This window comes from Salvelinus namaycush, chromosome 42 (genome assembly GCF_016432855.1).
Source record: "Salvelinus namaycush isolate Seneca chromosome 42, SaNama_1.0, whole genome shotgun sequence".
Classification (NCBI taxonomy): Eukaryota; Metazoa; Chordata; class Actinopteri; order Salmoniformes; family Salmonidae; genus Salvelinus; species Salvelinus namaycush.
In genome coordinates, this window is record NC_052348.1 from 17172237 (window position 1) to 17244325 (window position 72089).

A 72089-nucleotide genomic window follows, 5' to 3' on the forward strand; every position below is an offset into this window, starting at 1 on the left:
GGGAAGGTCAGACAGCACTTACGGATCCTTCAAGTTTGTAGGAAAATGCAACAAGAACAACGCCAGACAGGCCTGTTGTACTCCAGCGCGAGTCTGATGTGATCTGTCAGGATTCCATGACCAACTGACTTTCATCGTTCTTACCAGATCATCCTACGCTGTGATGAATTCAGGTTTGTTACAAATTCTTTTGATGTGAGGCCAGCCACCCCCCCCTCCCAATCCCACCCCATCCTCAATCCACCCCTTCCCAACACCCCCGTCCCACCCCCACTCCATCCCAACCCCAATTCCAGCCAAGACAAACCACGGGACGGGGACTAAAAACGCCATTGCCAAACAATCTGGCTCATTTCAGCTGCTCGACTAACCAAATAGCTGCCCCCCTTATGAATATGGTATCTTCATGGATGCAATATTGGTGGGGTGAAGTCGCTACACTCTCGAACTCTCCTCCTCTCACCGATAAGGCTCCCGTTTCTCCATTCTGTGCTGATGTTGTTGTTACAGCAGGATCTGCCATGCGCCCCAACACCACAATTAATTTCCATTACTCAGCCGGAGATCTCGAGAGGGCTTGCATGGTGGGCTGTAAATGCACTCTCCAATCACCGCTGATGTCCAGGAAAAGAGTGGCGGACGGGCGATGGGGTGAAGGCAGGCGGCCCCGAGAGTCAGAGGGATCTCCTAAGAAACAAGGTCGGTTGAAAAGCCTTAGGAGGACTTAGTCGTTCCCCGCCAGATGCTTTTTCTAAAGAGCACTATGGGAGAATTTTTCTATCTACCGACGGCCTGCAGACATACAATGTCCAGGCGCGCGTTGCCTCACGTCAGAAATAGCCCATTCAGCTTATGCTGGTGGGTATACATAGAAAGGAGTGAGACTCGCGCACCCGGACACGCCCTTTGAACGCAACTGACAGCGACAAACAAAAATAAAATAAGTCTCTTCCCGAACAAAAGCTCTCTATCTCTCGCAGATCTTTCATTCTTCATGGCTGTCTGTTCCTTCAACGGGTTTGTGCTGAACCAGGTGCGTCGTTTAAGGAGCTGAGAAACAACATACTGTAAATTGAAACAATCCAGAAGTCAGTATGCGAATGAAAAAGCCGCCTGACCTCCATAGTGTTGGTCTTTAACCAGAAAAACAGACAAGTACTTTGGTGATACCATGGTTGGGCTCAATTCAATTCAAGGCACGTCAATTCAGGAAGTGATTTAAAAACAAATCTGGAAAGGTCATAACTTTCGAAATTAAAAAGCAGTCTACTTTCCAGTTTATTGAGAAGTCATTGAAAATAAAAGCCTTCTTTTCGTAAAAATTACATGAATTGCTCTTATTAACTATTTTTGCCTGAATTGACTGCACTTCAAGTTTGAATTGAGCTAACCCTGGTTGTATAACTATTAGTCAGTCAAGTCCCACCTGTCAATGTCGTATCGTGAGTGGTATAGGGACAGAGAGGTTATATTCCACATCGTGTATTGTGAGGGTATATGACAGAGAGGTCAAGTCCACTGTGTATGGGAGTGGCTATATGGACAGATGAGTTTAAGTCCACTGTGTATTGTGAGTGGTATAGGACAGAGAGGTTTCACATTCCACTGTGTCATGTGAGTGGTATATGGGACAGAGAGCCGTTTCATTCACTGTGTACGCCTGTGCCAGTGGTCATATGTACAGCAGAGGTTTAATCCACTGTGTATGTGAGTTTGGGATATGGACAGAGAGGTTTTAATCACACTGTGTCATGTTGAGTTGGGATAGGGACAGAGAGGTTTAATTCCAATGTGTATGAGTGGTATTATGGACAGAGAGCCTTAATCCCATGTGGTATTGTGAGTGGCAATGGACAGAGAGGTTTAAATTCATGCGTTTAGGTGCGTGGCTAATGTACAGAGAGTTTAATTCACTGTGATGTGAGTGGGTATATAGGATAAGAGAGGCTTTTAATTCCACTGTCGTATGTGAGTGAGTATATAGACAGAGAGGTTCAAGGTCACTGTGTATTGATTGGCTATATGGATCAGAGACGGTCTTCAAGTCCACTGTGTATGTGAGTGGTAAGGAAAGAGAGGTTCAATTCCACTGTTGGAGGTGCGTGGTTATTTGGCACAGAGAGTTCAAGGCCACTGTGGATTTTGTAGAGGGGCCTTTATGGACAGAGAGGTAATTCCATCTCGGGTATGTGACGTGGATATGGACGAGAGTTGAAGTCCAATGTGTATGTCGAGGTGGTAATTATGGACAGAGAGTTCAAGGCCACTGTGTATGGGGAGTTGGTATATGGACAGACGAGACCAAGACACTTGTGGATCTGGAGGGGGATTGGACCAGAGAGCGTCCAAGTCCACTGTGTATGTGAGTGCGTATATGGGACAGAGAGGTCAAGTCCACTGTTGTCATGTATGAGTGGTATAGGACAGAGAGGTCAAGTCCACTGTGTATATGCAGTGGAGATATTGGCCAGAAGAGGTAGATTCATCTGTGCAGGTGAGTGGTATATGGACAGAGAGGTTTAATTCCATATGTGTATGGAGTGAAGTGTATATGACAGAGGAGGTTTAATTCCACTGTGCGTCATGTGCGTTGTAGATGTACAGAGAGGTTAATTCCACTGTGTATGCTGAACGGTCTATGGCACAGAGAGGGGTTAATGCACTGTGTATGTGAGTCTGTATATAGACAGAGAGGTTCAAGTACCACGTGTATATGAGTGGGTATATGGACAGAGATGTCACAGTCACTGTGTATGTGAGTGGATTATATGGGACAGAGAGCGTTCTAATTCCACTGGTATGTGAGTGGTTATGGACAGAGAGGTTTCAAGTCACACTTGTGGTATGGGACGGTGGTTATATGTGCAGAGAAAGGTTTAATCCACTGTGTATGTCCTTACGTGGTATAGGACAGAGAAGTATCAAGTCCACTTTGTGTTAGGATACTGAAGTCATGTATCCCGTATAAGGAAAGCAGTGAGGTTCAAGTCACGGAGTATCGTGAGTGATAATGGACAGAGAGGGCTTCAGTCCACTGTGTATTGAGCTAGGTATATGGACAGTGCCAGAGGCTCCCAAGCTCCACTGTGTATGGAGTGCGTATAAGGACAGAGAGCGTTCAAGTCCACTGTGTATAATGTCAGTGGTATTATGGACGAGAGCGTTCAAAGTTCACCACGTGTATAGATTGTGGTATATGGACAGAGAGGTTCAAGTGCATGTGTATATGAAGTATATGGCAAGAGAGGTTCACGTCACTGGTATTGATGTGTGTATTTGGAACAGAGAGGTTCAAGTCCACTGTGTCATAGTGAGTGGTATATGGACAGAGAGGTGCAAGTCACTGTGTTATGTAGATTTGTGGTATATGGACAGAGAGGTTCAAGTCCAATGTGTATATGAGTGGGTATTATGGACAGAGAGGTTTCACAGTCCAATGTGTATGTAGTGGGATTATGGACAGATGAGGTATCAGGTACACTGTGTATGTGAGTGGTCATATGGAGAGAGAGGCTCACCAGTACAATGGGTATGTGACAGTGGTAATATGGACAGAGACCGGTGAAAGTCCACTGTGTATAGGAGTACGGTATACGGACAGCGAGTTCAAGCTACCACACGTGTATGTGAGTTGTATAATGGACAGAGAGGTTTCACAGTCCATTAGTACATGGAGAGTGGCTATATGGACAGAGAGTTCAAGTCACACTGTGGATATGAGATGGCTATGGACAGAGAGGTTCAATGTCCACTGGTATCAGATACGCCGTTATAGGACAGATGAGGTCATAGTCCACGGTGTATACGAGTGGTATATGGACAGAGAGGTAATTCATTTTCTTTCGTGTACATGAGTGGTATATGGACAGAGACCGTTCAAGTTCATGCGTATGTGAGTCGTATATGGACAGAGCAGGTTTACTTCCACACTGTGTATATGAGTGTTATACGGGACAGAGAGGTTCAAGACTCCACTGTGTATCCTGGAGTGGTATATGGACAGAGAGGTTCAAGTTCCACTGTATATCCGTGAGTGGTATATGGACAGAGAGGTTCAAAGTTCCACTGTGTATATGAGTGGTATATGGACAGACGCGGTTCAAAGCTCCACGGTGTAATATGAGTGGTATATGGGAGCAGATGAGGTTCAAGTCAACTGTGTATATGAGTGGTATATGGACAGAGCAGGTTCAAGTCCACTGTGTAAGAGTGAGATATGGACAGAGAGGGTCAAGTCCAATGTGGATATGAGTGGTAAGGACAGAGAGGTTCAAGTCCCACTGTGTATGTTGACCGCCCCCCTGGGGTGTGGTATATGGACAGAGAGGCTTTAATTCCACGTGTATATGAGATGGGTATATGGTACTAGAGAGGTTCAAGACCACTGTGTATTGTGCAGTGCCTGGTTGTTTTGCGGGAAGAAAGAAAAGGGGGGAAAAAACCGACTTTGAAAACAGGAAACAGGCGAAGGATGTGTAGAAAGAATGAAGGAAAGAACGACAGGCCTTTTCAGGACTATTCTGCTGACGTTCATATAGTACTGGAAGAGAGAGAGAGAGAGAGGGAGGGAGAGGGAGAGAGAGAGAGGTGTGTGAGCAGTTAGAGAGGGAGAGGTGAGGAGAGAGATGAGGGAGAGAGAGAGAGAGGTGAGAGGGAGAGAGTGGGAGAGAGAGGAGAGGCTGCAGAAAGAGGTTGAGAGAGAGGGCGAGAGCGAGAGCGAGAGACGCGTATCGCGAAGAGAGAGAGAGAGGTGAGAGAGAGAGAGAGAGAAACTACTGAAAACTAAAAAGTCTTCAACAGAAAAAGCAAGTATGAAGCAAACCAATGTAGAAATGTTGCATCAAGAGAGACAAAAAGGTTTGTGCACTGGCTCAGAGTTCTGAAGCTGATGCACCTTTGTCAACTTATGAATAAAAATAACACCCAAATCCATAAAGTTTGGGTGATGTTATGTGATGAGAACTCATTATAAGCAGAAGCAATAGCACTTCGCCATACAAATACAATTCGCTTAGCTAGTTAGTTAAGTATATATGATCATATATATATCATATAGATATAATATAATTATATATATATATACTATCATATCTTATTATCTATCTATATATACTATCCATATCTCCCTATCATATATATAATATATATACTCAGATTATATATAATCTATTATATATATCTAATATATAAGAATATTAAATTAATCATATATATCTGTATATATATTATAATCATATAAACATACTTATATATAACAGTCCCAGTAGAGACCTGTCAGTGTGGTGTTGGGTAGAACACTGGTCATTACAGTCCCAGTAGAGACCTGTCGTGTGGTGTTGGTAGTACACTGGTCATTACAGTCCCAGTAGAGACCTGTCGTGTGGTGTTGGTAGTAACACTGGTCATGTACAGTCCCAGTAGAGACCTGTCGTGTGGTTGTTGGTAGTACACTGGTCATTACAGTCCCCAGTAGAGACCTGTCGTGTGGTGTTGGTAGGAACACTGGTCATTACAGTCCCAGTAGAGACCTGTCGTGTGGTGTTGGTAGTAACACTGGTCATTACAGTCCCAGTAGAGACCTGTCTGTGGTGTTGGTAGTACACTGGTCATTACAGTCCCAGTAGAGACCTGTCGTGTGGTGTTGGTAACACTGGTCATTACAGTCCCAGTAGAGACCTGTCGTGTGGTGTTGGTAGACACTGGTCATTACAGTCCCAGTAGAGACCTGTCGTGTGGTGTTGGTAGAACACTGGTCATTACAGTCCCAGTAGAGACCTGTCGTGTGGTGTTGGTAGAACACTGGTCATTACAGTCCCAGTAGAGACCTGTCGTGTGGTGTTGGTAGACACTGGTCATTACAGTCCCAGTAGAGACCTGTCGTGTGGTGTTGGTAGAACACTGGTCATTACAGTCCCAGTAGAGACCTGTCGTGTGGTGTTGGTAGTACACTGGTCATTACAGTCCCAGTAGAGACCTACGTGTGGTGTTGGTAGACACTGGTCATTACAGTCCCAGTAGGACCTGTCGTGTGGTGTTGGTATAACACTGGTCATTACCAGTCCCAGTAAAGAGCCTGTCCGTGTGGTGGTTGGAGTACACTGGTCCATTAACAGTCCCAGTATAGACTCTGTCGTGTGGTGTTTGGATGGAACACGGTTCATTACAGTCCCAGCAGAGACCTGTCGGGGGGGGGTGGTGTGTAGTAACACTGGTCATTACAGTCCCAGTATAGACCTGTCCGTGTGGTGTTGGGAGTAACACTGGTCATTACAGGCCTACCAGTAGAGATCCTGTAGTGTGGGGTTGGTAGAAGCACTGGTCCATTACAGTCACCAGTAGAGACCTGTCGTGTGTGTGTTGGTAGCAACACTGGTCATTACAGTCCCAGTAGAGACCTGTCGTGTGGTGTTGGTAAGAACACTGGGTCATTACAGTACCCAGTAAGAACCTTCGTGTGGTGTTGGTAGAACACTGGTCATTACAGTCCCAGTAGAGACGCTGTCGTGTGTGTTGGTAGTACACTGGTCATTACAGTCCCGTAGAGAACCTGTCGTGTGGTGTTGGTAGAACACTGTCATTACAGTCCCAGTAGAGACCTGTCGTGTGGTGTTGGTAGAACACTGGTCATTACAGTCCCAGTAGAGACCTGTCGTGTGGTGTTGGTAGAACACTGGTCATTACAGTCCCAGTAGAGACCTGTCGTGTGTGTTGGTAGTACACTGGTCATTACAGTCAGTAGAGACCTGTCGTGTGGTTTGGTAGAACACTGGTCATTACAGTCCCAGTAGAGACCTGTCGTGTGGTGTTGGTAGAACACTGGTCATTACAGTCCCAGTAGAGACCTGCGTGTGGTGTTGGTAGAACACTGGTCATTACAGTCCCAGTAGAGACCTGTCGTGTGTGTTGGTAGAACTGGTCATTACAGTCCAGTAGAGACCTGTCGTGTGTGTTGGTAGAACACTGGTCATTACAGTCCAGTAGAGACCTGTCTGTGTTGTTGGTAGAACACTGGTCATTACAGTCCCAGTAGAGACCTGTCGTGTGGTGTTGGTAGACACTGGTCATTACAGTCAGTAGAGACCTGTCGTGTGGTGTTGGTAGAACACTGGTCATTACAGTCCCAGTAGAGACCTGTCGTGTGGTGTTGGTAGAACACTGGTCATTACAGTCCCAGTAGAGACCTGTCGTGTGGTGTTGGTAGTACACTGGTCATTACAGTCCCAGTAGAGACCTGTCGTGTGGTGTTGGTAGTACACTGGTCATTACAGTCCCAGTAGAGACCTGTCGTGTGGTGTTGGTAGTAACACTGGTCATTACAGTCCCAGTAGAGACCTGTCGTGTGGTGTTGGTAGAACACTGGTCATTACAGTCCCAGTAGAGACCTGTCGTTGTGGTGTTGGTAGAAACACTGGTCATTACAGTCCCAGTAGAGACCTGTCGTGTGGTGTTGGTAGTTACACTGGTCATTACAGTCCCAGTAGAGACCTGTCGTGTGGTGTTGGTAGAACACTGGTCATTACAGTCCAGTAGAGACCTGTCGTGTGGTGTTGGTAGAACCTGGTCATTACAGTCCCAGTAGAGACCTGTCGTGTGGTGTTGGTAGTACACTGGTCATTACAGGTCCCAGTAGAGACCTGTCGTGTGGTGTTGGTAGAACACTGGTCATTACAGTCCCAGTAGAGACCTGTCGTGTGGTGTTGGTAGTAACACTGGTCATTACAGTCCCAGTAGAGACCTGTCGTGTGGTGTTGGTAGAACACTGGTCATTACAGTCCAGTAGAGACCTGTCGTGTGGTGTTGGTAGAACACTGGTCATTACAGTCCCAGTAGAGACCTGTCGTGTGGTGTTGGTAGAACACTGGTCATTACAGTCCCAGTAGAGACCTGTCGTGTGGTGTTGGTAGAACACTGTTCATTACAGTCCAGTAGAGGACCTGTCGTGTGGTGTTGGTAGAACACTGGTCATTACAGTCCCAGTAGAGACCTGTCGTGTGGTGTTGGTAGAACACTGTCATTACAGTCCCAGTAGAGACCTGTCGTGTGGTGTTGGTAGAACACTGGTCATTACAGTCCCAGTAGAGACCTGTCGTGTGGTGTTGGTAGAACACTGGTCATTACAGTCCCAGTAGAGACCTGTCGTGTGGTGTTGGTAGTACACTGGTCATTACAGTCCCAGTAGAGACCTGTCGTGTGATGTTGGTAGAACACTGGTCATTACAGTCCCAGTAGAGACTGTCGTGTGGGTGTTGGTAGTACACTGGTCATTACAGGTCCCAGTAGAGACCTGTCGTGTGGTGTTGGTAGAACACTGGTCATTACAGTCCCAAGTAGAGACCTGTCGTGTGTGGTGTAGAACACATGGTCATTACAGTCCCAGTAGAGACCCTGTCGTGTGGTGTTGGTAGTACACTGGTCATTACAGTCCCAGTAGAGACCTGTCGTGTGGTGTTGGTAGTACACTGGTCATTACAGGTCCCAGTAGAGGACCTGTCGTGTGGTGTTGGTAGAACACTGGTCATTACGCCCAGTGAGACCTGTCGTGTGGTGTTGTAGAACCTGGATCATTACAGTCCATTAGAGACCTGTCGTGTGTGTTGGTAGAACACTGGTCATTACAGTCCCAGTAGAGACCTGTCCGTGTGGTGTTGGGAGACACTGGTCATTACAGTCCAGTAGAGACCTGTCGTGTGGTGTTGTAGAACACTGGTCATTACAGTCCCAAGTAGAGACCTGTCGTGTGGTGTTGGTAGAACACTGGTCATTACAGTCCCAGTAGAGACCTGTCGTGTGTGTTGGTAGAACACTGGTCATTACAGTCCCAGTAGAGACCTGTCGTGTGGTGTTGGTAGAATAACACTGGTCATTACAGTCCCAGTAGAGACCTGTCGTGTGGTGTTGGTAGAACACTGGTCATTACAGTCCCAGTAGAGACCTGTCGTGTGGTGTTGGTAGTAACACTGGTCATTACAGTCCCAGTAGAGACCTGTCGTGTGGTGTTGGTAGAACACTGGTCATTACAGTCCCAGTAGAGACCTGTCGTGTGGTGTTGGTAGTACACTGGTCATTACAGTCCCAGTAGAGACCTGTCGTGTGGTGTTGGTAGAACACTGGTCATTACAGTCCAGTAGAGACCTGTCGTGTGTGTTGGTAGAACACTGGTCATTACAGTCCAGTAGAGACCTGCGGGTGGTGTTGGTAGTACAGAACACTGGTCATTACAGTCCCAGTAGAGACCTGTCGTGTGGTGTTGGTAGAACACTGGTCATTACAGTCCCAGTAGAGACCTGTCGTGTGGTGTTGGTAGAACACTGGTCATTACAGTCCCAGTAGAGACCTGTCGTGTGGTGTTGGTAGAACACTGGTCATTACAGTCCCAGTAGAGACCTGTCGTGTGGTGTTGGTAGAACACTGGTCATTACAGTCCCAGTAGAGACCTGTCGTGTGGTTGTTGGTAGTACACTGGTCATTACAGTCCCAGTAGAGACCTGTCGTGTGGTGTTGGTAGAACACTGGTCATTACAGTCCCAGTAGAGACCTGTCGTGTGGTGTTGGTAGAACACTGGTCATTACAGTCCCAGTAGAGACCTGTCGTGTGGTGTTGTAGAACACTGGTCATTACAGTCCCAGTAGAGACCTGTCGTGTGGTGTTGGTAGTACACTGGTCATTACAGTCCCAGTAGAGACCTGTCGTGTGGTGTTGGTAGAACACTGGTCATTACAGTCCCAGTAGAGACCTGTCGTGTGGTGTTGGTAGGAACACTAGTCATTACAGTCCCAGTAGAGACCTGTCGTGTGGTGTTGGTAGAACAACTGGTCATTACAGTCCCAGTAGAGACCTGTCGGTGGTGTTGGTAGTACACTGGGTCATTACAGTCCAGTAGAGAAATGTCGTGTGGTGTTGGTAGTACACTGGTCATTACAGACCAGTAGAGACCTGTCGTGTGGTTGTTGGTAGAACACTGGTCATTACAGTCCAGTAGATGAAAGGTTAGTTTGGTGTGTAGAACAATGTCATTACAGTCCCAGTAGAGACCTGTCGTTTGGTTTTTGATAGAAAACACTGGTCAATTACAGTCCCAGTAGTAGCGACCTGTCGTGTGGTGTTGTAGTACACTGGTCATTACAGTCCCAGTAGAAGACCTGTCGTTGTGGTGTTGGGAGAAACAACTGGTCATTTACAGTCCCAGTAGAGACCTGTGGTGGTGGTTGGTAAACCAATGTTCATTACAGTCCCAGTAGAGACCTGTCGTGTGGTGTTGGTAGAACAACTACACTGGTCATTACAGGTACAGTAGAGACCTGTCGTGTGGTGTTGGTAGTAACACTGGTCATTACAGTCCCAGTAGAGACCTGTCGTGTGGTGTTGGTAGAACAATGGTCATTACAGTCCCAGTAGAGACCTGCGTGTGGTGTTGGTAGAACACTGGTCATTACAGTCCCAGTAGAGACCTGTCGTGTGGTGTTGGTAGAACACTGGTCATTACAGTCCCAGTAGAGACCTGTCGTGTGGTGTTGGTAGAACACTGGTCATTACAGTCCCAGTAGAGACCTGTCGTGTGGTGTTGGTAGAACACTGGTCATTACAGTCCCAGTAGAGACCTGTCGTGTGGTGTTGGTAGTACACTGGTCATTACAGGTACCAGTAGAGACCTGTCCGTGTGGTGTTGGTAGAACACTGGTCATTACAGTCCCAGTAGAGACCTGTCGTGTGGTGTTGGTAGAACACTGGTCATTACAGTCCCAGTAGAGACCTGTCGTGTGGTGTTGGTAGAACACTGGTCATTACAGTCCCAGTAGAGACCTGTCGTGTGGTGTTGGTAGTAACACTGGTCATTACAGTCCCAGTAGAGACCTGTCGTGTGGTGTTGGTAGTAACACTGGTCTTACAGTCCAGTAGAGACCTGTCGTGTGGTGTTGGTAGAACACTGTCATTACAGTCCCAGTAGAGACCTGCCGTGTGGTTGGTATAGATACACTGTCAATTACAGTCCAGTAGAGACCTGTGTGTGGTTTGGTAGAACACTGGTCATTACAGTCCCAGTAGAGACCTGTCGTGTGGTGTTGTAGAACACTGGTCATTACAGTCCCAGTAGAGACCTGTCGTGTGGTGTTGGTAGTAACACTGGTCATTACAGTCCCAGTAGAGACCTGTCGTGTGGTGTTGGTAGAAACACTGGTCATTACAGTCCAGTAGAGACCTGTCGTGTGGTGTTGGGTAGAACACTGGTCCATTACAGGTCCAGTAGAGACCTGTCGTGTGGTGTTGGTAGAACACTGGTCATTACAGTCCCAGTAGAGACCTGTCGTGTGGTGTTGTGTAGAACACTGGTCATTACAGTCCCAGTAGAGACCTGTCGTGTGGTGTTGGTAGTACACTGGTCATTACAGGTACCAGTAGAGACCTGTCGTGTGGTGTTGGTAGAACACTGGTCATTACAGTCCCAGTAGAGACCTGTCGTGTGGTGTTTGGTAGTACACTGGTCATTACAGTCCCAGTAGAGACCTGTCGTGTGGTGTTGGATAGAACACTGGTCATTACAGTCCCAGTAGAGACCTGTCGTGTGGTGTTGGTAGTAACACTGGTCATTACAGTCCCAGTAGAGACCTGTCGTGTGGTGTTGGTAGTACACTGGTCATTACAGTCCAGTAGAGACCTGTCGTGTGGTGTTGGTAGTACACTGGTCATTACAGTCCCAGTAGAGACCTGTCCGTGTGGTGTTGGTTAGTACACTGGTCATTACAGTCCCAGTAGAGACCTGTCGTGTGGTGTTGGTAGTACACTGGTCATTACAGTCCAGTAGAGACCTGTCGTGTGGTGTTGGTAGAACACTGGTCATTACAGTCCCAGTAGAGACCTGTCGTGTGGTGTTGGTAGAACACTGGTCATTACAGTCCCAGTAGAGACCTGTCGTGTGGTGTTGGTAGTACACTGGTCATTACAGTCCCAGTAGAGACCTGTCGTGTGGTGTTGGTAGAACACTGGTCATTACAGTCCCAGTAGAGACCTGTCGTGTGGTGTTGGTAGAACACTGGTCATTACAGTCCCAGTAGAGACCTGTCGTGTGGTGTTGGTAGTACACTGGTCATTACAGTCCCAGTAGAGACCTGTCGTGTGGTGTTGGTAGAACACTGGTCATTACAGTCCCAGTAGAGACCTGTCGTGTGGTGTTGGTATACCACTGGTCATTACAGGTCCAGTAGAGACCTGTCGTGTGGTGTTGGTAGAACACTGGTCATTACAGTCCCAGTAGAGACCTGTCGTGTGGTGTTGGTAGAACACTGGTCATTACAGTCCCAGTAGAGACCTGTCGTGTGGTGTTGGTAGAACACTGGTCATTACAGTCCCAGTAGAGACCTGTCGTGTGGTGTTGGTAGAACACTGGTCATTACAGTCCCAGTAGAGACCTGTCGTGTGGTGTTGGTAGAACACTGGTCATTACAGTCCCAGTAGAGACCTGTCGTGTGGTGTTGGTAGAACACTGGTCATTACAGTCCCAGTAGAGACCTGTCGTGTGGTGTTGGTAGTACACTGGTCATTACAGTCCCAGTAGAGACCTGTCGTGTGGTGTTGGTAGTACACTGGTCATTACAGTCCAGTAGAGACCTGTCGTGTGGTGTTGGTAGAACACTGGTCATTACAGTCCCAGTAGAGACCTGTCGTGTGGTGTTGGTAGAACACTGGTCATTACAGTCCCAGTAGAGACCTGTCGTGTGGTGTTGGTAGAACACTGGTCATTACAGTCCCAGTAGAGACCTGTCGTGTGGTGTTGGTAGTACACTGGTCATTACAGGTACAGTAGAGACCTGTCGTGTGGTGTTGGTAGAACACTGGTCATTACAGTCCCAGTAGAGACCTGTCGTGTGGTGTGGTAGAACACTGGTCATTACAGTCCCAGTAGAGACCTGCCGTGTGGTGTTGGTAGTACACTGGTCATTACAGTCCCAGTAGAGACCTGTCGTGTGGTGTTGGTAGAACACTGGTCATTACAGTCCCAGTAGAGACCTGTCGTGTGGTGTTGGTAGAACACTGGTCATTACAGTCCCAGTAGAGACCTGTCGTGTGGTGTTGGTAGAACACTGGTCATTACAGTCCCAGTAGAGACCTGTCGTGTGGTGTTGGTAGTACACTGGTCATTACAGTCCCAGTAGAGACCTGTCGTGTGGTGTTGGTAGAACACTGGTCATTACAGTCCCAGTAGAGACCTGTCGTGTGGTGTTGGTAGAACACTGGTCATTACAGTCCCAGTAGAGACCTGTCGTGTGGTGTTGGTAGTACACTGGTCATTACAGTCCCAGTAGAGACCTGTCGTGTGGTGTTGGTAGTACACTGGTCATTACAGTCCCAGTAGAGACCTGTCGTGTGGTGTTGGTAGTACACTGGTCATTACAGTCCCAGTAGAGACCTGTCGTGTGGTGTTGGTAGTACACTGGTCATTACAGTCCCAGTAGAGACCTGTCGTGTGGTGTTGTTAGTACACTGGTCATTACAGTCCCAGTAGAGACCTGTCGTGTGGTGTTGGTAGTACACTGGTCATTACAGTCCCAGTAGAGACCTGTCGTGTGGTGTTGGTAGAACACTGGTCATTACAGTCCCAGTAGAGACCTGTCGTGTGGTGTTGGTAGAACACTGGTCATTACAGTCCCAGTAGAGACCTGTCGTGTGGTGTTGGTAGAACACTGGTCATTACAGTCCAGTAGAGACCTGTCGTGTGGTGTTGGTAGTACACTGGTCATTACAGTCCCAGTAGAGACCTGTCGTGTGGTGTTGGTAGAACACTGGTCATTACAGTCCCAGTAGAGACCTGTCGTGTGGTGTTGGTAGTAACACTGGTCATTACAGTCCCAGTAGAGACCTGTCGTGTGGTGTTGGTAGAACACTGGTCATTACAGTCCAGTAGAGACCTGTCGTGTGGTGGTTGGTAGAACACTGGTCATTACAGTCCAGTAGAGACCTGTCGTGTGATGTTGGTAGAACACTGGTCATTACAGTCCCAGTAGAGACCTGTCGTGTGGTGTTGGTAGTACACTGGTCATTACAGTACCAGTAGAGACCTGTCGTGTGGTGTTGGTAGAACACTGGTCATTACAGTCCCAGTAGAGACCTGTCGTGTGGTGTTGGTAGAACACTGGTCATTACAGTCCCAGTAGAGACCTGTCGTGTGGTGTTGGTAGAACACTGGTCATTACAGTCCCAGTAGAGACCTGTCGTGTGGTGTTGGTAGTAACACTGGTCATTACAGTCCCAGTAGAGACCTGTCGTGTGGTGTTGGTAGAACACTGGTCATTACAGTCCCAGTAGAGACCTGTCGTGTGGTGTTGGTAGAACACTGGTCATTACAGTCCCAGTAGAGACCTGTCGTGTGGTGTTGGTAGAACACTGGTCATTACAGTCCCAGTAGAGACCTGTCGTGTGGTGTTGGTAGTACACTGGTCATTACAGTCCCAGTAGAGACCTGTCGTGTGGTGTTGGTAGAACACTGGTCATTACAGTCCCAGTAGAGACCTGTCGTGTGGTGTTGGTAGAACACTGGTCATTACAGTCCCAGTAGAGACCTGTCGTGTGGTGTTGGTAGTACACTGGTCATTACAGTCCCAGTAGAGACCTGTCGTGTGGTGTTGGTAGTACACTGGTCATTACAGTCCCAGTAGAGACCTGTCGTGTGGTGTTGGTAGTACACTGGTCATTACAGTCCCAGTAGAGACCTGTCGTGTGTGTTGGTAGAACACTGGTCATTACAGTCCCAGTAGAGACCTGTCGTGTGGTGTTGGTAGTACACTGGTCATTACAGGTCCCAGTAGAGACCTGTCGTGTGGTGTTGGTAGAACACTGGTCATTACAGTCCCAGTAGAGACCTGTCGTGTGGTGTTGGTAGAACACTGGTCATTACAGTCCCAGTAGAGACCTGTCGTGTGGTGTTGGTAGAACACTGGTCATTACAGTCCCAGTAGAGACCTGTCGTGTGGTGTTGGTAGTACACTGGTCATTACAGGTACCAGTAGAGACCTGTCAGTGTGGTGTTGGTAGAACACTGGTCATTACAGTCCCAGTAGAGACCTGTCGTGTGGTGTTGGTAGAACACTGGTCATTACAGTCCCAGTAGAGACCTGTCGTGTGGTGTTGGTAGAACACTGGTCATTACAGTCCCAGTAGAGACCTGTCGTGTGGTGTTGGTAGAACACTGGTCATTACAGTCCCAGTAGAGACCTGTCGTGTGGTGTTGGTAGTACACTGGTCATTACAGTCCCAGTAGAGACCTGTCGTGTGGTGTTGGTAGAACACTGGTCATTACAGTCCCAGTAGAGACCTGTCGTGTGGTGTTGGTAGAACACTAGGTCATTACAGTCCCAGTAGAGACCTGTCGTGTGGTGTTGGTAGAACACTGGTCATTACAGTCCCAGTAGAGACCTGTCGTGTGGTGTTGGTAGAACACTGGTCATTACAGTCCCAGTAGAGACCTGTCGTGTGGTGTTGGTAGTACACTGGTCATTACAGTCCCAGTAGAGACCTGTCGTGTGGTGTTGGTAGAACACTGGTCATTACAGTCCCAGTAGAGACCTGTCGTGTGGTGTTGGTAGAACACTGGTCATTACAGTCCCAGTAGAGACCTGTCGTGTGGTGTTGGATAGAACACTGGTCATTACAGTCCCAGTAGAGACCTGTCGTGTGGTGTTGGTAGTACACTGGTCATTACAGTCCCAGTAGAGACCTGTCGTGTGGTGTTGGTAGAACACTGGTCATTACAGTCCCAGTAGAGACCTGTCGTGTGGTGTTGGTAGAACACTGGTCATTACAGTCCCAGTAGAGACCTGTCGTGTGGTGTTGGTAGAACACTGGTCATTACAGTCCCAGTAGAGACCTGTCGTGTGGTGTTGATAGAACACTGGTCATTACAGTCCCAGTAGAGACCTGTCGTGTGGTGTTGGTAGTACACTGGTCATTACAGTCCCAGTAGAGACCTGTCGTGTGGTGTTGATAGAACACTGGTCATTACAGTCCCAGTAGAGACCTGTCGTGTGGTGTTGATAGAACACTGGTCATTACAGTCCCAGTAGAGACCTGTCGTGTGGTGTTGGTAGTACACTGGTCATTACAGTCCCAGTAGAGACCTGTCGTGTGGTGTTGGTAGAACACTGGTCATTACAGTCCCAGTAGAGACCTGTCGTGTGGTGTTGGTAGTACACTGGTCATTACAGTCCCAGTAGAGACCTGTCGTGTGGTGTTGGTAGAACACTGGTCATTACAGTCCCAGTAGAGACCTGTCGTGTGGTGTTGGTAGTACACTGGTCATTACAGTCCCAGTAGAGACCTGTCGTGTGGTGTTGGTAGAACACTGGTCATTACAGTCCCAGTAGAGACCTGTTGTGTGGTGTTGGTAGAACACTGGTCATTACAGTCCCAGTAGAGACCTGTCGTGTGGTGTTGGTAGTACACTGGTCATTACAGGTACAGTAGAGACCTGTCGTGTGGTGTTGGTAGAACACTGGTCATTACAGTCCCAGTAGAGACCTGTCGTGTGGTGTTGGTAGAACACTGGTCATTACAGTCCCAGTAGAGACCTGTCGTGTGGTGTTGGTAGTACACTGGTCATTACAGTCCCAGTAGAGACCTGTCGTGTGGTGTTGGTAGTACACTGGTCATTACAGTCCAGTAGAGACCTGTCGTGTGGTGTTGGTAGTACACTGGTCATTACAGTCCCAGTAGAGACCTGTCGTGTGGTGTTGGTAGAACACTGGTCATTACAGTCCCAGTAGAGACCTGTCGTGTGGTGTTGGTAGTACACTGGTCATTACAGTCCCAGTAGAGACCTGTCGTGTGGTGTTGGTAGAACACTGGTCATTACAGTCCCAGTAGAGACCTGTCGTGTGGTGTTGGTAGTACACTGGTCATTACAGTCCCAGTAGAGACCTGTCGTGTGGTGTTGGTAGAACACTGGTCATTACAGTCCCAGTAGAGACCTGTCGTGTGGTGTTGGTAGAACACTGGTCATTACAGTCCCAGTAGAGACCTGTCGTGTGGTGTTGGTAGTACACTGGTCATTACAGGTACAGTAGAGACCTGTCGTGTGGTGTTGGTAGAACACTGGTCATTACAGTCCCAGTAGAGACCTGTCGTGTGGTGTTGGTAGAACACTGGTCATTACAGTCCCAGTAGAGACCTGTCGTGTGGTGTTGGTAGAACACTGGTCATTACAGTCCCAGTAGAGACCTGTCGTGTGGTGTTGGTAGAACACTGGTCATTACAGTCCCAGTAGAGACCTGTCGTGTGGTGTTGGTAGAACACTGGTCATTACAGTCCCAGTAGAGACCTGTCGTGTGGTGTTGGTAGAACACTGGTCATTACAGTCCCAGTAGAGACCTGTCGTGTGGTGTTGGTAGTACACTGGTCATTACAGGTACAGTAGAGACCTGTCGTGTGGTGTTGGTAGAACACTGGTCATTACAGTCCCAGTAGAGACCTGTCGTGTGGTGTTGGTAGAACACTGGTCATTACAGTCCCAGTAGAGACCTGTCGTGTGGTGTTGGTAGAACACTGGTCATTACAGTCCCAGTAGAGACCTGTCGTGTGGTGTTGGTAGAACACTGGTCATTACAGTCCCAGTAGAGACCTGTCGTGTGGTGTTGGTAGAACACTGGTCATTACAGTCCCAGTAGAGACCTGTCGTGTGGTGTTGGTAGAACACTGGTCATTACAGTCCCAGTAGAGACCTGTCGTGTGGTGTTGGTAGAACACTGGTCATTACAGTCCCAGTAGAGACCTGTCGTGTGGTGTTGGTAGTACACTGGTCATTACAGTCCCAGTAGAGACCTGTCGTGTGGTGTTGGTAGAACACTGGTCATTACAGTCCCAGTAGAGACCTGTCGTGTGGTGTTGATAGAACACTGGTCATTACAGTCCCAGTAGAGACCTGTCGTGTGGTGTTGGTAGTACACTGGTCATTACAGTCCCAGTAGAGACCTGTCGTGTGGTGTTGGTAGAACACTGGTCATTACAGTCCCAGTAGAGACCTGTCGTGTGGTGTTGGTAGTACACTGGTCATTACAGTCCCAGTAGAGACCTGTCGTGTGGTGTTGGTAGAACACTGGTCATTACAGTCCCAGTAGAGACCTGTCGTGTGGTGTTGGTAGTACACTGGTCATTACAGTCCCAGTAGAGACCTGTCGTGTGGTGTTGGTAGAACACTGGTCATTACAGTCCCAGTAGAGACCTGTCGTGTGGTGTTGGTAGAACACTGGTCATTACAGTCCCAGTAGAGACCTGTCGTGTGGTGTTGGTAGTACACTGGTCATTACAGGTACAGTAGAGACCTGTCGTGTGGTGTTGGTAGAACACTGGTCATTACAGTCCCAGTAGAGACCTGTCGTGTGGTGTTGGTAGAACACTGGTCATTACAGTCCCAGTAGAGACCTGTCGTGTGGTGTTGGTAGTACACTGGTCATTACAGTCCCAGTAGAGACCTGTCGTGTGGTGTTGGTAGTACACTGGTCATTACAGTCCCAGTAGAGACCTGTCGTGTGGTGTTGGTAGTACACTGGTCATTACAGTCCCAGTAGAGACCTGTCGTGTGGTGTTGGTAGAACACTGGTCATTACAGTCCCAGTAGAGACCTGTCGTGTGGTGTTGGTAGTACACTGGTCATTACAGTCCCAGTAGAGACCTGTCGTGTGGTGTTGGTAGAACACTGGTCATTACAGTCCCAGTAGAGACCTGTCGTGTGGTGTTGGTAGTACACTGGTCATTACAGTCCCAGTAGAGACCTGTCGTGTGGTGTTGGTAGAACACTGGTCATTACAGTCCCAGTAGAGACCTGTCGTGTGGTGTTGGTAGAACACTGGTCATTACAGTCCCAGTAGAGACCTGTCGTGTGGTGTTGGTAGTACACTGGTCATTACAGGTACAGTAGAGACCTGTCGTGTGGTGTTGGTAGAACACTGGTCATTACAGTCCCAGTAGAGACCTGTCGTGTGGTGTTGGTAGAACACTGGTCATTACAGTCCCAGTAGAGACCTGTCGTGTGGTGTTGGTAGAACACTGGTCATTACAGTCCCAGTAGAGACCTGTCGTGTGGTGTTGGTAGAACACTGGTCATTACAGTCCCAGTAGAGACCTGTCGTGTGGTGTTGGTAGAACACTGGTCATTACAGTCCCAGTAGAGACCTGTCGTGTGGTGTTGGTAGAACACTGGTCATTACAGTCCCAGTAGAGACCTGTCGTGTGGTGTTGGTAGTACACTGGTCATTACAGGTACAGTAGAGACCTGTCGTGTGGTGTTGGTAGAACACTGGTCATTACAGTCCCAGTAGAGACCTGTCGTGTGGTGTTGGTAGAACACTGGTCATTACAGTCCCAGTAGAGACCTGTCGTGTGGTGTTGGTAGAACACTGGTCATTACAGTCCCAGTAGAGACCTGTCGTGTGGTGTTGGTAGAACACTGGTCATTACAGTCCCAGTAGAGACCTGTCGTGTGGTGTTGGTAGAACACTGGTCATTACAGTCCCAGTAGAGACCTGTCGTGTGGTGTTGGTAGAACACTGGTCATTACAGTCCCAGTAGAGACCTGTCGTGTGGTGTTGGTAGAACACTGGTCATTACAGTCCCAGTAGAGACCTGTCGTGTGGTGTTGGTAGTACACTGGTCATTACAGTCCCAGTAGAGACCTGTCGTGTGGTGTTGGTAGAACACTGGTCATTACAGTCCCAGTAGAGACCTGTCGTGTGGTGTTGGTAGAACACTGGTCATTACAGTCCCAGTAGAGACCTGTCGTGTGGTGTTGGTAGAACACTGGTCATTACAGTCCCAGTAGAGACCTGTCGTGTGGTGTTGGTAGTACACTGGTCATTACAGTCCCAGTAGAGACCTGTCGTGTGGTGTTGGTAGTACACTGGTCATTACAGTCCCAGTAGAGACCTGTCGTGTGGTGTTGGTAGAACACTGGTCATTACAGTCCCAGTAGAGACCTGTCGTGTGGTGTTGGTAGAACACTGGTCATTACAGTCCCAGTAGAGACCTGTCGTGTGGTGTTGGTAGAACACTGGTCATTACAGTCCCAGTAGAGACCTGTCGTGTGGTGTTGGTAGAACACTGGTCATTACAGTCCCAGTAGAGACCTGTCGTGTGGTGTTGGGAGTACACTGGTCATTACAGGTACAGTAGAGACCTGTCGTGTGGTGTTGGTAGAACACTGGTCATTACAGTCCCAGTAGAGACCTGTCGTGTGGTGTTGGTAGAACACTGGTCATTACAGTCCCAGTAGAGACCTGTCGTGTGGTGTTGGTAGAACACTGGTCATTACAGTCCCAGTAGAGACCTGTCGTGTGGTGTTGGGAGTACACTGGTCATTACAGTCCCAGTAGAGACCTGTCGTGTGGTGTTGGTAGAACACTGGTCATTACAGTCCCAGTAGAGACCTGTCGTGTGATGTTGGTAGAACACTGGTCATTACAGTCCCAGTAGAGACCTGTCGTGTGATGTTGGTAGAACACTGGTCATTACAGTCCCAGTAGAGACCTGTCGTGTGGTGTTGGTAGAACACTGGTCATTACAGTCCCAGTAGAGACCTGTCGTGTGGTGTTGGTAGTACACTGGTCATTACAGTCCCAGTAGAGACCTGTCGTGTTGGTAGTACACTGGTCATTACAGGTACAGTAGAGACCTGTCGTGTGGTGTTGGTAGAACACTGGTCATTACAGTCCCAGTAGAGACCTGTCGTGTGGTGTTGGTAGAACACTGGTCATTACAGTCCCAGTAGAGACCTGTCGTGTGGTGTTGGTAGAACACTGGTCATTACAGTCCCAGTAGAGACCTGTCGTGTGGTGTTGGTAGAACACTGGTCATTACAGGTACAGTAGAGACCTGTCGTGTGGTGTTGGTAGAACACTGGTCATTACAGTCCCAGTAGAGACCTGTCGTGTGGTGTTGGTAGAACACTGGTCATTACAGTCCCAGTAGAGACCAATATACTACTACAATGTCTTGCTCCTGTTATTGTACGGTAATGTTAAATCTATTAGTCACGGTGGTGTCCTCACGTTCTTCAGCTGGCACAGAGACAGTGTGACGGTGGTGTCATCCAGGAGGAAGCTCCTGTCCCTGCCTTGGCCAAACGACTCCCCATCCTCCAGCAGGAAACTAACACAGAGATTGAATTCAACATTTATTCATCTGGATGAGAAACTATATAATAGCATGGATCTACTTAAATATAATATAGTTAACTAGTTCAGACGTAAACATTATTCTAACTTTGTGCTTTAGGCTTTGCTCTATGATTAAAATGGTTATTGGAGACAGTACAGTGGAAAGGCATGATGTATATAGCTACATTATCTGAGACAGTAGAAAGGCATGATGTATATAGCTACATTATCTGAGACAGTAGAAAGACATGTTGTATATAACTACATTATCTGAGACAGTAGAAAGGCATGATGTATATAGCTACATTATCTGAGACAGTAGAAAGGCATGATGTATATAGCTACATTATCTGAGACAGTAGAAAGGCATGATGTATATAGCTACATTATCTGAGACAGTAGAAAGGCATGATGTATATAGCTACATTATCTGAGACAGTAGAAAGACATGTTGTATATAACTACATTATCTGAGACAGTAGAAAGACATGTTGTATATAGCTACATTAATTGACACAGTAGAAAGTCATGCTATATATAACTACATTATCTGAGACAGTGGAAAGACATGCTTTATATAACTACATTATCTGAAACAGTCTGGTAGAAAGGCATGATGTATATAACTACATTATCTGAGACAGTAGAAAGGCCTGCTGTACATAACTACATTATCTGAAACAGTCCAGTAGAAAGACATGCTGTATATAACTACATTATCTGAAACAGTCCGGTAGAAAGACATGCTGTATATAACTACATTATCTGAAACAGTCCACTAGGTAGAAAGGGTGTGTTGTACAGTACTTGGGCAGGGTGCAGACGGGAGGCTTGGACTGGATGATCTCCTTGTTGGTCAGTTCCTTCTCCAGGTCTCCTCCTGCCAAACACCACAGGTGGTACACCTCGTCTATGGCCCTCTCCCCCAGGTACTCCTCATCATCATCTGGGACATGATTGATAGATTGATTTGAATGTATTAGACGGTTAAATCAGTCACATTTCAATTAATGTCATGTTATGCATTCACTTAGCCAGGATAGTCCAGTCGAATAACAATTGCCATTGTTTTCCAGGGATTCCTGGGTTCCATTAAATCCCACACTAAGCATCAAGGATGATACACGGTGGTCCTCTACATGGGAAAATGTGGTCGTGTGAGATGTATCCTTTATCCATAGAGCCAGGTCTACGATGGTAAACAACAATTTATAATATATGTGCATCCATAAGTGTGTGTGTCTATGCGTGTGTGTGCCCACGTCAGGGCATGCATGTGTGCACTCTGACCTTTGCAGAGCTGGCTGATGTCCTCTGGTAGCTCCAGGTGGGCACAGCGCAGGGAGGAGGAGAACAGCCCGACGGGCTGCTGGAACGGGGCGTAGAGACACGACACGCCCTCAAACACTGGGTCAACCAGCAGCTCTGCAGGGGTGGGTCTGGATGGAAGCACAGAGTGAAATCTCAAACTTTTTTGAACATGCAACAAAAACATATCGATGCACTTCACCAAAGGTTCAGATTTCACGACAGAAATGTTATGTGGAGTGTTCTCAAATGTTCTCTCTAAACGTACCATGTTCTCATTTGGGCATGTTTTTGATCCCTTTCCCTGTTATTGCCCTGTTATTACCCTGTCATTACCCTGCACATAGTTCAGCTGCATGACAAAAGTACCTGGAGAAAGCATGGAGAATGGGCCTCCCAACAGGAAATGATAGCCAACACAACAGAGTCCAATCCACATGATATAAAACATCTCTGGTCGAGTTACCTTCTGGATGGCAGGAAGGTCAGGCATTTCCTTAACAATGTTAGGACGTTCTCAGGCAGCTCCTGTAACGTTGACAATCACATTAGTTATGCTACAATCCAGACCCACAGCCCCAATCTCCCTCTGCTTTTATGGCTTTTCAGCATCCTAAAGAAATAAAATAGCCTGAGAAAGGTTAAAAGCCTTTTTACAAGGGAAACACTTTGGCAAATGGAGGGCATATGAATTTCATTAGCACACATATACACGCAAACAGATGCGGGCACAAACACACACAGCTAGCGGTTACAAGTTACAGGGCATTGTTTTGGTATTTGATGAATTGTAGTCATTTACAATCACATTCGTCTCTGGATCAACAATACAGCATATAATAAGGTGTAGTCTATCTACAACATCATAAAACATGACTTTACCACACATTAGGCAATCTACACATTAGGCCAACTAGGAATTCTAGGACAATCAACCTTTCTTAGAGTGGTTTTAGCGGACCAGTGTAATAAATAGTGACTTGTGATTGATTTCAAACTCACCCTAATCGCATCCAAGCATCCGTGTTCCTCTGCAAGGACTGTGACTATGTCGTCAATGCAACCTGAGAACAACAAACACAGACCACCATGTCATAAACAGTGAACAACCCCATCATAACCAATCTGTGGCTCACCAGGCTGATGGACATGGCAACACGTTCACTTACCCAAGGTGATGATGAATTTCAATCTCTCGCTTATTTCAATGTTCTGCAGTAGTCTTCTACCCTGTGAATAAAAGGTTGACAGAATGACTTCCTCCTAACGACAATATCACACTTTACTTGAACCCTCAGTTCAATGTCTATATAACACTGTCATAACATCTGTCAATGACAGTCCTGACTTTTGATTGACAGCTCAATCAACCAATCAATCATTAGGTCAAGACATGGGGGTGTAAGAGAGCTTACTGCACACAGCTCAAAGAGCAGGACTCCCAGGGACCACACGTCTGTCTTGGGCCCCGAGGGAAGAGGGTTCTCCCCCTGGGAGGGGTCACTAGGGTGGACTGAGCCCTGGGCGATGACCTCTGGAGCCAGATAGGATGGGTACCTGTGGACAGAGATAGTCAGAGAGAGGGTCAAAGGTCAATTGAATACCCTGCAAGACATAGAAAACGTTGAGGTTGTCTTGAATTAAATTCAATGAAAACTGTTTGCAACAGATAACATTTGACAATGAACAGACTTTGATGATTAATCTACCTAAATATTCCAGGTACTTCCTGTTTCGTTGAAGTCATTATTTAATGATGCATGTACAGTACATTGCTTCATATCAAGGAATCTCCGTAAACACGAGACAGATAAAGCTTATTTCATCTTCAAACCAGATGTTTTACTTGGAGACTAGATAACACAGGACATCAGAGGCAGCGGCGAACACACACACACACAATCATTCCCCCATTCAACAACAGGCTATTACCCACAAAGACTTTCTAAAACATGAGGGCCTTTGGGTTTTGGACAAGACTTAAGCTATCTATTACAGTACTTGAAACAATGGATGACTTTAATAAACCTGGATATCATAATGGCTGGTCATGGCTCACATCAACACCATTATCCCAGAAACCCTAGACCCACCCCAATTTGCATACCGCACCAACAGATCCACAGATGATGCAATCTCTATTGCACTCCACACTGCCCTTTCCCACCTGGACAAAAGGAACACCTATGTGAGAATGCTATTCATTGACTACAGCTCAGCGTTCAACACCATAATGCCCTCAAAGCTCATCACTAAGCTAAGGACCCTGGGAGTAAACACCTCCCTCTGCAACTGGATCCTGGACTTCCTGACAGGCAGCCCCCAGGTGGTAAGGTTAGGTAACAACACATCTGCCACGCTGATCCTCAACACATGGGCCCCTCAGGGGTGCATGCTCAGTCCCCTCCTGTACTCCCTATTCACTTATGACTGCACAGCCAGGCACGACTCCAACACCATCATTAAGTTTGCTGATGACACAACAGTGGTTTGCCTGACCACCGACAACGATGAGACAGACTATAGGGAGGAGGTCAGAGACCTGACCGTGTGGTGCCAGGACAACAACCTCTCCCTCAACGCGATCAAGATAAAGGAGATGATTGTGGACTATAGGAAAAGGAGGACCGAGCATGCCCCCATTATCATCGACGGGGCTGTAGTGGAGCAGGTTGAGAGCTTCAAGTTCCTTGGCGTCCACATCACCAACAAACTAACATGGTCCAAGCACACAAAGACAGTCGTGAAGAGGGCACGACAAACCTATTCCCCCTCGGGAGACTAAAAAAATTTGGCATGGCCCCCAGATCCTCAAAAAGTTTTACAGCTGCACCATCGAGAGCATTCTGACGGGTTGCATCACTGCATGAAATGGCAACTGCTCGGCCTCCGACCGCAAGGCACTACAGAGGGTAGGCGTACAGCCCAGTACATCACCGGGGCCAAGCTTCCTGTCATACAGGACCTCTATACCAGGCAGGGTCAGAGGAAGGCCCTAAAAATAGTCAAAGACTCCAGCCACCCTAGTCATAGACTGTTCTCGCTGCTACCGCACGGCAAGCGGTACCAGAGCACCAAGTCTAGGTCCAAGACGCTTCTAAACAGCTTCTACCCCCAAGCCATAAGACTCCTGAACAGCTAATCAAATGGCTACCCATACTATTTGCATAGCCACTTTAATAACTCTACCTACATGTACATAATTACCTTGACACCGGTGGCCCCAGCACATTGGCACATTGACTCTGTACCGGTACCCCCTGTATATAGCCCCGCTATTGTTATTTACAACTGCGCTTGAATTATTTGTTATCTCTTACTTTTTTAGGGCTTTCCTTAAAACTGCATTGTTGGTTAAGGGCTTGTAAGTAAGCCTTTCACTGTAAGGTCTACACCTGTTGTATTCGGCGCATGTGACAATATGTGATTTGATAAACAATAGATTGACCATTACACATACAGTACATGTCATAGTAATGCATCTCATTCTATTTCACTAACAGCATTTAAATACTGTGTTGTGTTCACAGAGGGACCTATGACCTCCATTACCAGAAGATCCACAGTACTGCAAGTTCCAGACGTTCAAGGTTCCCAATCTTTCATTATCATATCATAATTTATCATAGTTATCTCTATATGACAGTGGAACATGTATTGCTTTTAACCCGTATAGATTAATTGGTAGAGCATGGCGCTTGCAGGCCTGGGTTGTGGATCCAATTCCCACGGGGAACCAGTACCAGAAAACAACAAGTATGAAAATGTATGCACTCACTACTGTATGTTGCTCTTAGAGCGTCTGCTAAATGACTAAATGTTCAAAAAATATGTTTTCACTGCCTAATCTAAATGTCAGTCACAATTGATTAGCTTTTCACATCTATCGACACATTCGTTGTACATGGGAGGTTAGATGTGAACAGGACTTACCCAATAGGAAAGTCCACATCCGCCCCGTGGTCTGTCATGTAATAGAGCCCAAACTTAGCCAGCTTCACCTTGCCCTACAAAGAAACAATGTTACATATGACAATGTTCAATGTATTGATGGCCTTATGATAAATCAATAATGCATCAATAACGTGATGACAATTAGCCTGTTTAAACGAGAGCACAGGTTTAACCAGGCTAGATGACAATTGCAAATGGCGTTAAAAGCCTTTCCATTAGACCCCAACTGATAGGGAAGGGAGGTAACCTACCTTGCCATCCATGAGGACATTCTGTGCATTGAGGGCTCTGTGAACCATCCCATGTTTGTTCATAAACTCTAGTCCCTCCAAGGCCTCATAGGCTATCTGGAGAACTCTCTCTGGGCTGTAACAGACAGACAAGGCCTGAGAAATATCATATACACATTATAAAACTTGGGAGTAGCTTTAGGACCTGTGGTGTTTGGCTTGAAAAAGGGTTATGTATGGTACTCAGAGTCTGTCTTTGTTTTCCAGTCAACAAAGCTACAACAGGTCGTTGTGTGTACTAAATAGGTAGTCATTTTCCCCCTGCCGGGTCTGTAGAGTTGAGGAGCTCATTCGGTAAGTGTTTTAGGATGGAAGAGGTTTGTGTTATTATCGGTGTCAACCAGTAGATGGCAAGGGGAGTGCATAGCCTAGTCCTGATGTAATGAAGCTATTCTTCTTTGTTCAGTTAAACCATGGTCATTCTACTGACAGAGAGATAGAACTGAGTCCTCTTAACATTCAATAACATAGTACATTATCATTGTACTACATCTATATATAGTCTTTATATCATGTAAATATTTTACTATATAGATATAGTGCCTTCGGGTATTATACTATTTCTTATGGTTGTTGCTTTGTCGAGAAGGAACCTGCAAGTAAGCATTTCGTTGGACAGTGCATAATAACAAATCATTTGTAGACTGCAAATTGACCGCAAGTAGCTTAAACAGATATAATATTTGTCTAAAACAGCCATTTCAAACCTTGCTTGCAGTTATATACGATCACATATACAGTATCTCTATAATGTGTGGGAATACTCTAGAACAGATTCCAAAATTAAAATCACTTGGAGCTGATTTGCTAGTGTTTTTAGTCTTTTATGTCCAACAATAAAAATACTAAATAAAATAACACTTCCTTTTTATATAAGAAAACGTAGGGGTCTAAATAAAATAACAGCCGGGCCAAATTCGGCCCGCCAGTTGGTCAACCCTGTGCGACTAATAAAAAACGTAATCTTACCTGACAGTTTGAACCTGTTTCTGGAAATCATTTATACTGCTTTCGTAGTGTTCCGTCACAACAACAAGCCGTTCTGGAAGAATGAAGAAGAAAAGGTGTGAAATGGTAGATCAATATGACATTGGTCAGCTCTGGCATTTTATTGATTTATATGTTTAATATGTGATTTCAAAACATCTGTTTTACAGTCTGCTGCTTGTTCTCCATTTTTTCCCCCAGCAAGGCTGTCATTTTGTTGTTTTTTCAATGAAGGAGTGTGCCTTTAAGTTAAAGGTTTAGCCACAACATGATTGGTTAAACATAGCCAGGAAGAATCTTCTAAATGAAACGCTGGCGCCATGTGTTGTGATAACATACATATGCAATTACAAAGCTTTAAAGCTGTACTCAGTCCTTTATAACTTCCCATCCACCCAGCCCACACAATAAATGGAAAAACAAAATGTTATGACTAAATGGAATACAGTTCATGTCAGAATTGACTTTTCTTGGCAGGTTAGGAGAACTTTCGCAGCAGTTTGGAGAATTAGGTAAAGGTTAGGAAAAGGGTTGGGGTAAGCTAAAATGAACAAAAAATATATACTTTTGACATCAATTTGACATAAGCTTCTAGCCGTGACTATAAAACATCTGGGCATAAAAAAGGATGAAACAAAGCAGGCTAAAGTAAGCTTTTAACAACTCGGGAAGTCCATAACGACCGTACTGTGTATACTTTGGCCAAAAATCATTCATGTGTCCAATAAAATCTGCATAATGTGGATTTGGGATGATTTCCGGTATTTGTTGAGACTTTTAATAAAACACATTCTTGTGGTAATATGCGTAGCAAACAAAAGCCAAACAAGTTAGATTGTGCAGTTGGAGTTTGCCAAACACATTCAGTTATTTTATAGTGACTTGGATGAAACAGAAAACACTACTAAAAAACAGAGACATTGTTGAAAGCTGAGAGAGCCTATTGAGGAGGTATAACCTGTGATGAAGTTTCTCTATATTTGCTCAACTGTAAACGACAAACTGGGGTACAAGTCAACGTTTAAACTTGTGGGTATGACCGCAATGAAGTCAATATGAACAGCCTCTTTTCACACAACAATACACAAGATTATTAGGTGTTTTTCCAAATAGAAAGGGAAGGTCAAGCCTCTGTTGGAATACACTGAACGCACACCGTTCCCTCTTCCTTCTGAATGCACACTGTAAGTAAGCATTTCACTGTTAGTCTACACCTGTTGTTTACGAAGCATATGATGAATAACATTTTATTTGATATTAATAGGACACCAGTCATATACAGTAGTAGATGCCAAAGGGAAAGGGATATGATTTAAAAGCTGCTGTCGGTCTGTCACGTCAGTACCAATCTCCCCTAGTCTTCTTTAGCTTCACTCTCCATCCCACCCTCCCAATACTAGGATATTTCTGGTAGTGGAGTGTTGTCACGATACTAGGATAGCTGATTTTCCATGTATACTTCCCATCTTCACAATCTCTGAAAGCCAGATACAGTCGAATAGAGGAAACAAGGATTCCACTACCAAGTCACTCAAGATGGCACCGACAAACATGATCACCTCGCTTCGAGTCCTTAGGAAACTATGCGGTATTTAGTTTATGTAATATTTCTTACATTGTTACCCCAGGAAGGCAGTCATCAATGACCTCTTATTACATACACCCGGGAAGAACTATTGGATATAAGAGCGACGTCAACTTATCAACATTACGACCAGGAATATGACTTTCCCGAAGCGGATCCTCTGTTTGGACCACCACCCAGGACAATGGATCTAATCCCAAAAGCCAACCCAAAACAACGGCGCCACAGAAGGGACAGACGGAGCGGCCTCCTGGTCAGGCTCCATAGACGTGCATGTCGCCCACAGCTCCCAAGTATACTACTCGCCAGTGTTCAGTCTCTTGACAACAAGATAGACAAAATTCGAGCAAGGGTTGCCTTCCAGAGAGACGTCAGAGATTGTAACAATCTCTGTTTCACGGAAACAACGTTCTCTCGGAATTGGTTCATCCACTGGGCTTCTCCATGCATCGTGCTGACAGAGACAAACACCTCTCTGGGAAGAGGAAGGGCGGGGGTGTATGCTTCATGATTAACGACTCATGGTGTAATCATAACAACATACAGGAACTCAAGTCCTTCTGCTCACCCGACCTAGAATTCCTTACAATCAAATGCCGGCCATATTACCTCCCAACGGAATTCTCGTCAGTTATCGTCACAACTGTGTACATTACTCCTCAAGCAGACACCAAGACGGCCCTCAAGGAACTTCACTGGACTCTGTGTAAACTGGAAACCATATATCCTGAGTAGGGTTGCACATTTTGGGGAATATTCAGAGATGGAAACTTTGTGGAAATTAATGGGAAAATATGGGAATTAACAGAAATATATGCAAATTAATATTAATACCATTTAAATGTAGATGTTTTTTGCATTGGATATATTTACCATATCATATGGAGACAGAAATATAAACCTTATCATCAGTAGACATAATTGCAAATGATTAAATACTTCCAATAGAAATAAAAAGAACAATTTAGTTACGAATTGAACTTTAATTAAATGAGTTGACTCTTCACATGGGATGATTTCACTGAACAACAAAAGAAAGGGAATATTGAATGATCCCCCCATCCATTGCATCTCCCAAAAACGTTTTCAACATACATCTGTAAAATGATAGTCTAGAAACTAAAGCTTTGGTTGTCTTCCTCTCAGGCTTCCATGTCTTCTCCCTGGACCTCCTCAATGTCCACCTCTTGAACATCAGACTCTGAGGCCTCATCTTCACTGTCCCTTTCCAACCTTGTTGAGGATGGCTCATTGTCAGGCTCAAAAAGCCTCAAATTTGCCCGGATGGCCACCAATTTTAAAACCTAGTCAGCCTGTTGCGTGCTTTGGTGTGTGTGTTCCCAAACAAGGACCAGTTGTGCTCTGAGGTGGCTGATGTTGGTGGGATTTGGAGGATGATGGAGGCAACAGGGGAAAGAGCCTCAGATCCACAAAGTCCCTTCCACCAGCTGGCTGATGAGATATGTTGGCAAGACTGCCATATTGCATCTCCATCCCAAAACCCTTGCTTCGAAGTGTACATCGCCAGACTGCCAAGAACCTTGCCCTCATCCAGGCCAAGGTGGCGAGACACAGTAGTGATGACACCATAGGACTTGTTGATCTCTGCACCAGACAGGATGCTCTTGCCAGCATACTTGGGGTCCAACATGTACGCTGCTGCGTGTATGGGCTTCAGGCAGAAGTCTTCACGCTTTTTGATGTATTTCAGAACTGCAGTTTCCTCTGCTTGGAGCAACAGTGAAGCGGGCAGGGCAGTACAGATTTCTTCTCTTACATCTGCAAGCATCAGAACATCAGACAGGATGGCATTGTCTCCCTCAATCCGTGCAATGGCTACTGCTATAGGTTTCAGGAGTTTTAGGCTGCTTACCTCTCTCTCCCAAAATACATCATCCAGGAGGATCCTCTTGATGGGGCTGTCCATATCGGCAGACTGTGATATGGCCATTTCTTGGACTCCTTCCCCTCCAGGAGACAAATATGACGACAACACCACCCCAACGGGTGCTGCTGTGTGGTGCTCTTATTCTTCTTATTCTTGGTGCTCTTATTCTTCTCACTTTGCTTGGTGAGGTAGATTGCTGCTATAACTTGATGACCCTTCACATACCTAACCATTTCCTTGGCTCTCTTGTAGAGTGTATCCATTGTTTTCAGTGCAATGATGTCCTTGAGGAGCAGATTCAATGCATGAGCAGCACAGCCAATGGGTGTGATGTGAGGGTAGGACTCCTCCACTTTAGACCAAGCAGCCTTCATGTTCGCAGCATTGTCTGTCACCAGTGCAAATATCTTCTGTGGTCCAAGGTCTTTGATGACTGCCTTCAGCTCATCTGCAATGTAGAGACCGGTGTGTCTGTTGTCCCTTGTGTCTGTGCTCTTGTAGAGTACTGGTTGAGGGGTGGAGATGATGTAGTTAATTATTCCTTGCCCACGAACATTCGACCACCCATCAGAGATGTTTGCAATACAGTCTGCTTTCTCTATGATTTGCTTGACCTTCACTTGAACTCTGTTGAACTCTGCAAATGAGTAGATAAAGCATGTCTGGTTGGAGGGGTAACATTCAGAAATCTCTTCCAATACACATTGCCTGTACGCATCAGAGGTGAACCAGTTGCATACACAGCTCGAGCTGTGTATGCAAGACATTCATCAGCATTTCTCTGACTACGTTCCTCCATTGAGTCAAAAAAACATCTGATTCCTTGAGGACCATGAGCTGTTGCTATCAGGTGTCTGATTCATAATTTCCACCTTGAATAGAAGTAGAGGGACTTTTGTCAGAGGTTGCTTCTTGTGTGCGCTGAAGGAACTTTATGCACTTGGTCCGAAGTTTCTGCATCTTTGTTGCATTCTTCACATATGATTTGGCACAGTATTTGCAAATGTACACAACTTTTATGGAAACAGGTGAATTAACACTCAGTTAGCAGGCTCAAGCAAGCTGATTGATGTAAATTATTTAAACACACTTTGCTGTAGGCTACTATTTACTAGTTAACAAAAAGTAATGTATGTCAGATAAAATATATTCACCCCACCCAGTATGGTAATCAAAACTTACCAGAAAGCATGTAGTCCTTGGCTCAGACAGTGTAGTAGCGTGGGCTCAATAGTATCTCATTAGTGTGCAAGATCTTGAGAATCAGCTGTACATGTGATGGAAGAATGCACTGTGCATGCAGAGGGTTGCAATTCCATTGACATGGGGATAGTTCAACCAAAATATGCCACAAGACCTAGAATTGGCTTATGTGTATCCCACAAAAAAGGTTCACTGTGATTAGCTAACTTTTTTGATGAATTTAAGCAAAATTCCCGGGCTGAACTTCCCATGGAAAATGCCCTCCCCCTTTGGCAAATCCGACCACGACGCCATCTTGCTACTACCGTCTTACAGGCAGAAACTCAAACAGGACGTACCAGTGACTAGAACCATTCAACGCAGGTCTAACCAATCGGATTCAACGCTTCAGGATTGTTTTCATCACGCAGACTGGGATATGTTCCGGTCAGCCTCAGAACAACATCAATAGATACGCTGACTCGGTGAGTGAGTTTATAAGGAAGTGCATTGGAGATGTTGTACCCACTGTGACTATTAAAACCTACCCTAACCAGCAACCGTGGATGGACGGCGGCATTGTCGCTAAACTGAACTCGCGAACCACCGCATTTAACCATGGAAAGAGGTCTGGGAATATGGCTGAATATAAACAGCGTAGTTATTCCCTCCGCAAGGAAATCAAACAAGCAAAATGCCGGTACAGGGACAAAGTGGAGTCGCAATTCAATGGCTCAGACACGAGACATATGTGGCAGGGTCTACAGGAAATCACAGACTACAAAAAGAAAACGAGCCATGTCACGGACACCAACGTCACGCTTCCAGACAAGCTAAACACCTTCTGTGCCCGCTTTGAGGATAATATAGTGCCATCGTCGCGGCCCACTAGCAAGGACTGTGCCCCCCTCCTTCTCCGTTGCCGACGTGGGTAAAACATTTAAACGTGTTAACCCTCGCAAGGCTGCTGTCCCAGACGGAATTCCATGCCCCATCCTAAGAGCATGCGCAGACCAGCTGGCTGGTGCGTCTACAGACATATTCAATCGCTCCTTATCCCAGTCTGCTCTCCCCACATGCTTCAAAATGGCCACAATTGTTCCCTGTACCCAAGAAGGCAAAGATAACTGAACTAAATGACTACTGCCCCGTAGCACTCACTTCTGTCATCATGAAGTGCTTTGAGAGACTAGTCAGGGATCATATCACCTCCACCTTACCGGCCACACTAGACCCACTTCAGTTTGCATACCGCCCCAACAGGTCCACAGACGATGCAATCGCCATCACACTGCCCTATCCCATGTGGACAAGAGGAGTACCTATGTAAGAATGCAGTTCATTGACTACAGCTCAGAATTCAACACCATAGTACCCTCCAAGCTCATCATCAAGCTCTCAAGACCCCCCCTGTGCAATTGGGTCCTGGACTTTGATGCATGGTGAAGGTAGGAAATAACATCTCCACTTCGCTGACCCTCAACACTGGGGCCCCACAAGGGTGCGTGCTCAGCCCCCTCCTGTACTCCCTCTTCACCCACGACTGTGTGGCCATGCACGCCTCCAACTCTATCATCAAGTTTGCAGACGACACAACAGTAGTGGGATTGATTACCAACAATGACGAGACAGCCTACAGGGAGGAGGTGATGGCACTCGGAGTGTGGTGTCAGGAAAACAACCTTTCACTCAACGTCAACAAAACAAAGGAGATGATTTTAAGTTCCTGAGCGTACACATCACAGACAAACTGAAATGGTCCACCCACACAAGAAGGATCAACAGCGCCTCTTCAACCTCAGGAGGATGAAGAAATTTGGCTTGTCACCCAAAACCCTGACAAACTTTTACAGATGCACAATCGAGAGCATCCTGTCGGGCTGTATCACAGCCTGGTACGGCAACTGCACAACCCTTAACCACAAGGCTCTCCAGAGGGTGGTGCGGTCTGCACAACGCATCACCAGGGGCAAACTACCTGCCCCTCCATGACACCTACAGCACCCGATGTCAAAGGAAGGCCAAAAAGATCATCAAGGACAACAACCACCCGAGCCACTGCCTGTTCACACCTCTACCATCCAGAAGGCGAGGTCAGTACAGGTGCATCAAAGCTGGGACCGAGAGACTGAAAAACAGCTTCTATCTCAAAGCCATCAGACTGCTAAACAGCAATCACTAACTCAGAGGCTGCTGCCTACATTGAGACCCAATCACTGGCCACTTTAATAAATGGATCACTAGTCACTTTAAACAATGCCACTTTAATAATGTTTACATATCTTACATTACTCATATCATATGTATATACTGTATTTTATACCATCTATTGCACCTTGCCTATGCCGCTCGGCCATCGCTCATCCATATATGTACATGTTCTCATTCAACCCTTTAGATGTGTGTATTAGGTAGTTGTTGGGGAAGTGTTCGATTACTTGTTAGATATTACTGCACGGTCGGAACTAGAAGCACAAGCATTTCGCAACACTCGCATTTACATCTGCTAACCATCTGTATGTGACCAATCCAGTTAGGCCTATTTAAGTGCTGCAGCAGTGCTTTACCATAGGTGTATTCTGTGCATTCAGATCACTTTTACTCCAAGGAAGGTAGGTTGAGAGAGTGATGCATTTTCACCACATCAAGAATAGGACCCAAAAGACCCATTGACAAACAGACAGAGATGCGTAGTCCTACCATGCTTCCCTCTGGAGATGTCTACGTACTGGCAGAGCCTGGGGTGGGTAAGGGTCTTGAGCAGCTGGAAGCGGCCCAGGATCTTGATGGAGTTGGGGGTGAGGGGGAGGCCGTTGCTCCCGCACACATCGTGGGGGAGAGCTGAGGCAAAGAAGGTGAAGGCCCCTAGCTGGGCATCTCTCAGTGGCCTCATGACTGCTCCAGTGTCCACTTCAGACTCACAGTTGACAGCTCCACCAACCCACACACCCTATGGAAAACACAGAGACATTAGATGCATTGAAACAAATGATGAACAGTTTGGTTCATGTTTACAAACACTCATTTTAATTTGAAACTATATCTAAACACAACAGGTGCAATGTAGCTAAAATACAAGTTATATCACAGCTTTTAAACGCAAAAATAAGTTCAGATATAACACAAAAGAATGGTTACCATACACTTTCATATCCACTTCATTTACTTTGTCATCTTGTACAAGCATTACCTAATAGTGTATTTAGGGAGGCATATAACTGGTTTGTAAACAGTAAAAGTGGATACAGGCAGCTAACTAAATCGGAAGCTAGCGACAGTGCTGCAGTTAGCTTGTACAATAAGGGATGCAGTATGCAGAAAACAATGAATGAATAAAACTGCAACGACTTTTCAAAATTTGAATGAACACTTACGTTTAGTGAACGTCTGTCCTCATTTCCAAAAAAATTCTGACCGTAGATTTTACTTGGATTATATTTTGCAGAATCTTCTCTTTCACGGGATGAAGTGATCAGCTGAGAGATAACGTGACCCATGACGTCAATTTTCAGCGACGAAGCTTTAGCTGTCAAAATGATTTGTAAACATTGCAACCTTGCTTACCAATAAACCGGTGTTAGTAGCTTTTGGTTAAATGTATCTATTGCTTAGTGTTTATATTGACAAACCAAAGGATATAACAGGTATTTTACTTTATCTGCGTGTCTTTATTTTCTATGCCTGATCAAATCTCATAAACAATGTTTCTACAAAAATAACCAAAAATTCGTAGTACGATTCTTGCTATGTTTTTATTTTGTATTAGCTCGAAATTTAATTTACTAATTGCTTCTGAATGTCAAACAATGTATACATTTACTGGTTACGCAGGCACTAGCAAGTTGCCCCCAAAAATGATCATGAGCGTATAAACTGTGCAACTGCGGCGCATATATGAAATGTCTAATCATATGGATAGAGATTGCATGCCAGTAGGCCCGAGCTAGCCAGATGGTATGCTAACCAGTGACAATGCGCATGGGACTACGTGGGTCTTTTCTCGAACAGCTGTGGGTATTCGAAACGTGTCAATCACAGGCAGGCGGTCACAGTTTGATGTAAGTTGAATGCTTGTTTATTTCTGATCTTTAGTATATTTTTCAAATCAGCCAGTTATTTCTAAATTCCTGGTATTTTAGCGTTAGAACGATGCAACCCCTATTGCTAAACTGAGCTAGCTAACGTCAATACTGTTATTTCACCACAGATACAACTATATAACTAACGTTAAGCCGGCATGTACACACGTTTCCTGTAAAAAAAGAAAAGCATATGTATAATTTCTAGGAACTTTATTTACAAGACATAAAGTGAATTGTGTCCCTTGCTATGAAATACATGTCAGAATAATTTTTTGGTCAAAATCACACCAAATTCTTGTGAAGTTAGACAGCGGGCTGCCATTAGACCACGCACTTCATGCAAGACTTCTTACACAGCAGGAATATGTTGCGGTTTGGGCAAAAGTTTGACTCAAATGTACATTTTTATAGCGAGGGACACATTTCACTTTACGTCTGGTAAGTAGAGTTCCTAGAGATTATACATGTGTTTTTGTTGACAGGAAAGCCGGCTATAGTTGGATATTCGATATATATTCGATATTCGATGTAGTTTTCCTTACGTCCACCAACATCAGTTAGGGACCGTCTACATAGTGACAAATCGAATTAAAACAATTTCAATAGCTCTTTGACCATTACTCCTAAAACTTTGAAACTGGTTCTAGCTGACCCAATGGCAGAGACACATATTGGACACACTTTTTTGTCGATTACATCTCACACTATTTAAAATGTATTTATTTAAATTTTTGAAATTCAACAGCACCTTGGTCATGTGACCCACACACCTCAAACAAAGTTCATAATGTACACTCAGTGGGCCTACACATTGCACACCCTTTTTGACCAAGGAGCTATTGAAATTCAAATGGGAAAAAAGTTTGTACTTTGTTGCAACTTATTCAACTAGGAATACGGAATGCTGTTTACATTTCCACATGTTTATTAGCTATGGAAAGCAAATTAATTTCCAAATTGTGGAAATATGACCAGTGCAATGTTATGCGGAATTTTTCCAACAACATGACACTTGTTTGGAGTCTGTGGCTCAAGTGGTTTTAAAGCTATTGAGGTTTGAAAGTGTGACTATCCAACCTGAAACTGTCTTTACTTCGGTGGATTATTTTCCATCGCCACCCACCAATAATAGGCAATATGCACAGCTCAGGAAGTCCAACCAAGGCTGCATTTGTAAATTCACAGAATAACTGATGAATTTACGAACACGCAACACCCATTGAATATGACCGGTGTCAGTAAACGCCTACAAAAATTTTTTATTCAATTGTTGCCGGCATCACAGTTACAGTAACCAACGCTCTAAATAACATGAAAACAAAACTCCTACTTGTACTAGGCCTATCACCCAACTGTGAAAACAGAGCTAGCTCCTACTTGTACTAGGCCTATCACCCAACTGGGAAAACAGAGCTAGCTCCTACTTGTACTAGGCCTATCACCCAACTGGGAAAACAGAGCTAGCTCCTACTTGTACTAGGCCTATCACCCAACTGGGAAAACAGAGCTAGCTCCTACTTGTACTAGGCCTATCACCCAACGCCTGGGTTATTCCTTGAAGATGGTCCTGCGTCCGTTGTGTTGTCCATGTCCCCCTAAAATGAGGTGAAAAGAAAAACAGCCTTTAGGGATGAGTGAAACATTTCTCTGGCATGTCGTCTCTTAGACCTTCCCATAGAGACCTGGAACAAGGTACCGTTTAATATCAAACTAGGCTATATTATATTGGCCACCAGCTGACCAATAGGTTATTCATCATTCTGTCTTCTGATGTTAAGTTAGTCAAGACTCCTGAACGTTGGCTATTTGACGAGTATTGATTGGTTGTTGTTCCTTGACATTCAAATGGCTACATAGACTGTTCTCTCTGCAACCGCACGGAAAGCGGTACCAATGCACCAAGTCTGGGACCAACATGACCCAGAACAGCTTCTACCCCCAAGCCATAAAACTTTGAAATAGCTAGTCTGGGTAGCTATTGGTTAACTATCGGCATTGACCCTTTTTGATTCATCACATATGCTGCTGTTACTGTTTATTATCTATCTTGTTACCTAATCACTTTATCCATACCTATATGTACATATCTACCTCAACTACCTCGTACCCCTGCACATCGTCTCGGGTACTGGTACCCCGTGTACATAGCCAAGTTATAATTTCTCATTGTATATTTATTCATTCTGTTATTATTTTTCTATTATTTCTCTTTACATTGTTGGGAAGAGCCTGTAAGTCAGCATTTCACTGTCTACACCTGTTTACAAAGCATGTGAGAAATAACATTTGATTTGATATTAATAGGACACTAGTCATATAGTAGATGCCAAAGGGAAGGGGATATGATTTGGCAGCTGCTATCTGTCTGTCACGTGAGTACCAATTTCCCCTAGTCTTCTTTGGTTTCACTCACCATCCCACTCTCCCAATACTAGAATAATACTGGTAGTGCTACTAAGATACCTGATTCTCCATGGCAACAAGGAAAACACAAAACAGACTTACTCTGTGGTCCTTTAATAAAAAAACTACTGTATGCCAAATATGGTGTGCTACAGGCTGGAAAAGAAACATGTGATTCTGGGTGACAACATCAAGCTGCTTGTTTCCAACATTAGGACTGATTTCCACAGGAAATTCAATCCGCTTCATCTTCTGTTTCTTTGCCATGATACCGCTGATTATCGCGATACTGGTGTCCTAACAACCGAAGTTAGTGGAGTGTTCAATGTTGCAGAGTAGAAGTGGTTTTGGAGCCAGGTCTAGACTTGTATAGACTTTGAGTTGGAAGTGATGATTGTTATGTTTTATCCTCTCAACCAATGTGCCTGCGCGCATCTCACCTCGGACTGCTAAAACTGTAATTTAAAGTGGGTACCACCTCAGTGTTCACAGTAAACGCGCGCCGGAAGTTGCACAGAATTTTTGCAACGTTCAAATTTGCGCTCAGCAGGCCTGAAATTTGCTCGGTGCCGAAAAAACTATGAGATGGAACATTACTCTCAAAGCAGTTCTAGTTCCAACGGGCTACCTTGTGAATTGAATGACATCCAGAGACAGTTATGATCAACTCCTCTGTTAAGCTATCTGCTCTGCAGTGTTGTCCAATGTCCACGGTAGGGATACTGACCCCTGGGGGACTCCTTGTTTCTGCCTGGAGGCCCAGCCTGGGGTGCTGTCAGAGGTGGCTCGGCAAGGCCCCACCGCCCCAGCCCCGGGGCTCATTTTCAGGAGTTGTACAAATGAAAACAGCCCTATAGTGGCGCTCGTAAATTCTTCCACCACAGAGCCCAGTTAAATCGATTCCGAGCCTTCGAGCAAACAAACTTCTTTGATCCCCTATATTATCAACTCCAGCTCTTTTTGTGTTTCTAATTTCCTCATCCCTGACTTTAGTTTTGTTTTCATCTCGCTCCAGCTGTTGTTTTCCAGCGCCACCCTGTACTCGGCCTATGTGTTGGACGTTTTCTTCTCCTCCCTTTTCGCCTGAGCCCTTGTAAAAATCCCCCTTTCCTTTCCTTTGTCAATGGGAGAGGATTGCCAAAGCTTGTACATGTCCAAGGCACATTACACATTACAAGAAAAGCCCTAACTGTCGTCCAGCTGCATTTTGGTTGAGTGGCACAAGGCTGTCGTTTGATCCCTTTTGAACTTTAAAAGTATCCCTAAAACCAAACACACACGTCGCCGATGATGTTTATAATGTGATTTGCCCATTTGTGCCTGTAAAGGAAAAAAACTGAGCAAACAACAAAAAGAGATTAAAAAAAACAACAGTTTATTTCATTTATTGTCATATGGTTTAGCTTTTTTGCTGTGTCATTGAATAATTCGGTTTGACCGAGTTGACCTGGAGCTTGTCGAGACAATTCTTTGGTTTCCAGACTCAGCACTGAGAAGAAACAGCTCACTCCTTCCAAGTTGCCAGAGAGAGGGAATGATAGAGGGAGGGGGAAAGAAGGGATAAGCTCATTTATTGACTATCAACATTTTATCCCCTGATTATTATCTTTCAGCTTTTCACCCCATACATACATGTACATAGTACTTCAATCAATCCCCTAACCAAACCTACATGTACATATTTCCTCAATAAATCACCCCAACTACCACGTACCCCAGTATACTGACTCGGTACTGGTACTCTGTGTGTGTGTGTGTGTGTGTGTGTGTGTGTGTGTGTGTGTGTGTGTGTGTGTGTGTGTGTGTGTGTGTGTGTGTGTGTGTGTGTGTGTGTGTGTGTGTGTGTGTGTGTGTGTGTGTGTGTGTCCTTGTTATTTAGTTTTGTGTTACTACTTTCTTTTTATCCATTTGTTAATTTTCCTACTTTGGAACTGCAGTGTTGGGAAAGGGCTCTTTAGTAAGCATTTCACAATAAAGTCTACACTTGTTGTATTCGGCGCATGTGACAAATAAAATTAGATTTGATTATCTCTTCAATGCTTGTGGAAGGAAGCCAGCCTCTTGAATAGGCCGGGCAGATGTCCCACATGCGCTATTATTATGAGCTAACATGCCTGTGTGCTGTAGCAGCAACCTGGGATTCTCTTGTGGTTGTCTTGTCTTTGGGATACTTCCAACTTCCCAGATTTCCTGATGATATGAGCCTATATATTACATCCCTCATGTTTTAAATGTCTGTGCTGTACTGTAGCACAGAAATATAATTCTTAGAACATGCTTTTCCATTTAACTGATAGGTGGATTGCCACAATTCTATTTCTCATTCTCTATTTCTCATTGTGTCTTGTTGGGGTTGCTTTCCCAAATTTCAGAATGTCTCTGTTTCAAGTGTGTCTTGTTTTTATTTTTTTCACCATTATTTAACCAGGTTGGCCATTTGAGAACATGTTCTCATTTACAACTGCGACCTGGCCAAGATAAAGCAAAGCAGTGTGACATAAACAACAACACAGAGTTACACATGGAATAAACAAGCCTACAGTCAATAACACAATAGGGAAAAAAAGAGTCTATATACAGTGTGTGCGAATGGCATGAGGAGGTAAGGCAATAAATAGGCCATAGTAGCGAAGTAATTACAATTTAGCAGATTAACACTGGAGTGATAGATGAGCAGATGATGATGTGTAAGTAGTGATACTGGTGTGCAAAAGAGCAGCAAAGTAAATAAAAACAATATGGGGATGAGGTAGGTAGATTGGGTGGGCTATTTGCAGATGGACTATGTATAGCTGCAGCGATCAGGTAGCTGCTCAGATAGCTGATGTTTGTTTAAAGTTAGTGAGGGAAATGTAAGTCTCCAGCTTCAGCGATTTTTGCAATTCGTTCCAGTCACTGGCAGCAGAGAACTGAAAGGAAAGGTGGCCAATTTTGGCTTTGGGGATGACCAGTGAGATATACCTGCTGGAGCGCGTGCTACGGGTGGGTGTTGTTATCGTGACCAGTGAGCTAAGGCGGAGCTTTACCTAGCATAGACTTATAGATGACCTGGAGCCAGTGGGTCGCAGCATACAGGTCGCAGTGGTGGGTGGTATAAGGCACTTTGGTAACAAAACGGATGGCACTGTGATAGAGTACATCCAATTTGCTGAGTAGAGTAGTGGAAGCTATTTTGTAGATGACATTGCCAAAGTCGAGGATCGGTAGGATAGTCAGTTTTACTAGGGTAAGTTTGGCGGCGTGAGTGAAGGAGGCTTTGTTGCGAAATAGAAAGCCAATTCTAGATTTTATTTTGGATTGGAGATGTTTGATATGAGTCTGGAAGGAGAGTTTACAGTCTAGCCAGACACCTAGGTATTTGTAGTTGTCCACGTATTCTAGGTCAGAACCGTCCAGAGTAGTGATGCTAGTCGGGCGGGCGGGTGCGGGCAGCGAACGGTTGAAAAGCATGCATTTGGTTTTGCTAGCGTTTAAGAGCAGTTGGAGGCCACGGAAGGAGTGTTGTATGGCATTGAAGCTCGTTTGGAGGTTAGTTAACACAGTGTCCAAAGAAGGGCCAGATGTATACAGAATGATGTCGTCTGCGTAGAGGTGGATCAGGGAATCACCCGCAGCAAGAGTGACATCGTTGATATATACAGAGAAAACAGTCGGCCCGAGAATTGAACCCTGTGGTACCACCATAGAGACTGCCAGAGTACGGACAACAGGCCCTCCGATTTTACACACTTAACTCTATCTGCGAAGTAGTTGGTGAACCAGGCGAGGCAGTCATTTGAGAAACCAAGGCTATTGAGTCTGCCGATAAGAATACGGTGATTGACAGAGTCGAAAGCCTTGGCCAGGAAGATGAAGACGGCTGCACAGTACTGTCTTTTATCGATGGTGGTTAGGATATCGTTTAGTACCTTGAGCATGGCTGAGGTGCACCTGTTACCAGCTCGGAAACCGGATTGCACAGCGGAGAAGGTACGGTGGGATTCGAAATGGTCAGTGATCTGTTTATTAACTTGGCCTTCAAAGACTTTAGAAAGGCAGGGCAGGATGGATATAGGTCTGTAACAGTTTGGGTCTAGAGTGTCACCCCCTTTGAAGAGGGGGATGACCGCGGCAGCTTTCCAATCTTTAGGGATCTCGGACGATATGAAAGAGAGGTTGAACATGCTGGTAATAGGGGTTGCAACAATGGCGGCAGATAATTTTAGAAAGAGAGAGTACAGATTGTCTAGCCCAGCTGATTTGTACGGGTCCAGGTTTTGCAGCTCTTTCAGAACATCTGCGATCTGGATTTGGGTGAAGGAGAAGCTGGAACAGGCTCGGGCAAGTAGCTGCGGGGGGTGCGGAGCTGTTGGCCGGGGTTGGGGTAGCCAGGAGGAAAGCATGGCCAGCCGTAGAGAGATGCTTATTGAAATGTTCTATTATCATGGATTTATCGGTGGTGACCGTGTCGCCTAGCCTCAGTGCAGTGGGCAGCTGGGAGGGGGTGCTCTTGTTCTCCATGGACTTTACAGTGTCCCAAATCTTTTTGGAGTTAGAGCTACAGGATGCACATTTCTGTTTGAAATAGCTAGCCTTTGCTTTCCTGACTTCCCTGAGAGGTGTATTTGGAGGGTATGGAAATCTCAAAATTTTTGGTGGCCTTCCTAAGCCAGGATTCAGACACGGCAAGGACATCAGGGTTGGCGGAGTGTGCTAAAGCAGTGAGTAAAACAAACTTAGGGAGGAGGCTTCTGATGTTGACATGCATGAAACCAAGGTTTTTTCGATTACAGAAGTCAACAAATGAAAGTGACTGGGGTCACGCAGGGCCTGGGTTAGCCTCCACATCACCCGAGGAACAGAGAAGGAATAGGATGAGGGTACGGCTAAAAGCTAGCAAAACTGGTCGTCTAGTGCGTTGGGGACAGAGAATAAAAGGAGCAGATTTCTGGCCGTGGTAGAATAGATTAAGGGCATAATGTGCAGACGGGTATGGTGAGGTGCGGGTACAGTGGAGGTAATCCCAGGCACTGAGTGATGATAAGAGAGGTTGCATCTCTGGACACGCTGGTTATACTGTGTGAGGTCACCGCATGTGTGGGAGGTGGGACAAAGGAGGTATCAAAGGCATGTACAGTGGGACTAGGGGCTCCGCAGTAAACTAAAACAATGATAATTATCCTAAACAACAGTATACAAGGCATATTGACATTTGAGAGAGACAAAGCGAGGCATAAAGCAATCACAGGTGTTGATTGGGAGAGCTAGCTAAGACAACAACGGGTAAGACGACAACAGCTAATTAGCTAAGACAACAACAACAGGGAAAATGGCGATGAATGGGCAGAGAGGGTCGGTTAACTACACACAGGGCCTGAGTTCGGGGCTAGGGCCGACAGATAAACAAAGGTAAACAAAGTGGAGTACCGTGATAAATGAACAGTCCAGCAGGCATCAGCTATGTAGCCAAGTGATCATAGGGTCCAGTGTACAGCAAATACCTGTGGTTCTTTCTCACTGGTAGGTTTTGTTTTCTGATTCCAGGTTCCTAGTAACACGCTCCCTACCCCTGGTCAAGATGTCGGGTCACACTCCCTCCGTGATGAGGCTGGAACAGCGGGCAGCCGAGGCCGACCACATTATAGACTACCTCAAACAGCAGGTCCAGCTGCTCAAGGAGAAAGCCAGTAAGAGACACCAAAAGCGTGCACAGATACACAAGCAAACATAGAGATGCATGCGCATACTCAATCTCAAACAGAGTATGGGGTCAAATGTATTCCTCAAGTTGTTGAAATTCCTTCTAAAAAGACAATCACTTTTTGAGTTTGACCTCAACTCTACATGAGTGCACATTCTCAGGGCGAAGTAGCCTAGCTGGAGAAACGGTTTAAAGCCAATGTTGGGGAGGGAAAGAAGCTGTAGGCTAAAACGAAATGATACATGTTTGACCCTATAAAATTGTGACAGGAGCTTTCTGTCTGAACATAGAGGTGCAGGCCACCGTCAGAGAAGAGAAGAAACTGATGGTGGAGAACACCAAGCTGAAGAGGGACATCGAGCAACTGAAGCAAACACTGCTGGAGAAGGAGAAGAGCAGAGGAGGTACGTAGTTTGTTGGTGACAGTTTTCCATCCTCTGTCACATCCTGTTTAACTTCTGCTATGACCTCCTCTGAGATTAAATACTGATGCTGTTCAGACTGCGATTGAGCAGAACTTAATTTTTCTTGAGGGGAACCTCATTCTTCAAAGAACAGACGCCATTCCTTTGGTACAGCCTTGATGTTATCAACCACATAGCTATAGCTAGCTGTAGGGTAAAGTTCTCACACTTGAGTGGTTGACGGTGTCTGAGGCAACTCATTAGCGACACATTGTTTGTTTAGCTGTATTAGTAACAGTCCTAGATCTTAATAAAATGCCTTCTCGTCTCATTCTAATATTACAACCAGACCTTCTTTTTTTTTTACTATCAAAGTTCAAACAAATAATTGAACTCAAGGGCCCAAGTATGTCCATCATTAGAGCCATGATGGGGGGTACTAGGCAACCCCCCAACTGCCAAAATCAAACGGCATGCCGTCTGCGTGACTGGCGGCGTACTACAACCCTGTTGTGATATCGCGCCTCTGTCATGCATTAACATACAAGGGCAAACAGTCTCTGTGATCATTAACACGTCAGTAATGGCTTCCAGAGAGGAGAACTAGGTGGTAAGAAACCAGAGGAGTCGTACAAATAGGCAGTGTAGCCCTCATCAAAAGGCTATCTCTACATGTTATTTTTGGAGCGCTCAGGAATGTGTGCGAAAAGGACTGCAGGATTATGTTTTAAGTTTTTCCACGTATCCAATTCCGCTGTTTATTTTTGGTATTTGTTTCAATGGGGCTCTGTGACGCTGAAAATAAGCTAAATCACAGTTTTGTTATGGAGATGACTGACTGACGTAAAGTAAAGACCTTCATGGGTACTGTCTGGGCATTTTGAGCAACAGAGAACGACATAGCAAGAGCAGGAGGAACGACAGCATTTTTAAAAGGTTAATTGCCATGTTGTTTTAAAGGTAATCTTTTAAGTTCCGAACCTCAGCTCTCAACATTAGATTTAAAACGTGGATAAAGTATGACTTTACGTCCAAATTTCAACCTGAAATGATGGGTTCCCCACCCAAAAACAATCCGGAGATTGATTGAGGAGATTTAAAACTATATTTCCTTGTTTTCCGAGTTGCCATGGACACTGTCATTTTCCAATCACAACAAGCTTTAGGAGGCTGGTCTTTCCTCCCATTGGGTCTATGAATAAGGTTTTCTCTATCATTAAGTAAAATGATGTTGCTGAAACTAATTAGGCAAAGTACAGCTCCATGAAGAGCCTTCATATCCAACGATCCCTCACCGTCATTCTCAATTCAAAGTACCATCTGTCAGGGTCGATGGCTTCATATACCCCTTTCATACTATCGTACTCACCCAAACCATACTGCCCGGGTTCGGATATTTTATTTTCACATTGTTCTTTCTTGAACGATTCCAGCAACTATGGTGGATGCATAGCCAGTCCAGCTCAGTATGGCTTGGCTCAGTAGTGTGAAAAAGGATATTAATGCCTCTGGGTTCAAAAGCAAAATATCCAACCTGAAGATATATTGTGTATTGGAACTTGCTACAGTATCAAACAGCCTATCTGAACGGTAATGCAGAGGAGCGTTCAACTCCAGTTCTGCTGGTTTTTATCCATCCCCTATAATCAGCCTCTGATCTCCACGTTACAAACCAGTTCCCTGGATTCTAACCAGTAGCCTCAAAATAAAACCAGCAGTACTGCTGTAACTGGAGGTGAATATCCTCACTCATGGCTCAGTGGGTTAGTTACAGCATAGTGCCGGCAACACCAGGGTTCTGGGTTCAATTCCCGCATGGGCCAGATGTACTTAATTCATCTATCACTGTCAACTGTAAGGCAACATTCCAATATCCATACTAGCATACCACTTAGCATGTGTCCAATATTGTATGCTAGTGTGACTATTAGAATAGAATTTAAGGGCTCTATTCAATTTGCATCGTGGAAATTCAGCTTTACAGCGGGATTGAAATTTAAAGGCAATGTTCCTATTTTAGCGGAGACTGCATTCATGGTAAACGCTGCTTATGTCGGCTCAATCGGAAATTATCTTTTAAGTTTGTGTTGCGAAATCTGTAATGCTTCAGCTTTACAGACTGAATATTGCCCTAAGTCTCTTTTGGATAAAAGTGTTAAATGAATCTTCTCTCTGTTTTTTCCTTCTGCAGTGAGGGAGGTGGCCATGCCAACAGCAGGAGACTCGAGTGTCCAGTGTGCCTCCAAGTCCACACCTCCTCAGCCCTCATCCCCAGCAAGGTCCTCCACCTCTGCTGTTGCCACTGCCAGCCCCCCTCCCAAAAACAGCGAGGGCAAGAAGAATAGACCAGAGAAAAATGGTAAAGCAAAGCAAGAAGTGACTTGTTGTTGAAATTGCAGGGCCCTTCCACATCTGTGATTTCACACACTCATAATTGTCAAACCCCTCAACGTTCCACCACACTAAAGTGAAATATGTCATATTTGTTTTTTCGATTTGTCAGCAAAAATTGAAGTAGGCCTAAGCGCCTCTTCAATGACAATTTGAGTTGAAGTGCTCCATGATTTAGCTTTGGGATGGGTTTTTTTGTCTGCACTTCTCTGACATTTCTTTCCATTTGGAACACAAGCCCTTGTCTTAGATCCAGCGTTTCCATCAATGCCTGTCTGGATGCAGCGATCTGTCTGTACTTTAATGGCCATTTGTGATTTCCCAGGCAGGTGTTCTCCATCTGAATTTGTAATATCTGGCGATAATGGACGAAAGGCGCAAGGGGAAACTGCAAATAGAGGGGATCCGTTTCAAACTTTGGCCTAACGTTTCAATTTCCAACATTACAGACGGGCCTTTTCCCAAAACAAATTATCTTTCTCCGAAATCTTTCTGTGATTTATCCTGAAGTAGATTTTTAACCTTGATGATTTTAATAAAATATAAAAATGTAGTAACTTGTTTCGGTGATGAGAGAATAGTCTTAGCAGAAGTGTCAATGCTGTAATGGGAGACAGGCAGAATTCCAGTTTGGATGTTTATATTGTGTCGACGTCATTCATCTTGAGGCTTTGCACAACCTCTCCAGGGCTAAACCAGAGATGCTCTAATGCAGTATAATATAACATGCTGTTCATTTCCTCTGTCAAATTAGATCTAAAAACGTGTTTCCAGCTAAATGATTGAAATGCAGCGGTGTTGGGTTTTATTCTTTTGAACTTTTTTTGGTTTATTGTTAAAATTATATTCTATTTACAATAAATCAGTCGAAGCCTCGTTCCACTCAGACGTCAAACCCAGCTGGACTAATTAACTGTCGCGGCAACAAATTGGGAATGATCTTCCCCAGATTATTTACAAGGTTATAATTCAGAGAAGAAGAGAATGCTTTGCGATGTAGACTGAACCGGTTTGTATCTGGCTTTTCTGACTGCCAGATGTCAATGGAAAACAGAGCAGTAAATATCTGATAGTGTTTGGTTTTTATGTCCACTGTTGCGGATTGCTTTGTTTTAGTACGTGTGGATATCCTCGTTTCCACACAAAGGCTTTGATGTGACTGTGTTCGCACCTCATCTAAACAATCATCGCCTGGCAATCAAATCGATCAGCCGGCCCGTGGTGTGGTGCACTGCTGCTCAGGGGCCAGGCGGATGACGTCACACATCAATACGCTGTTTTCCTAACAGTGCAGAAGTTTTTAAGTAGGTAGCCCAGAGGTTAGAGAAGCGGACCAGTAGGTTGCTGGTTCGAGCAATCGGGTAGTTGAGCTCCCAACTGGAAGGTTCCCACCATCTAGGAAAGAAATGAAGGAGACGAGACTAGGAGACGAGACCACTTCATACTATCCACCCCATATCATTGGAAGCGTCTGGCACGCAACAACACCCTAGTGTCCGTGAAAAGCGTGTCGGAGCCTATGTTTTAACAGTGGGTATTGATATTGATATTTGCTTTAAGTCTCCTCAGAATTCTGGTGAGTTGTGGAAAAGTAAATGTACTATTATTTAACGCCTGCGGTGATCACAGTCAAAAATGCCACGCTGGGGCTTCAGAGTCGCCGCGCAGATTTGTTTTCACTTTGGGGTAAATTGGATCAGAACAGTCAAGATGGCTGAACCACTCAGCATAGTTTCCACACAGACTAGGTTCAAATGGATCCTAATGAGTCCCCAGGGAACACTACCATAGCAGTGGGCTGAACATAATCTCAAAGAAGTCTTGCATTAGATGCCTGGAAAAAATATATTATCTGCTGGACCTTTTAATGTAATAAAGGCAGGGAGTCAGTATGCCATCCCTGAACCCAGTCTAGAATACTATACCTTCTGTGGCAGAGCCTGTATTGTAGCTTATATAAATAATATATACCATTTGAACAGACGCCTTTATCCAAAGCGACTTAGTCATTCTTGCATAATATTTTCGTATGGTTGGTCCCGGGAATCAGACCCACTATCCTGGCGTTGCAAGCACTATGCTCTACCAACTGAGCTACAGAGGACCACAGTCACACAGCTACAGAGGACCACAGTCACACAGCTACAGAGGACCACAGCTTTGTCAAGAACTACTTTACATGCCAGTCAGACAAACTCACTCTTATCCAAAAGTGACTTAACTACAAGTTCATATTGGGTGTCTCTGTCTGTGTGTCTGTCTGTCTGTGTCTCTGTCTGTGGTTTAACCCTTTCCTCTCTGTGTGTCCTATCACAGAGAAGGGAGAGAAGAAGCCTGTGGCCACTCAGGAGGAGGCTAAGGTGGACGTGTCACGTCTGGACATGAGGGTGGGACGCATCGTCACGGCCGAGAAGCACCCGGACGCCGACTCACTCTATGTGGAGCAGGTGGATGTGGGAGAGGCAGCCCCCAGGACGGTGGTCAGCGGGCTGGTCAAGCACATACCCATAGATCAGGTACTGGAATGCACAGCCTAGTACCAACACAGCCTAGTACCAACACAGTCTAACACCGGCTACTGCCCAACCAAATGTCAGATCCGCTCTGAAAAATCAGATCAGCTCTGAATAAGATCCGATGTGAAAAGATCTGATGTGATTGGTCAAAGAACAAATTTGTGGGGGAAAAGTTCAGAATTGGGTTACCTGTCTAAATGCAGCCAAAGAGCCTCATAATGTCAAGTATTCACGCAAGGCCTGTGTCAGTCAGACAACTCATCGGGTTGTTACCAGACCAACTCATCGGGCTGTTACCAGACCAACTCATCGGGCTGTTACCAGACCAACTCATCGGGCTGTTACCAGACCAACTCATCGGGTTGTTACCAGACCAACTCATCGGGCTGTTACCAGACCAACTCATCGGGCTGTTACCAGACCAACTCATCGGGCTGTTACCAGACCAACTCATCGGGCTGTTACCAGACCAACTCATCGGGCTGTTACCAGACCAACTCATCGGGCTGTTACCAGACCAACTCATCGGGCTGTTACCAGACCAACTCATCGGGCTGTTACCAGACCAACTCATCGGGCTGTTACCAGACCAACTCATCGGGTTGTTACCAGACCAACTCATCGGGCTGTTACCAGACCAACTCATCGGGCTGTTACCAGACCAACTCATCGGGCTGTTACCAGACCAACTCATCGGGCTGTTACCAGACCAACTCATCGGGCTGTTACCAGACCAACTCATCGGGCTGTTACCAGACCAACTCATCGGGCTGTTACCAGACCAACTCATCGGGCTGTTACCAGACCAACTCATCGGGCTGTTACCAGACCAACTCATCGGGCTGTTACCAGACCAACTCATCGGGCTGTTACCAGACCAACTCATCGGGCTGTTACCAGACCAACTCATCGGGCTGTTACCAGACCAACTCATCGGGCTGTTACCAGACCAACTCATCGGGCTGTTACCAGACCAACTCATCGGGCTGTTACCAGACCAACTCATCGGGCTGTTACCAGACCAACTCATCGGGCTGTTACCAGACCAACTCATCGGGCTGTTACCAGACCAACTCATCGGGCTGTTACCAGACCAACTCATCGGGCTGTTACCAGACCAACTCATCGGGCTGTTACCAGACCAACTCATCGGGCTGTTACCAGACCAACTCAGGGGCTGTTACCAGCCCCTTTGGAATGTTTTGTGTGTCTGGAACCCAGTCTGCCCACAGACAATACAGAGTAAGACTGTTACTGTACTTAACTGGGAGGTACTGGGAGCTTAACGGTCATTCAGGAAGACTTGGGAGGCTGACCTAGTAGACTACAAAGCTCTCTACATGCTTTTGGTAGTCAAATAACATTGGTTTTAAAGATTGCTGTTTTAACACTACTGTGTCGTTGTTTTTTTTGCCTTATTTTCACTACAATAAATTCAGCTGTTTTTATTGGACACATGGGTGCTATAACTCTGGCTAGCCAGGGTCATGTTCTGGGTTTAATAACCCATGTAAAGTGACTACTCCAATGTAGTCTGTCAGGGTTCACGTGACGCTTTTTAATGTCTACGACGTAGGTTTCTGCACACACAGACTTGGTTTTCAGTTAGTTATTGCCCCGGAATTTACGATTTGTCTCAGACGCAAAAGTCATTTGTTTGCGGTCTTATTCAGCGAGCAGAAGTCCCCGGTTTCTCTTTACAATCAAACCTCTTTTCTCGGTTTGCCTCTTTTGATTCATCTCCAAAACGTAGTGAGTCTTTGTACATCCTGCTTTATATAGACAATGTATGATCCCTATAAATGAAAGCACATGCACGTTGGACTCTTTGTACACAAACACTGTCAGAGTCATATATCTATGGTTCTATGAGAAGAGTAATTGGGAATGACATTTTTTATTACATTTTTATATACATTTATTGAAAGACTTGTAGTTCCGTAGCTATCTGCTACATTACTAAGCTAGGGCCTACATTTTTGACAATCATTTTTATTGCATTTTAATGTACGTTCTGTAGTTGAAGTGTGTTGAATTGTGAAGTGTTTCTTCACCACTGAAATAACCTTTTTCACTGAGACATTTGTCATAAGCCGTAGTCAATTACACAGAGACTCCAAGACAGTCCAAGCACATGTCCCTGTAATGACTAGATTTCATTTTGGTCATTTAAAGAGAGAATGCCTTCTTCCTTCCACACCGGGGCTTGACGAGCAGCCTTCTTCCTTCCACACCGGGGCTTGACGAGCAGCCTTCTTCCTTCCACACCGGGGCTTGACGAGCAGCCTTCTTCCTTCCACACCGGGGCTTGACGAGCAGCCTTCTTCCTTCCACACCGGGGCTTGACGAGCAGCCTTCTTCCTTCCACACCGGGGCTTGACGAGCAGCCTTCTTCCTTCCACACCGGGGCTTGACGAGCAGCCTTCTTCCTTCCACACCGGGGCTTGACGAGCAGCCTTCTTCCTTCCACACCGGGGCTTGACGAGCAGCCTTCTTCCTTCCACACCGGGGCTTGACGAGCAGCCTTCTTCCTTCCACACCGGGGCTTGACGAGCAGCCTTCTTCCTTCCACACCGGGGCTTGACGAGCAGCCTTCTTCCTCCCACACCGGGGCTTGACGAGCAGCCTTCTTCCTTCCACACCGGGGCTTGACGAGCAGCCTTCTTCCTTCCACACAGGGGCTTGACGAGCAGCCTTCTTCCTTCCACACCGGGGCTTGACGAGCAGCCTTCTTCCTTCCACACCGGGGCTTGACGAGCAGCCTTCTTCCTTCCACACCGGGGCTTGACGAGCAGCCTTCTTCCTTCCACACCGGGGCTTGACGAGCAGCCTTCTTTCTTCCACACTGGGGCTAGACGAGCAGCATTTGGACAAGTAGAACCCACAGTTAACAGAATCCTTACTTTTCCTTTCTCGTCAAGTCATTCATTGTGTGAGAGTCAACGTGACGACAGACCATGCATACAAGACATTGAGCCTTCCCTGTTTCAAGGAACATACTGGAGTTTGAAGAACGACATGAGGAGTAAAGCTAAACACTTTCACTGGCAGCAATGTAGAGGGCCCTCTACATTGCTGCCAGTATGCATGTATGCATGTAGAGGGCCCACTGGCAGCAATGTAGAGGGCCCACTGGCAGCAATGTAGAGGGCCCACTGGCAGCAATGTAGAGGGCCCACTGGCAGCAATGTAGAGGGCCCACTGGCAGCAATGTAGAGGGCCCACTGGCAGCAATGTTGATTTGAGTGCCCTGGCATGTTTGTCCCTTGTACGTTGGCCGGAATAAGGAAACTTTGGAAACCCAAATTCTAGCGTGTTTGGATTGTGTTCAGTTTTAACCTTTGTCAAGTGATTTCAGGCCTCATTGCCATTACATGAAATTGAATGTCAACCCCTCAATTGAGGAAATTACATAATCACAGGGTGAGAGTAGAGCTGTGACATAGACGCACAAAACTTGACTTCTGTAGTCCGCACATCCGACTGATTACAAAACTGACGTCACACACACTCTTTCCCCGCTAAGCAAATGGCGCTTGAGGAAGAAAAGCTGCCGCAAGAAGGCTGTCAAAACAATGTGTCACACTGAGGGGAATGTATGCAGATTTATGTCAACATTTACTTTTTAAAAGGATGTTTCCAAAATGAAGACATCATTATTTTCCTAGCTGTGACACGCACCATGACTTTGTACACTGTATTCTCTCCATCCTCTTCTCTTTTGATGGAAATGGCTTCTGGCCTTCTCAGAGTTTGGGTAAACCTCCGAGGTCACTCCACAGACATGAAAGAATAATGTTGTTTTCTCTCGCTCTTCTTGGTTTCTGAAATAAGGCACACCATACACACACACACCATATGCCGCCGGAGGCAGTCATTTTACATGACAAGATTGGACATGGGGGAATTGTGTGAATAGGATTCTGAAAACCACAGTACTGCAAAGAGATCGAGAGTGGAGACCACACCAATTGGTGTTTTCTCTTCTCAACCATTCAAGTCATAAAGTAGGCCATTCATTCTGAAGACAGCACTGTAAGATGCCCTGTGTGGTTTGTACAGAGTCAAAGCAGCGCTCCCTAATCTCTCTACTAGTAAAACATGTATTCTTTATTTCAATACTTTTTCCTCTTGTCCGTCAGAAGAATGTTAAATATATGTATTTAATATCTCTATCTCAGTATAGTTGTAAACCTTTTCCCTTTCTCTTATTACCCCCACCCCCCCCAGATGCAGAATCGCATGGCGGTGCTGCTGTGCAACCTGAAGCCAGCTAAGATGAGAGGCGTGGTGTCCCAGGCCATGGTGATGTGTGCCAGCTCCCCAGACAAGGTGGAGATTCTAGACCCTCCCAGCGGTGCCGTGCCCGGGGACAGAGTCATCTTCCAGGGCTTCCCAGGTACTGTAACACCCCTGACCATCTTGGCCCGTATCCACAAAGAGTCTCAGAGTAGGAGTGCTGATCTAGGATCAGTTTGCCTTGTAGATCATAATGAAGAAGATTGTATGGACAGGTCCTAGATCAGCACTCCTTTTCTGAGAGGCTTTGTGAATATGGGCCCTGACCTCTAGGGTCTACTTCATCAGCCTGGTTAAACTAGACTGAATGCTGCACTCAATGGGGAGCACAGTGTTCAGTCTCGTTTAGCCAGGCTACTTTATCATACCCTCTACAGCTCAACCTGCTTTTGACTCTAGACCTGCTTTTAAGCTAATAAGCTGTAACCAGGAAGTGACTGCCCCCACAGCCTTGTAGTTTTTCAACTTTTGGAGTTTTCTTTTATGATCTTCAATGTGCAAAAACATAACGTGATGGTCTTCAAGCACAAAAACTTCCTAAAGGGCATCTGGTAGAAGTACATTCATCCTCAAAACCATATTTGATATCTATCTTAAATGACTGCGTTTTCATGAATTTGATGATAGAATCGCAACGGCCATTTAAAAAAGCATGGGAAACGGAAGTAAAGCGGAAGTAGCCGTCACTTTCACAGGGTATCCTAACCTCGATAACACTTCACATATATCTTTATAAAGGGGGGTTGTCAAAGGTTTATAAACTGAACAAAAATATAAACGCAACATGTAAAGTGATGGTTTCATGAGCTGAAATAAAAGATCCCAGAATGTTCCATATGTACAAAAAGCTTATTTCTCTCCAATTTTGTGCTCAAATTTGTTTACATTAGTGAGCAGTTCTCCTTTGCCAAGATAATCCATCCACCTGACAGGTGTGGCATATCAAGAAGCTGATTAAACAGCATGATCATTACACAGGTGTGCACCTTAGGCTGGGGATGATAAAAGGCAGCTCTAAAATGTCAGTTTTGGCACACAACAGAATGCCACAGATGTCTCAAGTTTTGAGGGAGCGAGCAATTGGCATTCTGAGTGCATGAATGTCCACCAGAGCTGTTGCCAGAGCGTTTAATGTTAATTTCTCTACCATAAGCCGCCTCCAACGTTATTTTTGAGAATTTGGCAGTATGTCCAACCAGTCTCACAACCGCAGACCACGTGTAACCACGCCAGCCCAGGACCTCAAAATCTGGCTTCTTCACCTGCAGGATCGTCTGAGGCCAGCCACCCTGACCGCTGATGAACTGAGGGGTTTTTCTGTCTGTAATAAAGCCGTTTTTATGGGGAAAATTCATTCTGATTGGCTGGGTCTGGGCATGGCTGTGAAATCCATAAATTAGGGCCTAATGAATTAATTTTATTTGATTGATGTCCTTATATTAACTCTAACTCAGTAAAATAGTTGAAATTGTTGCATGGTGAGTTTTTATATTTTTGTTCGGTATAAGTAGTTTGTCGACCAATTATTGGTTAGTTCATCTAGTTGGTTCAAATCCAGACCATGTCACTTGGGTAACTGAATTAAATGTGGTAAAGTAGTTGAAGGCTTGATGTTTGCCATTCCACTGGTTAAAATGAAAGTAGCATACAATGAGTGTGGTATGATGGTGGAACACCACGTTAGCTTCAGCTGCATCTGGTGGAATGGGACACAGCCAGTGTGCTCGAGTCATGAATTATTTATTACCAACAAGCCACTTCAGATGACCCAACACCAGAGAACATCAATAGATTCCAACCAAGAGGAAAATGACTGAATGCATTGCCCTGAGCAAAATAACGTGGTTGGCCTTATTGCCTTTACATTTGTACATGAAATGACATGTGAAGAACCAACTGTCCTCTTGCCATCTTTCCACGGGTAACAAAGGCTTTATCTTTGAAGAGAGGAATCACAAAGCCTTCTCAAGACCCCACAGAGTTTTCCTATTGCAGCGTTTACTCCTCTGTTCTCTTTAGTGGTTGGAGCTAAATGGACTGTGACTGTTAACGGAATAGACACGCAAATCAACTCCCTCTGACTAAAGTGTAAGTCAGGTCCTCTTTTCCCACAATCTCACAATTAAATGTAAAGTATATAGTCTTTTTCGTTATGTCGGACCACAGTAAGACTAGCTGCCGCCATTGATGTCGGCTAATGGGGATCCTAATACATCTGAATCCACAACCAAGAGAAGGGAGTTTAGGAGGTGGGAGAGTATTTGAAAGACCCTAAATGCCTTGTTGAAGGACCTAGGACTGGTTTGATTCAGATGTAGAGAATTAAAGAGCTCTTTATACCAAATCACCCAACAAAACACAGCTTATGGAACTCATCATCTTTAACAGAGTGACTATACACTATCCCAGTGCCTTTTAACCATACTCCATGTTCAATGTCATGCCTGGGAAATGAACAGAAACCCGAACTAGAGGAAAGCCTGCCTGAACGTCATAAAATGTCCAACCTCATGCCTCGCCGGACGTTGAAGGGGAAAACCCACCATCATCAATGTGACTGATTTTAGATGTGTTCCCGTCAGGAGCTAATAAGAAAATATGGTTGTGGGGCTGGCAAAACAAAACAATTTGGGGGGGGGGGGGGGGGGGGGGGGGTGAGGAGAGTGGTTGTGCGGTTGTTGGTAGGGAAAAATAACTGAACTGGGAGTTTCCCTGAGATAGAGAGGCTGTGGCGATAGAAAGGGAGAATAGGGACGATGGAGTGTCCATCACACAGACACCCTTTCATCTTCTCTCTCCTCCTCTCTTCTCCTTCCCTCTCCCGTCCCCTTTCTATTCTCCTCTCCCCTCTCCTTTCTATTCTGCTCCTTCCTCTTCTCCTTCCCTCTCCTCTCTATTCTCCTCTCCCCTCTCCTTTCTATTCTGCTCCTTCCTCTTCTCCTTCCCTCTCCTCTCTCTTCTCCTTCCATCTCCCCTCTCCTTTCTATTCTGCTCCTTCCTCTTCTCCTTCCCTCTCCTCTCTCTTCTCCTTCCATCTCCCCTCTCCTTTCTATTCTGCTCCTTCCTCTTCTCCTTCCCTCTCCTTTCTATCCTGCTCCTTCCTCTTCTCCTTCCCTCTCCTCTCTATTCTCCTCTCCCCTCTCCTTTCTATTCTGCTCCTTTTTCTTCTCCTTCCCTCTCCTCTCTCTTCTCCTTCCATCTCCCCTCTCCTTTCTATTCTGCTCCTTCCTCTTCTCCTTCCCTCTCCTCTCTCTTCTCCTTCCATCTCCCCTCTCCTTTCTATTCTGCTCCTTTTTCTTATCCTTCCCTCTTCTCCTTCCCTCTCCTCTCTCCTTCCTCTTCTCCTCTCATAGCGGCCCTTCCTCAAGCTGTTTGTTTAACGAGGGATCCCCCTCGGCCAAAAATACTTGTTTTACGACTACGCACGTCAATTAGAGCCACATTCAGGTTGGTCGCACAGAGAAGGACCACAGGATGGCAGAGAGGAGAGGGCGATGGAGGGAGGAGGAGGAGATGGGCAGGGGTGCTAAGGCGGTCTCATCGGTTTCTAGCTGTACACATGTCTGGGTTGTTTAAAAAACGTAGCCGCGGCGGTGATGGCAAACGCTTTTCCAAACCGGATGTTGTTTACAGTGAGGGTTAAAGGATGATGGACTTGGTTTTAGGTTCATTCCCTCTCTCTTATTTTGATGTCAGCTTTGGTCCCCCAGAATAAGCCTTCCGTGTCATAGAATATCCAGCCTCATGTCTCACCTGACGTTGAAGGTGGAAACCCACCACCATCAATGTGACTGATTTTTAGATGTGTTTTTGTCCTGGAGCTAATACAAAAATATGGTTGTGGGGCTGGCAAAACAAAATGTTTTGGGGGGGGTTGAGTCGTGCAGTTGTTGGTAGGGAATAGTACCTGAACTGGGAGTTGGGGAGTGAGTTGTGGGGAGAGAGAGAGGTGGAACATGACGAGAGATTTTCCATCACAGACGCCCCGTCAGGACTGGAGCCCGCTGACATCAGCCTGGGTTCTCCTTTCATCTCCTCTCACCGGCCCCTCCTCAAGCTGTTTGTTTAACGAGCGATCCCACTAGGGCGGTCATTCAATTCCCAGCGGCCAAAAAAACGTGTTTTTTACGACTCTACGCACACAGAGAACGACCACGGAATGGAAGAGAGGAGAGAAGGAAGGAGGAGGCGGGGGTGCTATGGCGGTCTCGTCGGTTTCTAGCTGTTCTGTACACACCTCTGGGTCGTTAAAAAACATAGCCGGGGCGGTGGTGGCCAACGCTTTTCCAACAAGATGTTGTTGACATTGAGGGATGATGGCCTATTATTCTCTCTTTTTGACATTCCTTCTCTCTTATTTTGATGTCAGCTTTGGTCCCCCAGGATTCCAGATTTTAGGGAGTTGTACTGTTAGCAAAATTTGAGATTCTCCTATGAACTTTCCAGAATTGTGCACTCCTATTTTATAGTGACATTTCTGTGCTAGCTAGTAGCACCAAGTCAGTAAGTCAGTCCAGCATTGGTCTTGGTGTGGATAGATAACAGTAATTGCTCACACATTCACCAGCCCTAATGAGCATCCGGGTTCCTGTTCAAACTAGAGTGTGTCAAAGCTGGGAAAATTCAACAAAGAAATTCCTTCACACGTCTTCCAGGATGTTTGTGATGAGGAGTAGGAAAAGATCACACCCCAACAAAAGCACGTTATGAATTCAATGTGGAGTGCCAGTTATGAATCCATACAGATGCCAAGTTATATCCAAACACTGCCAATAACACAATGCTGAGGTAATGAAGAACTCCCTAACTCCATTAGTTGCCGACAAACATGGATGTTGTATACGTTTTGAATTAGCGCTAAAAGAGTAAAAGCTTCTGTAAAACTTCTGGTTCAGCTTTTTTTACGTTTCAAAATCGACACTACGCCAAGGAAGTACTCCAGCAGCACAAACCAATGGTCTAGCACAAGGCTACAGAAAAGCTAGCAAGGCAGATAAAGTGTTGCCACCATCATCTACTGTGGTTGCCCCTAGAGGCATCATGTCATCGAAATGAAGGAGGCATGTTCCCCCTCAAATTTTATTCATACAAAGATACAAGCGATGCACAATGAGATATTCAATATGGCCCCCTCAAATGATCTAGTGCAAAACACCACTGCATTGCTCCATACAAGGTACGTGGGTCATCATAACTGTTGGAGCTGTCATCTAGTTTCTCTTTCCTATGTTTCCAGGTGAGCCAGACAATGAGCTGTCATCTAGTTTCTCTCTCCTATGTTTCCAGGTGAGCCAGACAAGGAGCTGAACCCCAAGAAGAAGGTGTGGGAGGCGGTGCAGCCGGACCTGAAGACAGACGGCCAGTGTGTGGCCAACTACAAGGGAGCCCCCTTCGAGATCGCCGGCAAGGGAGTATGCAAAGCTCAGACCATGAGCAACAGCGGCATCAAATAAAGGAAGACGAATGCAGAGGACGGAGCCGTAGAACTAGAATGGTGGGAAATAGTGGGATTGGGAAACGTGTGAATGACCGCTCCAGTCATTTTATTTCTATAGGTGGAACTAGCGAAGGTCCTTGTTCAGCCTGTGGAACTGCTACTCATCCATGGTGCTGAGGGTGATGGTGATGATGTCGACGGAGCAAAATGAAGTGTTTTGAAGATGTTCAATAAAAAGGTTATCAGTTGGTCTTAAAGTCATTGCAGTTGATCTCTTGTTTGGTTCTTCTTTATAAAGCCTGACGTCTGTCGTACAAGACTATACAAGTGTGTTTGCATCCTAGAAATCCTTTATAATGCTCTCTAGCATTCTTAACTCATCCTGCAAGTCACTTTTGTGATTTATTAGTTTGGTTAGTGCTTTGATTTCTCTGGTTCGTTATGAGCCGAAGGAAAGAAATGGGGATGTCATTCTGCAAAGCCAACAAACAGACGGATCAATTTCACAGATGCTACGCAGCAGGGCTTTTGGATAGTGGGCAATTCCATGGTAACAGAATGATGCTAAGTTTGGTAACAGAATGACTGTTTGTGCCGTCACAAAGTGGAATTGCCCCAGTACTCAGTCCTTCTACCACCATTCCTGTTCTTACAGTCATTAGCCTGCTCTTTAAGGTTCAGTCATTAGCCTGCTCTTTAAGGTTCAGTCATTAGCCCGCTCTTTAAGGTTCAGTCATTAGCCTGCTCTTCAAGGCTGTTGCTCAGCCCAGTTTTTCAGGATCAAAGTATCCTGTGTTGTTTAATTCTGTTCCTCCCGTTTGGTTTGATCCAAAAGCCCAGAGGGAACAAATCTATCTGAACACATCTCTTTCAGTGGTACCCCTTCATATGCTACAGCTAAGGTCATGTCCCATGATATGACTTGCACTTGTATTGCCTCGGTTTATTTGAAGGAATCTAATGGTTAACAGAATCACATGTTACCCATTATAAACACAGCACTGGATCATTTTTATATTGATGACATGTTCTGAAAAGAAGGCTCCTGGTACCAGTGTAGTTTGCCTGGTATTAGCATCCAGCCATATCCAGAACATGTACAGAGTTTCCCTCAGGAAAGACCGTCTCCTACCATTACAACACACACATTCCACGACAGCAAAGGAAAATCATTTGATTTCTAACTGACCCAACACCTGAATCAAGGATCTCTTAGTATAATCTCAGGCAATCAGAACAACGACTGGATCAAAAGTTCTAGCTCTCTGACACACCAGAGTGCACTAGGTTCCTCAGCCAGGGACCATACCAGTCTGGGTCCTGGTTCTAGAATGGTCTGGGTCCTGGTTCTAGCAGGGCTGATTCATACGTCCTCATTGCCGGTCTGTTCTCTTGCGTCGATAGTAATCAAGTCCATGTACACACAGCCTGAACATCTGTAGTTAGACTGAAGAAGCCGAGTGTAGCATAGCCTTGTGTTTAATGTCCCATTCACTCTGCCCTCCTTTGAGATCTAGCCCATTGGCAGCTTCAGTGTATTTCTGGGTTGTACTGTTCATAGTCGACCACATTTGTAGTTTTCATTATTATACGATGCTCTGTTTAGTGTGTGGACGTCATTCGCATATCTGATGTGATGCATATTGTGAAATAATATATTTTGGATAGTAACCGGACTGAAACAGACTACATGGACTTGCCCGAATGAACATGACCCTCATTCTCCTGTAGGAATGGGCATTTAGACTTAGATGAGTGTCCCAAGACCACTGGGTAATGTTGAGACATGGGACACATCTCATCAGTTGGTCATGAGTGAATGAGAAAGATAATAGTTTTTTTGGAAAGGATTTCATATGCGTAAATAAAATGGTGGAAATCTGACAGTATCTCAGAAGTCAAAACCATCTTTCTACAATTTTGTTTCCAATACCCTCAAAAACATCTCACGTCTCACCCGCCACATTTCACTCAAAGCAACAGATCTGAAAGGACTTGATAGGTGGTGGGAAAAACCTGTTCATATATCAGTAGTTACGAAGAGAAGAAGGGGAGAGCTTTCGAGAGTATTGGAGAGCTTTCGAGAGCATTGGAAAGATTTTGAGAGTATTGGAGAGATTTCGAGAGTATTGGAGAGTATTGGGGAGCAGTGTTGCTGTTGTATGATTATTTCCTGAGTAATTATTTCATTTTTATGGCAGTTATACTCATTGCTGATATGTTGGGAATTTGTGTTACACTAAATAACTGTGTTTACCTGGTAACTAATTATCTGTTTTCCTATTGGCAAATGCTTTAATTGTGTAGGGTTAAGCTTTATTGACACAGGAAGTGAGACAGTTCTAGTTCCGGTCGCTGATGGTGTTCAATGTGGTTTGACCATTAAAGCTGCTGAATAGTTATCCGTCTCCACCCAGTCCTGGCTCCTACAGAAAGTCATCCTGCACCTGTACTTGAACCCTCAACTTACTTGGTGATGGAGACACTAAACCATTCCTATCTAATTCCTCCACTTACTATATGTCTGACGGCTATGATGACAGCTATGAGGACGGCTATTATGACGGTTATGATGATGGCTATGATGACAGCTTTGATGACGGTTATGATGGTTATGATGGCGGCTATGATGACATCTTTGATGACGGTTATGATGACAGCTATGAGGATGGCTATGATGACAGCTTTGATGATGGCTATGAGGACGGCTTTGATGGTGGCTATGATGACAACTATAATGGGGAAGGGAAAGGGGATACCTAGTCAGTTGCACAACTGAATGCATTCAACCGAAATGTGTCTTCCGCATTTAACCCAACCCCTCTGAATCAGAAAGGTGCGGGGGGCTGCCTTAATTGACATCCACATCCTCCGTGCCCGGGGAGCAGTTGTTGGGGGTTTACTGCCATGCTCAAGGGCAGAACGTCACATTTTTCCACTTTTCCACCGGCACAGAGATTCTAACTAGTGACCCTTCGGTTACTGGCCTAACACTCTTAACCGCTAGGCTACCTGACAACTATGACTGGAAAACTTCAGTTAGCTTTTTAAACATGTCAGCACCTAGCATGTCCATGATAGCACAAGTTACTCAACCAGTGGCTAAAAGCTGAAACTTCCTAAAAACGGTAACGTGCAAGAGGACTGTCTCTCCTTTTTCAACACCATCGGACTGTTCGTTGGGCCGAGTTGAGGTGTGACAATCATCGTGTCATTAAAAAGTGTTGATTCATCCAGTTCAGTTGATTACCTTTTCAATATTGCGTGATTTGATGTCATGTGATGCGAAGAAAATCAAATGTAAGTTCATGTGTTCCTGATTACTTCAAGACCTGTTGGATAATGTGTCAATGTGATGAATGGCTTGTTTTGGTTTCTGAAATGAATTATAATCTCTTGATTCCATGTTATCCTTTTGCTTGTGTTATGTAGTGAGAAAATCACTCTATGCCCGTTTGTGTTCCCTGTCAGTATGTATAACACTGACCTCATCCAGACTTATATTGAGTCCCAAATGGCACCCTATTCCCTACATAGTGCACTACTTTTGACTAGAGCCCGTGGTCAAAAGTGGTGCCCTATATAGGGAATAGGGTGCCATTTGGGATGCAGACCTAATGTATAATCTCCGTGCTACATTCTTGTTGCACCGCACAACCACACTACAGTGTCACATGCCCCAGATTGTAGTAACCCCTAAACGCCACTATGTTTTAACTATGACACCGAAGATTGTGGACCAGGGTTCAAATTGTGTTTGAGAGATCTTGAAGAGTGTTCAATTGAGTCTGCCTGGAGTGCCAGATGGTCTGCGTTTGCACTTTTAGGACTAGTCTATTGGTTCCTTTGCGCCAGACAAGCTCAACTGAGCACAGTATAAGTATTTGAAAGATTTCAAATACTATTTGAACCCAGGTTTGCAATGGAATATTGTAACAGATCATAGGACTGGAGTATACATGATTCATTGAACTGCCTTCGCACAATGTTAACAATCAACAATACAGGGAGAGTGATCAAATGCGAACTGAAACTGTCAGGGGAGAGTATACTCCTCTTTCATCTGTAGTAGTAAAAAGCGATAACCTCTTTTCTTTGGCAAATGTAAGAAAGACTTGGTCCATGAACAGTTCTAGAATCTGCGAGCGGCACAATTTACACCGTTCTGAGGGCTCCTCCACGTCTACTTTGTGTTAGAAATGCTATAGATTTCTCTTTGGATGTGTTAACTGAGTATCTTCTATCCTAACCTGGCAGGGCAGAGTAGGGATGTTTTGGCTGTCACTCTGCACCTTGGACGAGTCGACTAGGATTTGGAGGGCCAATCATCATTTCTATCTTCATTATTTTCAATGGTTTCTTTTTGATGAAAGCGCTAGCATTAAAACGTCTTCTGTATCGAAGGAAGAATGTGTTGAATTTCTCACATTTTCCACTGTGATCTAGTGGAATCTTGATTAAGCTTTTTGTAGACAAATAATACCAGAACTTAGATCACTATTGTGGTATTTGCCCCGTTGCCCTCTTTTAAAAGTGGAACAAAGGCGAGGAAAACCATGAAAATAATTTGTTTGGAAATTCTCATCTGAACGTAACACTGAACTAATTCATTAACAACAATGGCGGTCTGGAACACGACTGATTCAAAGGGGCCTGATGTATAAACAAAGACCATCAAAGCATACTTGTGCACTTACAGTCTCACTGCTATGAGCGACAAATAACAGGGAACACGCACAGCACATGAATCAACAGAGAGATGAGAGGGACTGCCTAGATGGCCAGATCCATTTCTATCCCTAGCCCCTGCCATGGCCCAGACCCATTTATATCCCTAACTCCTGCCATGGCCCAGACCTGTTTCTCTCCCTAACTCCTGCCATGGCCCAGACCTGTTTCTCTCCCTAACTCCTGCCATGGCCCAGACCCATTTCTATCCCTAGCCCCTGCCATGGCCCAGACCCATTTATATCCCTAGCCCCTGCCATGGTTCAGAGACATTTATATCCCTAGCCCCTACGAAGGATCCATATGTACACTAAATCACATACTGTCCCACTAAGCTGTAATTAAAGTGTTATGTGACAAAACACAAACTGTCACAAAAGGCACAATAAATGTGACAAACAAGCGTGCAATGAGACAGGGTACTAAGCATCACTGATTGACTGCACATTAAATGGTTAACACATTCAAATGTGTTCAGTATGTCTTCAGTATCTTATCAAACCAACTAATACAAACACTATGAAAAGCTTTATTGGGGAGGATTACAAATTGTTCTAGACAACTTACCTCCTGTCAATATTAAATGTAGAGAGAGCGAGAAGGAGAGAGGGAAAACGCATACACAGAAAGTAGAAAATAGTGCATACTGGGAAAAACACTCTCCATGGACATATTTTGGCTTGAGCTTAAAGTCAGGCAGCTCTTTGCATGCTCCTCTGTGTGGTTTGATGGCTAGCCAATCAAAACAGATTACCACAGCTCCTCTAAGCTATAAGGAAATCTATTAGCCATATAATGGGTCAGCAGGGACTTTTAAAAACGCTGGTTACGAACAGCAAACATTGCGTTTTTTGTCTCGGTGGCCATGTTGATTGTGCTTTTAAGAGTCCTTGCTGACAACATTTGGATGTATAGGCTAAATGTGCTCACCTTGGTTAAGGTTCTATGCGGGAAAGATTTCGACCTTTTGAGAAAGATTTATATTGATGTTTCAAAACACTAATAAGCAAATTATTGCACTGATTATTTAGCAAATAACGAGAACCTACATACAGTGCCTTCAGAAAGTATTCACACCCCTTGACTTTTTCCACATTTTGTTGTATTACAGCCTGAATTTAATTTTAGATTTAATCACTGGCCTAAACACAGTACCCCGTAATGTCAGTGGAATTATGTTTTTAGATTACAAAATAATAATAATTTTAAAGAAAATGCTGAAATATCACATAGTATGTTGCATGGACTCACTGTGTCCAAGAATAGTTTTTAACATGATTTTTTACGACTACTTCGTCTCTGTACCCCACACATACAATTATCTGTAAGGTCCCTCAGTCGAGCAATGAAGTTCAAGCACAGATTCAACCACATAGACCAGGGAGGTGTTCCAATGCCTCGCAAAGAAGCTCAACTGAGCAGTCTGCTTTCTACCAGGCATTGGGAGATTAATTCACCTTTCAGCAGGACAATAACCTAAAACACAAGGCCAAATCTACACAGGAGTTGTTTAACAAGAAGACAGTGAATGTTCCTGAGTTACAGTTTTGACTTAAATCTACTTGAAAATCTATAGCAAGCCTCCCGGGTGGCGCAGTGGTCTAAGGCATTGCATCGCAGTGCTAGCTGTGCCACCAGAGATTCTGGGTTCGAGCCCAGGCTATGCCGCAGCCGGCCGCGACCGGAATGCCCATGGGGCGGCGCACAATTGGCCCAGCGTCGTCCGGGTTAGGGAGGGTTTGGCCGGCAGGGATATCCTTGTCTCATCGGGCACTAGCAACTCCTGTGGCGGGCCGGGCGCAGTGCACGCTGACCAGGTCGCTAGGTGTACGGTGTTTCCTCTGACTGGCTTCTGGGTTGGATGTGCGTTGTGTCAAGAAGCAGTGCGGTTGTGTTTCGGAGGACGCATGGCTCTCGACCTTCGCAATCTCCCGAGTCCATACGGGAGTTGCAGCGATGAGACAATACAGTAGACACTACCAATTGGATACCACGAAATTGGGGAGAAAAAGGGGTAAAAAAAAGAAAACATTTAAAAGAGACCTGAAATACCTGAAAATGGTTGTTTAGCAGTGATCAACAACCAATTTGACAGAGCTAGAAGAATTTAGAAAAAATTAATGTTGCACAATCCAGATGTGTAAAACTCTTAGAGACATACCCAGAAAGACTCACAGCTGTAATTGCTGCCAAATGTGATTTTAACATGTATTAACTTAGGGGTGTGAATACTTATATACATTTGATATGTGTATTTGATTTTCAATCAATTTGCAAAAATGTTTTAAAAAAAACATGTTTTGACAGAACATGACTGACATGACTGACATGAATTCAGGCTGTAACAACAAAATGTGGAATAAGTCAAGAGGTATAAATACTTTCTGAAGGCACTGTAAGTCCAACAACAGATTTATGCAAATCTGTAGAACACAGAACAGGGTTCTGAAAGTTCTTGTTCTCTCAGTGCTGCTGTGTGATGTGGATTTGGCAAAAACACACAGAGAACCAGTCCAGCCAGGCAGCCACAATGTAGTAGCCTAAAACCATTCCCCTGTGAAATTCATAATGACAAACTGAACAACTTTGAACAAGTCTAGAAAACAAGAGAAAGTCTGACAATTTCCTTCTGGGCCACACAGTTTACTACAGAATAATCCACCTCATTGGTTTCTGATTCAGGGGATGGTAGAAAACATGGTCCCTGCATAGTCCATCAGTAGAACAATACAACTGACATTGTCACTATGTCCCCATTGGGTCAGGAAAACAACAGCAGTGAGAGCACCTTATTGTTCTCGCCGCTCTAGACAATACCCAACGTCACCATTTGTGAGTGTCCCTCCCATCCATTGGAGTCACAGAACTACTCAACACAGCCCTTGACTGGACTAATCAAAAATGTCACTTACAGACAGTGATGACAGTTCTGCCAGTGCGACGGTAGTACCTGGCTGTCAGTCAGTCGGACAGACAGCTTCTGTGGGGCTGAGCCTTCTGATGAGGCACTAGGGAGGTTGATCCAGTAGCTATGGCGACCACAGGAGGGCAGAGCCACACCATTAATAATAAACATTCCTAGACAGACACAGTGGGGAATGGGGATAGATTGAATTTACACAGGAGAATTCCTCAAAGATAAAGGATGTTGCATTCTACTACAGGATGCTACTGCACTTTTACTGTTTGCTGTCTCTCCGTCTAATTTCCTTGACTACGATTATTACTATTAATTTCATATCTGCAGTGCTGTACATATCTGGAATGGAAATGTGTTGGGTGCGATGGAAGAGAAGAAGAAGAAGAACAGGAAGTGAATATATCCTACTGCATAGTTTGTGTATGTAAAGTCTCAATCAGCACCAATAGGCTAGGTCCCTCTGATAATTTAGCTCAAATGTATTTCAGAATCTTATGATCTAATTCATTTACGGGTGAAAGCAAGCACTTCATGTCTATGCTTAATGTGATGAAATATTACTTAATGAGCCAAAATTGAGTGAAGGAAAACTGAAATATCATAACAGGAAATGAGGATGTGGTTAGCATAGTTGCTGATTACCGGACGGCCCCGTTTCCAAAACATGGAAAGGGAAGTGGGCCGAGTTGGGTTTTGACATGTGCACTGAGAAAATCCCCTCAGTCTCTCACTAAACATATTCCTCTCAGACGGAGACTGAATGACTGAATCGCATATTTGAAATATGAAATGATTCATCTGGAATAATAGGGGCGACTCTGGCTCACAATTTGAAGCAGATTATGGAAATGTTCAATGACAGCTGCAAAGAAGACTGCAGGGAAGTTGGCTGAAACCTTTGAGAAGTAACACACATACAGGATGACACCAGGGTTCTGCTGTAAAACCACGACAGCTCCGAGTCCGTTTCATGTCTGCTACTTCAGTGAGCTCATTCATTGTGCAGTGTGTGTGTTTTAGAAGGGGTTGAGTTGGCATATTGTGCTTGTCTGTTTCAGATTCCCATAGAGGCATTAGACATAAAAAGATGAGACCATAAATTGAGATTAGAATGACAGGCTCCACAGATATTCATTCACCCTTACATTTAGAACAAGATATAAGCTTGCATTACGTTTTTCTAGGTGTGGATTTTTGGTTTTGGTATTTAGTATTTATTTAGTATTTTATTAGGATTCCCAATTATCTGTAAAACCACGACAAGCTCCGAGTCCAAAGTTTCATGTCTGCTACTGAGTTTATCAATCACCAGCCAACGGGGCTTGTGGAAATAACGCACAGGGCCGAGAATATACACACTTCCTATAAGAGTCTCCAGTGAAACTCAAGTCTCCTCAGTCCTCTCAGACAGTCCATGGCCAAAACATATGCAAAGTAATTGATCAATCACATGTATTTAATATCATTTTATATCAGCAGTTGTCACAAAGTGCTTTACAGAAACCCAGCCTAAAACCCCAGAGAGCAATCAACGCCGAGCAGGGTCGAGGAAAAACTCTCTAGAAGGCAGAACCTAGGATAAAACCTAGAGAGGAACCAGGCTGCAAGGGGTGAAGTAAGTAACATGACTGGGAAGATACGACGAATATACTGTATGCCTAGTAAAACCATGAGAATCTCTTTATGACAAAACCATGAGAATCTCTCTATGACAAAACCATGAGAATCTCTCTATGACAAAACCATGAGAATCTCTCTATGACAAAACCATGAGAATCTCTATGACAAACCCATGAAAATCTCTCTATGACAAACCCATGAGAATCTCTCTATGACAAAACCATGAGAATCTCTCTATGACAAAACCATGAGAATCTCTCTATGACAAAACCATGAGAATCTCTCTATGACAAAACCATGAGAATCTCTCTATGACAAAACCATGAGAATCTCTATGACAAACCCATGAGAATCTCTCTATGACAAAACCATGAGAATCTCTCTATGACAAACCCATGAGAATCTCTCTATGACAAAACCATGAGAATCTCTCTATGACAAAACCATGAGAATCTCTCTATGACAAAACCATGAGAATCTCTCTATGACAAACCCATGAGAATCTCTCTATGACAAACCCATGAGAATCTCTATGACAAACCCATGAGAATCTCTCTATGACAAAACCATGATAATCTCTCTATGACAAAACCATGAGAATCTCTCTATGACAAAACCATGAGAATCTCTCTATGACAAAACCATGAGAATCTCTCTATGACAAAACCATGAGAATCTCTATGACAAACCCATGAAAATCTCTCTATGACAAACCCATGAGAATCTCTCTATGACAAAACCATGAGAATCTCTCTATGACAAAACCATGAGAATCTCTCTATGACTAAAACAATGAGAATCTCTCTATGACAAACCCAAGATAATCTCTCTATGACAAACCCATGAGAATCTCTCTATGACAAACCCATGAGAATCTCTTTATGACAAAACCATGAGAATCTCTCTATGACAAAACCATGAGAATCTCTCTATGACAAAACCATGAGAATCTCTCTATGACAAACCCATGAGAATCTCTCTATGACAAACCCATGAGAATCTCTTTATGACAAAACCATGAGAATCTCTCTATGACAAACCCATGAGAATCTCTCTATGACAAAACCATAACAATCTCTCTATGACAAACCCATGAGAATCTCTCTACGACAAAACCATGAGAATCTCTCTACGACAAAACCATGAGAATCTCTCTACGACAAAACCATGAGAATCTCTATGACAAAACCATGAGAATCTCTCTATGACAAACCCATGAGAATCTCTATGACAAACCCATGAGAATCTCTCTATGACAAACCCATGAGAATCTTTCTATGACAAACCCATGAGAATCTCTCTACGACAAAACCATGAGAATCTCTCTACGACAAACCCATGAGAATCTCTCTACGACAAAACCATGAGAATCTCTCTACGACAAACCCATGAGAATCTCTCTATGACAAACCCATGAGAATCTCTCTATGACAAAACCATGAGAATCTCTCTATGACAAAACCATGAGAATTTCTCTATGACAAAACCATGAGAATCTCTATGACAAAACCATGAGAATTTCTCTATGACAAAACCATAAGAATTTCTCTATGACAAAACCATGAAAATCTCTCTATGACAAAACCATGAGAATCTCTCTATGACAAACCCATGAGAATCTCTCTATGACAAAACCATGAGAATCTCTCTATGACAAACCCATGAGAATCTCTCTATGACAAACCCATGAGAATCTCTCTATGACAAACCCATGAGAATCTGTCTATGACAAAACCATGAGAATCTCTCTATGACAAACCCATGAGAATCTCTCTATGACAAACCCATGAGAATCTCTCTATGACAAAACCATGAGAATCTCTCTACGACAAAACCATGAGAATCTCTCTATGACAAACCCATGAGAATCTCTCTACGACAAACCCATGAGAATCTCTCTATGACAAAACCATGAGAATCTCTCTATGACAAAACCATGAGAATCTCTCTACGACAAAACCATGAGAATCTCTCTACGACAAAACCATGAGAATCTCTCTACGACAAAACCATGAGAATCTCTCTATGACAAACCCATGAGAATCTCTCTATGACAAAACCATGAGAATCTCTCTATGACAAACCCATGAGAATCTCTATGACAAAACCATGACAATCTCTCTATGACAAAACCATGAGAATTTCTCTATGACAAAACCATGAGAATCTCTCTATGACAAAACCATGAGAATCTCTCTATGACAAAACCATGAGAATCTCTCTATGACAAACCCATGAGAATCTCTCTATGACAAAACCATGAGAATTTCTCTATGACAAAACCATGAGAATCTCTCTATGACAAACCCATGAGAATCTCTCTACGACAAACCCATGAGAATCTCTCTATGACAAAACCATGAGAATCTCTCTATGACAAAACCATGAGAATCTCTCTATGACAAAACCATGAGAATTTCTCTATGACAAAACCATGAGAATCTCTCTATGACAAAACCATGAGAATCTCTCTATGACAAAACCATGAGAATCTCTCTATGACAAGACCATGAGAATTTCTCTATGACAAAACCATGAGAATCTCTCTACGACAAACCCATGAGAATCTCTCTACGACAAAACCATGAGAATCTCTCTATGACAAAACCATGAGAATCTCTCTATGACAAAACCATGAGAATCTCTCTATGACAAAACCATGAAAATCTCTCTATGACAAAACCATGAGAATCTCTCTATGACAAAACCATGAGAATCTCTCTATGACAAAACCATGAGAATCTCTCTATGACAAAACCATGAGAATCTCTATGACAAACCCATGAGATTCTCTCTATGACACTACCATGAGTATAGCTCAAGTGACATATCCTTCAATGAGTAGTTCATCTTCTATGGCTGGTACCTCAGTATCTCTCACCAGCCAATGAGGCTTGTGGGGAGTCTGGAGAACATTCTGTGGGGTTGAGGAGGTAGACAGACACTAAGGCTACTATAGAGTCTGAACTGAACTGAACAGTCAGACAGCGCTGGAGTGTCTTAATTTTCCTTCACACCTAATGAGTCACTGTCTCAGCCTATGTAGCATCAGGAACTTCGGGTGGGGGGGAGGGGGTTCCCCGGGGAAACTTTGAGGTGAGCACCGTAATTAGAGCCAAACAAGGACACTAGTGTCCTGAGACGCTACAGGTGAAACTCAAGACACTAGGGTGAGATCCTGGGATCAACATAGGGAGTTTAGGGACAGATTAAGGCTTAGATTAAGGACCTGTGGTGTGTTTTGGGTTACAGTGCAACTCAACGGCCCCCTTGTTAACAT

At 44.8% G+C, this 72089-nt stretch overlaps 2 protein-coding genes across 2 annotated transcripts; one reads left to right on the forward strand and one right to left on the reverse strand.

Annotated features, from left to right (window-relative positions):
• Positions 1-21009: 21009 nt before the first annotated feature.
• LOC120034763 (TBC domain-containing protein kinase-like protein) lies at positions 21010-35841 on the reverse strand. The gene is made up of 12 exons (XM_038981366.1): positions 35704-35841; positions 35030-35279; positions 27657-27729; positions 26649-26763; positions 26377-26450; positions 23859-24000; positions 23613-23673; positions 23446-23507; positions 22910-22971; positions 22426-22574; positions 21943-22081; positions 21010-21127 (listed from the first exon to the last, which is right to left on the reverse strand). Exons 1-12 carry the CDS (start codon positions 35824-35826, stop codon positions 21010-21012), a joined length of 1368 nt encoding a protein of 455 aa, XP_038837294.1. The 5' UTR covers positions 35827-35841.
• Positions 35842-36259: 418 nt separating this feature from the next.
• On the forward strand, positions 36260-59802 carry LOC120034908 (aminoacyl tRNA synthase complex-interacting multifunctional protein 1-like). The gene is made up of 7 exons (XM_038981574.1): positions 36260-36387; positions 44338-44480; positions 44785-44898; positions 47090-47257; positions 49606-49805; positions 54036-54204; positions 59391-59802. The coding sequence occupies exons 1-7, from the start codon at positions 36302-36304 to the stop codon at positions 59555-59557; spliced, it is 1047 nt and encodes a 348-aa protein (XP_038837502.1). The 5' UTR covers positions 36260-36301; the 3' UTR covers positions 59558-59802.
• Positions 59803-72089: the final 12287 nt, after the last annotated feature.

Excerpts from the sequence above, each read along its gene's own strand:
- LOC120034908 (XM_038981574.1), top strand. The coding sequence starts at position 36,302 with ATGCGCATGGGACTACGTGGGTCTTTTCTCGAACAGCTGTGGGTATTC. Across the intron at positions 36,388-44,337 it reads GCAGGCGGTCACAGTTTGAT|GTTCCTAGTAACACGCTCCC; the intron begins GTAAGTTGAATG and ends TTCTGATTCCAG. Across the intron at positions 44,899-47,089 it reads GAAGGAGAAGAGCAGAGGAG|TGAGGGAGGTGGCCATGCCA; the intron begins GTACGTAGTTTG and ends TTCCTTCTGCAG.
- LOC120034763 (XM_038981366.1), bottom strand. The coding sequence starts at position 35,826 with ATGGGTCACGTTATCTCTCAGCTGATCACTTCATCCCGTGAAAGAGAA. Across the intron at positions 23,508-23,612 it reads GAAATTCATCATCACCTTGG|GTTGCATTGACGACATAGTC; the intron begins GTAAGTGAACGT and ends TGTTGTTCTCAG. Across the intron at positions 22,575-22,909 it reads ACCTTCCTGCCATCCAGAAG|ACCCACCCCTGCAGAGCTGC; the intron begins GTAACTCGACCA and ends GCTTCCATCCAG.